The sequence below is a fragment of the Ornithorhynchus anatinus genome, chromosome X3, assembly GCF_004115215.2.
Source record: "Ornithorhynchus anatinus isolate Pmale09 chromosome X3, mOrnAna1.pri.v4, whole genome shotgun sequence".
Lineage (NCBI taxonomy): Eukaryota > Metazoa > Chordata > Mammalia > Monotremata > Ornithorhynchidae > Ornithorhynchus > Ornithorhynchus anatinus.
In genome coordinates, this window is record NC_041751.1 from 6,563,019 (window position 1) to 6,635,107 (window position 72,089).

Genomic DNA, 72,089 nt, shown 5'->3' on the forward strand with positions numbered 1-72,089 from the left:
TTAGTTCCCGTATCCGCTCTCATTATCTTCTCTCTCTGCCAGTGCTTAGCACAGAGCAAGTACTTTACCAATATTATAATTAGTATTATTCACTTATCCTTACTTTGTGGGGCTGTCTAACCTATATCCCAAAAAGCTCAGAGGACTCCCACTCTGCTCACTTACAGTGCCGTGGAGATGGAGTTTAATTTGGCCAACATTAGGGGCCTTGGAAAATCACCCCTATATTGTCTCTTCAAGAACTCACAAGTTAAGGGACATCTTTTGGAGGGTGATAGAACAGGGTGGAGTTATTGATCAAGGCCCTTTCCATCACACACCTTTTGAGGGCTCGTTTCACTGCTCGAGATCGGGTGTGACTCTTCAAGAACAACATGACATTACACTTTCAGGAAAAACATCTTTAAATCATTTATCATCATTCATTTTAACAGTGACCATCTTTAAACGATTCCATTGCACAATCTAACCTGAACTTTATGTAATGTACATGAAGGCAAATGACATTAAAACAAATCTATAGTATTTAGTTACAGGCAGGCTGAGATTTAGCAGGGTTTTTTTTTTTTACCTACTCAGCAAGGTTAATTCCCTGACTCCCTTAAGGAATAATACCCAAAGATCCTTCTGTCTCTCCACATCTTCACTGAGTTTTCTTTTTTAACAAATGATTTTTCAAGCTCTGATCTCGAGGCTAAAATTTCAAGTATGGAAAATGCTTTGCTGAGTTCAAACTGACAAGATAATTTATTTAACAAGATAAACTTGTTTTCGATGTTCCTTTAAGATAATGCCCTACAAGCTATAAAGCAGAATTTCAGAAAGCTTAATAAACAACCCGGGTTAGTTGAATGGTATAGATTTCTTTCTTCCATGATATGACCAGGTGAGCTTTCCAGGACTCAAAAGAAATTATTTCTCTATCACTCAAGGCTTCCCACTTCTCGAACCACAAGAACATAATTTGTTGGTTTTTTTGTTTGTTTTAGCTTAAAGTGCATTTACAACAGGGAACATTTGAAGAACTACTGCTATTATATAAAATAAAAAGCTTTTTGAGGATCTTGAGAAGTCACAAGTGGATATATAACAAGTGGTAAATAAGTATACAGTCTAAGACTGCAACAATTATTCAACCTGGGTGTATTTATTTGAAGTTGGTTGTCCCAGGTAGGTAATGAAGCCAAGGTGGGATTAGGGAGGGACCTGACTCTCTTCAGGTATTTGTAAAGCAATTAAAGTTATTCTTGCCAATACCCTCAAGAATTGTTTTCCTTAACAATAATCACGGAATTTGATAAGCGCTTACTATGTGCCAAGTACTATGCTAAGCACTAGGGTAGATACAATATAATCAGTTCAGACACAGGTCCTGTCCTCCATATTGCTCACAATTATTTAATTCCCATTTAACAGAGGAAGAAACAGGCGCAGACAAATTAAGTGACTTGTCCAAGGTCAGACAGTAGGCAAGTGGTCGAGCCAGGAGTAGAAACTACTCAACTTGATATCCAGCCCTGTGCTCTTTCCCCTGGGTCAGAGTAATTATGGGAAATGAAATGAAATAAAGAAAAATGCATTTCTACATTCCACTCTCCAATTAAACCTCAAAGAAGGCCTCCCCCTAGCCCGTACACACATAGTATTGTTTTTAAGTTGCCTTTAAAACTGGTATTGAAGAAATTTTGTGGGAAATGAATCCTGGAAAATGCTGCTTTAAAAATTTCCCCTCCAGGAAACACACATACACACACACCCCTTTCCTTTTGTACTTCTTTCCGAATTATTTCGAACTCTGGAGTGTTGCATTTTAATGTCATAGTAAATGAATCAAAACAATATTATCTGAAATTAGGCAAAAGACAGGATGAGCAACTAAAATTAATCCCCCATGATAATCTGTTCCCATGAAAACAACTTAAGGGAAAACACTATATCCCCATTTTTATTTTTTTGTGTGCTGAGACCTAAGTATATCTTTTCTATTAGCACTACATGCCCAAATCCCTGTGTATTAAAGCAAGAATATATCATGTCAGGAAAGAAAACCTCAAGTCTGCAGCTTACTATGACCTTTAATATTAGCCCAATTAAATGTAATCAAGTTACAAGTCTACATTTCAGAAACATATTGAACATGGGAGTGAAATGAGAGCAGACTATACTAAATTAACCAAGGCTATATTTCCAAATATCTCAACCTCGACTCCCAAATAAAAAAGGACAACAAAGATGAATAGCTATCAATAGAAACGATACCGTCGTCTTCAGCACCTCGTCTTAGAGATGCGAATCATACGAATGCGTTCAATAGAATTGATGCTTAATATCGCTATCCCCATTCCGTTTCATTTTACCCAATGGGAGGAGGGAAGGGTTATGAGCTTTAAGCCCTCTTCAGATTTCCAACAGGTCAACTTGTCAAAGCGTTTTAAAGGGAGCCAATTACATTAATTTTCCACAGCAGAAAAATACATATTTCATTTCCATCTCCCACTAGAGATGGGGCCCAGAGATCCCGTTTCGAAAGGCTCTTATCGCTAAGTAACATTCGTACCCCCAAAGGAACCTTTGGCAGGCACTGGCCCATTGATATAATTGAGCAAGGTATGAGCTGTCTGACACTACCATGGCACTACTCAATAGTGATGTGTACTAAGCACTCTGAACAATGAAGCTTCAGCAGACAGCCACATTGTCAATAAATTTCAATTACACTAATTGCCAAGAGTTCAATGAGTGCACTTTGAAAGGGGAAAAAAGAAAGATAAAAACAGAAGCCTGCGCCTAGTAGGGGTAAAGAAAAGGAAGCAATAAATAAACTGCATTTTTCTAATGAGGGCATTAGTGTATTTTTTAACATGGCTTAACAAGCTTTTACAAGCTGTACCAGGTTCAGGGATCCTGTTTTACATTTCTTTGTTTCTGTCGCCAAACAACATCTACAGAAACTCAATTATGCGCCATTATCTTTTGGGGGAAAAATCGTTTGCTAAGTTTTTGTTTTTCAATGTTGTTCCTCTTTTTTTGCTGGAAGGAGAGTGCCTTTTCAACTTGAATGGGGCTACCTATGGAGAACAAAAGAAGGGGTTTTACAAAGGCAACCAAAGGGGCACTTTAGTGACTGATTTTCCAAACAAAAATACCGAAAGCAACCGATACATAAAACATCCCAAATTAAAACTGAAATCACATTAATTTGTAGAGTGTAGCCCAAGTGCAGTAGAACTTGATTCAGCAAATAGTGCTCACGATTTGGTTAGGGAGGCGGACTGGCTCAAAGGCCTCTGGGTACTCCAAGCCCAGCTGCTTAGTCTCACTCCTTTTCAAGCCTTTTGTCAGCTCACCTAAATGGGATTTGCAACAAAAAGAGTATATCCATTATATCTTAGATCTAGAGTTTAGGGAAGAAGGAACCTTCACTGGCTTGGAGATGGCCAGAAGGTGTTGTTTTTGAGAGGCCCACCACGCCGAGAGAGGACTCACCCTGCATCCTTTCTGGGACTCTTTACACTGCATAAATTCAGTGTTTCTCCTTCATTACACATTGGTTATGGGGACTGGCATGTAATGAGGAGGTTGGGGTGGGTTTTCCTGTCGGGATGACAAATGAGCATTCAGCTCTTGTGTCATGCCAGAATACCACAAGGTTGCTGAACAACCTGCATGTGAATGGGTTTTAGAGAGAGGCGTTATTGTTTCATCAATTCAGCTCTCTCACCATCACTGCATTTTTTTCCCCCTTGGAAGGAAACTTAATCACAAGTGGAAGGCGACGGGGGGTGCAGATTATCTGTTTAGGTTGGACATTTGGCATCGAATCCACTTTCTACTCAATATTCACCTATATTTTACAAAGTAGCCTTTGGTACGGGCCATCTCAAAACTCAAAAGGAATCTAGACTTCCGTAGCAGGATGGAAGCCGGCTGCTGTTCGACTCGTACTGAAAAAGCACTAGGCATTCATTACTTTTAGAACTCACGATCCCATTCTGCATGGTCCTCAGATTAGCCAGACTCAAACACGAGGCAAACAATCAGTTCCCGATGCTTTTCTCCGAGTTCATAAATGTGTCTGAATGTGTCTTCTAAAAGTTTGGATTTTAAGAAGGCAGTTGAATCTGCTCTAGTGTAGTGATTTCCTTGTTTTAGACTGAGTAATAGATCAATTCATCTCTGAAAAGGAAATGCAGAATTTTTTATTTGTTGAATTTCCACCTGTGTATTTTCTCCGAGAAATTTTCTCTGAACCCACTTCAGCACTTGATAAATATCACTATTCTCACTACAAGACCTTGCCATTATCTGGGCAATTTAGCTAATGCATAAAGCCAAAAATGTCCATAGGGACCAAAATTCTACCTGTGCTATTTCCTGGGAGCAGTTGAAAAAAATGAAAGTGACAAATTAAATGAATGCCCTGATGTAGCAAACATTCACATCCACAAGAGGTTTCCTCTCTGGTCTCTTGGTGGTTTGGGATATGTTTATGCAAAAAAGAAACAAGAAAAGTCCATGCATATATATGTGGTCTACCTCAGTGGTCTTCAAATATCTTCTGGGTGGACATAAAAAAAATCACGTTTTTCCTCCTAACTAGTAACAAAACTGAAACACAAAGAAGTTACCGGAGTTTACAGGAGAGTAAGCTCCAAAATGATAATTTAGTGTCCAGAGGCCTCTTCATTCACAGAGGATGAAGAGTAAGTTAAACTCTAGGGCAGATACTACGAAGATTCAATAAAGGATCAGTAGAAGAGAAGTCATGGATTATTCCACTAAAATCCAGGAATCTGTATCTTGGGGTCGGTTTGAATTTTAAACCAGAAATCTCTACGATTAAGCTGCAAGAATTTTCGGCTTGAACACTATCCATCCTACCACTCTCAGTGATGACTAGCAGGAAGGTTGAGAGGAATGTCAGCTCAGGGGGACTTGAGGGAAGAGTGGCTAGAAGGCTAAGAAGAAATCTAACTATGTGCCTCCCAGTTTACACAAGGGATCAGGGGCAAGCTGGTAGAGACAGGCTCTTTACCACCCTTCCTGTCTTTCCTCCCAAACTCTCCTGGGGCAGACTCTCCCCATTCCCTTAGCCTTCTTCACCTCCCATGACTCCTGACCTCTGCCACCGTGACTCTTCCCTTCCCATTCGGCCACTGCCTCCTATCATCTTAGCCATTTTCTTGAACATTCCTAGGTATGTTACTTCAATAAAAGGAGGACTTTCCCCCAGTTATTGCTTTTGCCTTATTGTACCAAATCATCTTTGGCCTTAATATAATCCTTGCTCATTTTCCTGGGGTATAGATTGATAACGATCCCTCTCTTTGGGGTCGGAGTTGTCCGACGACCTTAAAAATGGAGATTTTCTTCAAAGCCTGGATAACGTTGAGTTTTAAAGTTGTTGCATTCTCTAGTTTAATCTGAAACTTTCAGTAAATCTTTAAGATGTTCTTAACCGTGGGTAGGTATCATTACAGTACATTATCAAAGGAAAGTACAGATGTGTGATGTATTAAACCTGACAGGAGGCTGTTCATTAATCGTTGAAGTATAGCTGGGGCTTTAGTAATTCCAAAAGACATTACATTAAAATGAACTTCTCCACCCCACTATGGCAAACCAAGGTGCTTTTTGGGTTGCCTGTCATCATCCATCTGTAACTGCCAGTAGCCACTACTTCAATCGATGCCTTTGGCAAACAGAGCCAGGTGCCAGAAATATAGAGAATCATCCCTCCTTTGTAATGGATGTTTATTTTGGCTATTGAATTTACTGTTCACCTGTACATGCCCAATCTCTTCTAACTTTAGGAATAACCTGATACTACTATGTGATTCCAGTGCGTAGTTCACTTCTTCTTCTGTCTTTATTTCTTTCCTCAGAAAGAATTAAAGGTGTGAATGCATACATATATTCATATATATATGCACACACACACACAATGCATATATGTATACGTATATATATTATATATATTCATATTATATGCACACACACATATATGTATATATTCAATAGTATTTATTAAGCGCTATGTGCAGAGCACTGTACTAAGCAGTTGAAAAATATAATTCAGCAAAAAATAGAGACAATCCCTGCCCACAACGGGCTCACAGTCTAGAAGGGGGGGAGACAGACAACAAAACAAAGCAAGTAAACAGGCATCAATAGCAGCAATATAAATAGAATTATAGCTACATACACATCCATAATAAAATAAATAAAATAACTATGTTCAAATATACACAAGTGCTGTGGGGCAGGGAGGGGGGTAGAGCAGAGGGAAGGAGTCGGGGTGACGGGGAGGGGAGGAGGAGCAGAGGAAAAGGGGGATTTAGTCTGGAAAGGCCTCCTGTATATATACATACACACATATATATGTGTGTGTGTATATGTATATATAATAATGATAGTACTTGTTAAGCGCTTCCTATGTGCCAAGCGCTGTTCTAAGCGCTGGGGTAGATACAAGGTAATCAGGTGGTCCCTCGTAGGGGGTCACAGCCTTCATCCCCATTTTGCAGAAGAGGTAACTGAGGCAACAAAGAAGTAAGTGACTTGCCCAAGGTCACATAGCTGACAAGTGGTGGAGTCAGGAATAGAACCCATGACCTCTACTCCCAAGCCTGTGCTCTTTCCACTAAGCCACGCTGCTGTTATATATACAAATACACATATTCACACACCTACATATAGATGCATATACACACATATTCCTGTATATATGCACACAGATATACCTACATACCCATATATGCATGTATACCCACATATAAATGTGTGTAATCGTGGGATGGGCACTATAGCTGGTTGTCCTATCATCTTCTACTGAATCGAAGCAGTTTCTCAACTTCAATTTCAGTATGCATTTTTCTTTTTGCTAGAGTATTTGTTAAGTGCTTACTATGTGCCAGCCACTATACTAAGGCACCGGGTACCCCTAAGCTAATCAGGTTGCATAGAGTCCCTGTCCCACATGGGACTCACAGTCTTAATTCCCATTTTATAGATGAGGGAACTGAGGCACAGAGAAGTGAAGTGACTTGTCCAAGGTCACACGGCAGGAAATGATGGAGCTGAGATTAGAATCCAAGTCTCCCGACTTCCAGTCCTATGCTCTTGCCATTAGACGGCACTGCCTTATTCTAGACCGTGAGCCTGTTGTTGGGTAAGGATCGTCTCTATCTGTTGCCGGATTGCACTTTCCAAGCACAGTACGGTGGTCTGCACACAGTAAGCGCTCCTAAATACGACTGAATGAATTTGACGATACATTCTAAAGCATGAGAATAGACGTCAAGGAAGGTAACTATCACCCTGGACCTCCAAACAGCTTTTTGTTTCCAGTCTCAGATAGAAAACTGGACTGGATAAACTACTGTTCCTACCCAGTGAATGACATTTCTTCTCTTCCAAATCCAATCGTTACTTTCAATATCTAGAAATGTGTTTGAAAAATTAGTTAACTGCCCACCAAATAACAAACTCTTTCTAATCATCTGTAATTCAGGTGCATTCACTGCATAGAATTCAGGGAATGGAACTATTTTTTTTTTTCTAATCACTAAAGTACTGTCCACGATAGCATATTTTTGGGGGGGAGGGGGGGTGGGCGGGTGCTAATTAAGCAATTACTATGTGACCGGCACTGTAATAAATGCTTGATATCTACGACTAATCAGATTTGACACATTCCATGTCCCACACGGGGCTCACTGTCTTAATCCCCACTTTACAAATGTGGTAACTGAAGCCCAGAGAAGTTAAGTGATTTCCCAAGGTCACACAGTAGATAAGTGGTGTCTCCCTGGCCTGTGCTCTATCCACTAGACCATGCTGTTTTCCTAATTCCCTACAATTTTTCCTTCAATAGTAAAATCTCTCATCTTATTCCCCATGGAAATCAATCAATTTCTGAGCACTTACCGTGAGCAGAGCACTATTCTACGCCCTTGCAGGGAAAGCTTGCATTATCTATAAAGCGAGAATATAAAAGGAGTCAATGCCTTATCTCATTATCCTAAAAATTTTAAGAAAGAAAATTAGAAGCTCTAATGTAACATTGACAAAAAACAAAAACTATTCATTGAAGATGGCACAGTTTTCCTATTTTTTTTCAGCAAGGAGAAATCCAGAGAAAATTCATCAAGCTTCTTCTAAGTCTCATCATAAAAAAGTTCAGGAAAGAAAAGCCTCACCAAAGAAAACCTGCGCAAAATTGAGATCCCAGAGTAAACTGAAGCCCAATTCATTCCCTTTCTCAGCATTTCAGCAAACAAATAGCTGCCCTCCCTCCCATCCCCTCCCCTTAAAAGACTGGATTAGAAACTCTAAACGCTGACCCATACATCTTTGGTGATATGTTTCTGGTTAAAAAAAGCAAAATGGGTGAAAGTCAGTCCTAAGAAGATTCAATTGATGCTTATGCTCTGGGGAAATCAGCTGAGAAAATTGACAAAAATCATGTTTACCTAATAGTATTTGACTTCTTTTCCCCCTCACAAATAATCTATAATCTAATCAATCAGGTGTATACTGTCCTTCCGAGTCCCTAAAGCTGTACTAGTCTATACTTCAACCACAGATTTGTAGATGGGTACAATCAAAGGTGATCCGTTAACCTTGGCCTTTGAGTACTAGTTACTTGAGAGCTCATTTTTCAGTCCCTCCAGCCAAGACAGCTGAGGGTGGATGATCAAGCTCTGGACTAGCTAGCTCTGTTTACCTGAATCTATGAAATTTCGGGTGGAATAGCGAGGCGGGTTTAGTTTACGATTCCATTAGTCTGCATTTTTATTATCTATTTTTTTTTTACTGATCAGTTTTTACGAGGGTGTATCCTGCAGCTCTGGTCGTAGTCGTCACTGACTTTTACATGACTCGTGTGTCATATTTTCTGTTTGGCTTAGTTTTGTTATTGAACACATACGTGTTCCTCAGTAGGCGCTATAAAATGTGCTTTAATAAGCGCTGTAAAAGCAGTAATGAAAACACAGTGAAACTAGGGTACTAGTGTTTTCCTCCTTATAATGTTCCAAAGAAGAATGCTAGAAAAGGTTTCATTATAATGTGAAATAATAGTGTCTTTATGATTTATGCCAGAGAAATAAAATTGGGAATAGTCTGAGAGAGTGAGTTTAATTTGTAACAAAGTTCTGCCTAACAATAAATACTGAGACGTAAAAACTAAGATCAAGATCCATAGTTTTGGAAAATGGTTAGAAGAAAGTTGATGAATGGAACTTTTTTTGTTTATTTTGATAGCCTTGCTATAGTTAAATATGCCATTACAGAGGAGATATTTTTTATTGGGGGGGGGGGAGATGTAATGCAATTAAAAACCTGAAGGGTTTCTAAAATGTAAGAAGTTTGAAGGGAAAGTTAAAAAAAAAAAAACCTCCAGAGCTCTATTCACACAACAAATGCTTATTAAGCACCTCTAGGATGCTTAACACTAAACTACACTTCAGCATGTGCACTTTGAGAGGTAATTAAAAAAGCCAGAGAACACTGAAAGGCAGAATGCTAGTCAAGAAGGCATCAGACACCATTCGAAGCTGAAGATCCACAAATCTTTGTGGAATTCAAAATTTCCTAATTGACCGGGAGACCTGAATTTACTAGAGAAGACCCCAACCAACTGTTTGATCAGTTCCGTCAAAGTCACCTTAGGACCATGCTGGGTATCAAAGAGGACACGATTACCAACAATGAGATCTTGGAATGCAATCGGTTCATGAGCATTAAAGCAACGTTCACCATAACACGATTCTCCTGGGAAGGATACATAAGGAGAATAGACTTGAGTAGCACAACCAAGGAGTTGTTACTTGAGGAACTGGAAGGGGATACGAGCAAAATGAGAGGAGAGAAAAACTACTGAACGGAAACGATGAAGGCAGCTCAAACTATTCAATGTGGCAATCAACTACTAGAGAACCACTGAGGCAGACAGGCAAGCCCAGTGGACAAAAAATGGGAGAGGGTTTGCTCTCTAAGAGCAAAACCTTCATGGAAGATCTGGATGGAAGGAGACAGAGTTATCAATAGAGAAGCAGTGTGGTCTAGTGGAGAGAGCATGGGCCTGGGAGTCAGAGGGATCTGAGTTCTAATCCCAGGTTCACCACTTGTCAGCTATGTGACCTTGGGCTATCACTTCATTTCTCTGTGCCTCAGTTACCTCATCTGTAGAATGGGGATTGAGACTATGAGCTTCATGTGGGGCATAGGATGCATCCTATCTGGTGAACTTCAATCTACCCCCAGCTCTTATAGTGTCTGGAACATAGTGAACACTTAAATACACTTTTTCCCCCATCACGCAAATAAAAAGTCAGACCCAATATAGTGCCCTAATGGCAGACAAGTAGCAAAGCCGGAACTAGAAACCAGGTCCTCTGATTCCCAACCCCATACTCTTGCCACTAGGCCTTGATGATTCTCACTAGGCCACGAGAGGACTTACTGTCAGTTAGGTCACCTTCGAAAATAAGGAAGAGGTTTGTATATAAAAATATTAGCAAGAAAGAAAGATAGAAAGATTCTTCATGTTAATATAGTCCTCTAGCATAAGAAGCAGGTTAGAGCCCTTTGGAAAAGGTCTTATATAAGCTTTGTCATTAAATAGAATGGTGTTAGTAATAATAAGTCATTTTGTTATGCACTTATCGTTTAACAAGTACAGTACTAAGTGCTGGGGTAGATACAAAATAATCAGGCCCCATCTGGGGGCTCACAGTCTAAGTAAGAGGGAGAACAGAAATTGAATTCCCATTTTGCAGTGAGGGAACTGAGGTACAGGAAAGTTAAGTGACTTTCCCGAGGGCACGGTAGGCACGTGTCAGAGCCAGAATCAGAACCCAGGTCCACTGACTCCCAGCTCCATACTCTTTCCACTAGGTAATGCTCCTTCTCATAAAGCACATATTTTACTTTATGGTTCTTCCCACAAACCTCATCTTCCATCAGAATTGAGAAAATCTATTTATTGTACTTTGAGGAAAGCAGAATACCTCCAACTTTTCTTCCAGACTCTTTCCAGACTCAACCAGGCTCCCAATGTCAAGAGGTTTATGCATTAATATCTTACCCGTGTCCCCACTGGTTTCTATTCATGCCATTCAGCGTATTCTCAAGGCCAGCATGGAAAGGATTTCTCTAGGCAGCAGGGCAAGTTTAGTTAGCATTCGATAAATAATGAAAAAAAAACCCTCCTTCTTCAACCTTTGCTTAAAACATACCTTTTGGGAACTACCTTGGGTCTTGCTGCTTAGGCTTTTATTTGAAGACGGAAAGTATTTATCATTCAGGAAGGTTGTAGAGATTGAAGTAGTGTAAGAATGAGTTTCATTCATGACCATCTGTGTCATTTGTGGGGTCTTAAGCAATGTATCATACTCAGTGAATGGGTGATCAGTGTACTATGTGAAATGGCTTAATAAATAAGTACAATCTATCTAGCTTGTCTTGGACTGGCTATAAAATATTATCCAATTTCTTTCACTGTCTAGGACCCTCTAGAAATACCAGTATGCACTATGGACAAAAAAAAGAAGAGGGTTAAATTAACCTTCCTGGAAATGAGTTCTATTTCGCTGCCCGACAGTTACTTATAAACATAGGAAGCACCCCACAAGGAATAAGCTCAAGCTTAACCCAAGCTCCAAAACACAAAACTCGAAACACACGGATTCTGGCTGGTTATAAAAAGATCTGGGGAATTTTAATTATTTTTTGCTCATTTGCAAATGATAAAGTAACTACATATTCCACACAATCCATGTAAAAAAAAACCCGATTTGGTGGGGGTTTGAATTTGGTTCCACCTTGGATTGTATTTAGGGTCGCTTCATCATATGCTCATTAAGCAGCAAACCTAGCCATCCTGTATTTCTAAGAATTGAAAAAGGATATGGAACTAGGAAAGAGAAGCAGTGAGGCCTAGTGCAAACAGGCCTGGAGTGAGAGGACTTGGGTTCTAATCCCAGCTCTGCCATTTGCCTGCGTGACCTTGGACAAGTCACTAAACTTCTCTAAGTTTCAGTCTCCTCTTCCCCCTCTTATACTTCAAGCCCCATAAGGGGCCTGGACTCTGTCTGACATGATTGTATCGTTTCTATTCCGGCGCTTAACATAGTAAGCTTTTAACCCGGGCCACAGTAAATATTATTATTGATGGACCAAGTGAATCTGAATCAGAAGTGATTCAAAATAGGTTTGTTGGATTAACCTGCCATGATGTGATCAAGACTGGGATGAATCAGGTCAATACAGTAGGGCCAGATTTGGTCTGAGGCAGCCGGGTTGGGGAATTCAGGAGGGTATTGGGACAGGTGAAGCTATTTAGCCTGAATCATCCAGTCCATACTGGGATATATTCCCCCCTCAGCTCCCTATAATCACCTTTGAATCCTTTGTCTCTCCCTCTATGTATTGATGGGAAGCAGTACGGCCTGTTGGTTAGAGCATGGGCCTGGGAGTCAGATTCTGGTTTCTAATTCCGGCCTCGGCACTTGCCTGCTGTGTGATATTGGGCAAGCTATTTAACTTCCCTGGGCCATAGTTCCCTCATCTGTAAAATGGGGATTAAGACCGTGAGCCCTATGTGGGACAGTGCTGTGTCTATTCTATCTTATAGCTACCCCACTGCTTAGAACAGTGCCTGGTACATAGTAAGTGCTTAACAAATACCATAATTATTATTATGCATACACATATGGAGTTGATTCTCTCTAAAATACATGTAGAGAGAAGCAGAAAGAGAAGATATCTAGCCCACTGTGAAACGATATTTATTGAGCATTTATTATGTTCACAGCACTGTTAGAAGAGCTTAGAGGAGTTCAATGGAATTAGTAGATGTGATCATTGCCCTGGAGGACTTTACAATCTAGTGGGGAAGGTAGATACTAAATGCATTTCAAATAGGAGGAAGGAAAAGGGTATACGTACACGAATTAATGTTTAAGTCACAAGGTATGTTAGTTATGTACTCAAGTGTTGCAGGAGATCGTGAGTACTTGAGTCCTTGGATGATATGGAAGAACCAAAAAAAGGAAAAGGGGAAATGACAATAGAAAGTATTAGAAATTAATGAAGGAAGGCCTCTAGGAGGAAATTTGGATTTCAGAAAGGCTTTGAAAATGGTGAGATAAGCATACTGGTGAAGAAGCAGGGCGTTTCAGGAAGAGGAAAGGGCTTGAGCCAGAAGTCATATGGGGGAAAAATGAGAATAAGACACAGGGAGTTCATTCACTTCAAGGGAATGAAGAGTGTGCAAAGTGAGAGTGGAAAAGTGTTAATTATGGTACTTGTTAAGCGCTCAGTATGTACCAAGCACTGGGGTAAATACAAGTTATTCAGGTTGGACACAGTCCCTCGCACACATGGGGCTCACACTCTTAAACCCCATTTTACAGATGAAGTAACTGAGGCCCAGAGAAGTTAAGTGATTTGCCCAAGGTCATCCAGCAGACACGTGGTGGAGATTAGAACCCAGGTCCTTCCGACTTCCAGACCTGGGCTCTATCTACTAAGCCACATGGCTTCTCAGGGAAGAAGAGTTGGTGAGTGCCTTAAAACCAATGCTAAGGAGTTTCTGCTTGATGCAGAGAGGAATGGTAATCATTTGAGGGTTTTGAAGAGTTGGGACAGATGCTGAATGATGTTTTAGAAAAAGAATCCAATCCAGAGGGAAACTGGAAGTAGGGAGATCCATCAGGAGACCCATGCAGTGGTTGATACGGCAAGAGCCTGGACCAGCGTGGTGGTTAGTTGAACGGAGAAGAAGGGGCTGATGGTGGAGGGAGATCCAGCAGGATTTGGTAACAGAATGAATGTGGGGGTTGAAAGAGAGGGTAGATTCAAGGATAATGCCACGTTCGCAAGCCTCGGAGGCCAGAAAGATAACGGACCTGTCAGTGGTGATGGGCAAGTGAAGCAGAGGAGGGGACTGGTGAAAGAAAGCGAGGAGGTCAAGTTTTGGACAGACTGAATTTGAGGTGCTGGTGGGGACATCCATGGCAGGAGAAAATGTGAGATTGCAGAGAGAGGGTTAGTGAAATATGTTTGGGAGTTACCTCCATAAAGGTGGTAACTGAGGCCAACTGGGGGAGTGAGTATAAACTGAGAAATCAATGTCCTTTAGTCAATGAACCTCATCACTGTCCAATTCAAAACATTTCCATTACTTCTGAAAGGCTCAGTTTGTCTTCCTGTATGTTCTTGAAATTAGGTCATGGAGAAATAACCAAGAGGCCATTTCTCCAGATTTTCTAGGCCTCAAGAATTGATCCTATATTCAGTCATCACCTTTGCCAGCCAGAAACAAATACACTTCCAGGCACTTATGAGAGGGAAAAAAAAACAAAAACAAAAAACCCAAAAAACACTTCGATCCAATATCTGAAATCCTTTAGGGTTTAATCAATGGTGGATTCATTCAATGAATTAGATCGATGAACCCTGACTCACAGTCATTTTGCATTTACAAAACAAAAATATCCCTGAGAAAATGAAACTCCACTTCCATGTACAAGTGAAAACTGAAGTTAAAATTGCAGAATAACAGCATACCTATCCGTGTTAGGCCTTCAGATTAATTTTACTGGATTCATTTTCAGTGAACAATTCTTTAGAGAATTTTAAAGGGACTCAAGTAGTTGCTCAAAGTATCCAACCCTAAACCACTTATTTTATTACATTAAATTCCATCTCTTCTGGCTGACGGCGTAAGGAAAGCGTAACGTAGCTCTCTTTGTCTTAACTTCCCAGTTGAGGAACTAGGGCTAACAATATCAGATTTTCACGGAGCTGTGAAAATGCTTTGGAAAGTTTCTTGAGCCTCTTGGAAGAAAGATGTCTCTAAATGGCATTAATTATCTTATATGTTAGGCAAGCGAGGTCATATTAATGTTAACACTCAAACCTGGGAAGGGCAGGAAGGACAACAAGGATCAATGTCTAAGAGGAAGAGAATAATTTGGAAGTGCTATTGGAGGAATTGCCAATTCACTTCATAGAGTAGGAGAACTGGTAATGGGAAAAAAAAGGCCACCTCATATCTGAACTAAAGGAATCCTGGGAAACCTAATTCTCCATGATTCAAGACTTATTCCTTTAATACAATGCAAGTTTCTCTACCTAGAACCTGTGCTTGAGTGAGTGCCTAGGCTCTTCAGTAAAGAGGTGCGTAGCATTTAAATAGAACTGAAAGGATGTAAGAACAAGATCAGCATGACGACATTCCTCTTTCTGGAGCATGAAAGAGGTGTTTGACATTCAGGAAACGAGGAAAACTGATTGCGAGGCTGTCAACAGCACCGGTTCATAAATACAGGCACTTGCTGAACACACGGTTACTAAATAAATAGTGTACTTACTGCTCTGAGTGCCCTTCATTCAATCAGAAGCTAAAAATAAGAGTTATTTATGGTTCCTGTTAAGAGGACACCTTCTTACATTCCATACCCATCTAAGCTTATTGCTGTTTTTTTTAAAATTATTATTATTACTGCGACAGGAGAAACACATCAGTTTATCTGCACTAGTGCCAGGTACACGAAGTGCATGATTCACTCATTTTATTACCAAACTTTGTATCTGGAAAAAAAATGGTGCAGAAAATTTTCACACAAGCACAAAACCTTAGGTTTTGCCCTTGGTGCCATATTTAGAAGAAAAGATGAAGAAAAAAATCCAAATTATTGCTGATTTGGGGAATGGAACACACAATCCAGCTACATTTCGTCACTGAGAGAATTAATATTCATCACAAGAACCATGTTAGGATCATGGAGGAGGCCTTGCCTTTAAAAAGTAAGGGCACCTGTAATGCCAATCTGGAGCTGTTGAATAAAAGATGCCAGAAGAAAAAGTATAAACAAAACACCTGGCCCATATCCTCGAAGAAGCCTTTCTATCGCCAAGATGATTTTGCCTAGAGGAATGCAGCGTGCTTTGCGGTAAAGGAAACGAGTAGATTTCCCCCCAGCTCTAGGCAGTTTGCTTTTAGAATGGGAGAAAAAACTTGTGGATGGAGAGACAGGGAAAGAAACCATCCATTGAACTGATTTAAAAATCCAAGTGGACTTTATCTTGAAATGCATTCCCGAAAATAGGAGGAATCAAGAATCAGTACACACCACCACCACCAACTCTAACAGTCTGCGAAAGTTGGGGAATTGAAGACATGGAAGTGAAATTACCAAAAGTGAAAATTAACAAGGGAATAACTCAATTAATCAATCGCAATTATTGAGAGCTTACTGTGTACAGTGCACTGTATTAACCCCTTGGGAGAGTATAATACAAATGAGTCGGTAAACATGTTTCCTGCCCACGACAAGCTTACAGTCTAGAAGATTCACCTCCCAAACTTTCAAACCATTTCCTCTCTGAGAAAGATCTCAAAGATATCCAGCTGCCAGCTACTATATGGGGAAGAGAGAACAATTTGGTGGGGGGGAAGGAAGGTTAAGCTGTGAATTAAATCATGCACTTTGCAAAAATATTCTACTTCCCAGCACTTGAAGATGAAGAGGCCGGGAAATATTTCTGAAAGCTTGAGCTCGGAATAGGAAAACCATTCATACCTCCTCTTAATGTCTCATCCCTAAATTTAAGATGTCCCCATTGTCTTCTACCACACCCCAGCAAGAATAGCACAAGAGTCATAAAGTGTTAATAGTACAATCACATGGGTGGAGAAGCATTTATGTTGCCATTGCCTATTCCTCTCCAATCCCTCCAGCCCAAGACCCCTCAATACTGAATGGAAAGATGCCAAGGACACCCTACCAGAATTCTAGATATTAGCCAAATTAATATGGAAGCAGCATGGTCTAGTGGAAAGAGCGGGAGCCTGAGACTCAGAGGACCTAGGTGCTAACCCCGGTCTGCCAGATGCCTACCGTGTGATCTTGGGCAAGCTTAACTTCTCTTTGCCTCAGTTTCCTCAACTGTAAAATGAAGATCCAATACCTCTTCTCCCCCGTACTTAGACCGGGAGCCCCTTATGGGACCGGGGCTGTGTCCGATCCGATTAATGTGTATCTTCCCCAGTGTTTAGAATTGGGCTGGGGTTCATAGCCCTTGCTTAATAAATGCAATAAGAGTCACAAACCACCAAGCACAGTAGAGGACATTTCTCTTTTTACCCTTCAACGAGTGAAGAACATTTCCTGTGTGAGACTCCTATAAGAAAGAAGTTTTAGGGGAAGAAGGTAAGGTCCTTCGACCTCAGGGAATTTTCTGGGGTGGGTGTGCGTGTCACGTGCTGCTTCTAAGGACGAGCAGAGGATCATTAGATGATCTACTGCACTTTTGGGTACGCTAGGGACCTTCAAGGCAAGTGACTGCCCGATTGCTTATTCAGCCGAGGCTCTTCTGAAGAGAGGAGCCCTCTCCAGAAGAATACAAAGCCAGCCTCTCTCTCCGTGAGTTGTCCTTCCTCTGTGAGACCGGTTTCTCTCAGAGTAGTAAATGTTAATTCCACATGTGAACAATTCTTGTGCAATGAGTGCTAGTCTTTTCCCCGGACAACTGGCATTCTCCTCCTCGCTTCGCCTGATGATATATGATCCATTAGGCGTCTTCTGGATCTAACAGTGAAATTACTTGGAAATCTCCCAAGAGAGTTACCTGGCTTGTGAATGATCAAAAATACCATTTTTGCCCCCAAATGCTTTTATGTGGAAAAATAACGCCGCCGGGCATCCGGAGTGATGTCACAATATAATCGCCATCTACCGTGAGGCCCAGTTGCCTATTTTTACATGTGGTAAGTGATACACGGGGGAAATATTGGTTTACATATAATGGGGAGGAAAAGCCGAATTCCAATGAACCATAATTGTCGGGGAAGATGTGATGTTACAATCACCCCCAGTTGGCACTGGCAACCTCCTCAGGTTTTCTGGGCTACAATTGTTATATTGTACTGCCATCCACTGCTTCGTTTCTGCCACTACATTTATTGAGAAATCCAACTGCAGTTTAAGTGGACTTGGCTCCATTCCCACTGAAGGACCAGCCATCCCCAGACAGATACACTCTCAATTCATTTTCTCCCGCCACAATAACTGTGAAATTTACCCAGCTCACAAAGGAAGGGAAATAATTTCTCTAATAGCCTTAATGGGCTTTTAGAGTCTGTGGCCAACTTCCAAGGAAGGCTTATGCTGCACAATCCCGGGAAGGCAGACGGAAAGGATGCGGCGCAAAGTGTACGTATATGGCAGAGTGTGAGAGACAGAGATGGGGGAAAGAGAGAGAGAAAGGGAGGAGAGAGGAAGGAGGGAGGAGAGAAAGAAGAGAGGAAGAAGAGAAAAGAGGGGAGGGAGGAAACAGTGGAGAGAGGTGGGAGAGAGAGAGGGAGGAGAGAGAGGTAGATGAGAAAGAGAAGATAGAGAGGAGAGAGGAAAGAGGGGAGAGAGAGGAGAGAGAAAGGAGAAAGAGGAAAGAGGGGAGAAAGGGAAGAGAGGAAAGGGGAAAGAGAGAAAGGGGAGAGAGAAGGAGGAGAGGAGAGAAAGAGAACAGAGGAGAGAGGAAAGAGGGGAGAGACAGAGAGGAGAGAAGGGAGAGAGAGGAGAGAGAGGAAAGAGGGGAGAAAGGGGAGAGAGGAAAGGAGAAAGAGAGAAAGGGGAGAGAAAGGGAGGAAAGAGAGGAGAGAAAGAGAACAGAGGAGAGAGGAAAGAGAGGAGAAACAGAGAGGAGAGAAGGGAGAAAGAGAGGAGAGAAGGGAGAAAGAGAGGAGAGAAGGGAGAAAGAGAGGAGAGAAGGGAGAAAGAGAGGAGAGAAGGGAGAAAGAGAGGAGAGAAGGGAGAAAGAGAGGAGAGAAGGGAGAAAGAGAGGAGAGAAGGGAGAAAGAGAGGAGAGAAGGGAGAAAGAGAGGAGAGAAGGGAGAAAGAGAGGAGAGAAGGGAGAAAGAGAGGAGAGAAGGGAGAAAGAGAGGAGAGAAGGGAGAAAGAGAGGAGAGAAGGGAGAAAGAGAGGAGAGAAGGGAGAAAGAGAGAAGGGAGAAAGAGAGGAGAGAAGGGAGAAAGAGAGGAGAGAAGGGAGAAAGAGAGGAGAGAAGGGAGAAAGAGAGGAGAGAAGGGAGAAAGAGAGGAGAAAGGGAGAAAGAGAGGAGAAAAGGGAGAAAGAGAGGAGAAAAGGGAGAAAGAGAGGAGAAAAGGGAGAAAGAGAGGAGAAAAGGGAGAAAGAGAGGAGAAAAGGGAGAAAGAGAGGAGAAAAGGGAGAAAGAGAGGAGAAAAGGGAGAAAGAGAGGAGAAAAGGGAGAAAGAGAGGAGAAAGGGAGAAAGAGAGGAGAAAAGGGAGAAAGAGAGGAGAAAAGGGAGAAAGAGAGGAAAGGGGAGAGCCAGAGAGGAGAGAGAGTGGAGAAAGAGGAGAGAAAGAGAGGAGAGAGGAAGGACTCATCCTCTGAATTTGAAGCAAGCTCTGGGCTGGAGACATATATACCAACTCTGTTATTTTGTACTCTCCCAAGTGATTAGTACAGTGATCTACATATAGCACGTGCTAAATAAATATGATTGAATGACTGAGGAGAGAGGGGAGAGAGGGGAGAAAGGGGAGTGGAAGGAGCAAGAGAGGACAGAGAAAGAGAGGTGGGAGAGAGGGAAGAAGGAGGAAAGAGTCTCATTGTCAGATGCACTTCAGAGAAGATGTTTTAATTGAACTTTCAGAAATGATGTGTTGGTTTAATGGAAGCTTTTTTCTTACTACATCAAGAAGTATGACTAGAAACAATTCGTACTTCAAAGAAAAATGCAGAGCAAAAGTCTACTATAGCATTAGGTTTTACTATCATTAAGATTATTGAAATAAATAGTAAGTTACTGTTTGCTCTTTTTATATGTTATGGTTCTGTTCCACTTTCCTCGGTAACGTTTTAGAATATCATACAGTTCAAAGGAAGAGGAAAGATGATGCATGAATAAGAAAATAGCCCCCCAAATATTAGGAAACCAATGATGAAGCCCCCGGCCCCTGACTCCGAATCACCCTGAAATAAACCACAGAAAACATTGCAATTATTACCCAGTGAACCACACCAACACCTTCCAGTAACACTGTAACAGTAACTGCTTCATTCTTATTCACTGGAAAAAGTAATACAGAAAAAGCTAAAGTAATACATAGAAAGCTGAGGTTATCTCTATAGACAAAAGCTTGAAAAATATCCCAGCAGCTTCTCCTATTAACTGCCTCAATACATGCAACAGTTAACTAGCCTTCATTCGCTATATATACACACCTGGATTAATATTAATGCTTACATTTTCATGCATAAAATGCATTCTGCTATTCACTTGACTGAAATCATAGTGTAAACGAGCAGGAGAGACCAGATATCCTCCATTAGGAGATCCAGATGAAGTTAGTTTGTCCTTTTAACCTATAATGATGGCAAAGGCAACAAAAAATAACATCAGGGTAAAGAGATTGAAAAGGCATTAATTATTTGGATACTTTGTCACATCCTTTCAGATGGCCACTCACTGGGCATTCGGAGACGTATTTGAGTGCAAAACTGAGAATTACTAATGTAACAATCTGATTTGAGATGCTATTTCTTACGCTTTTTTTTTTAAGTCAGAATTATCCCAAATGTACATGTTTTTAGATTCTTTCTGGGAATAATATGTCTGAGAGAATATTCACATTTAGAGAAGCAGTGTGGCTCAGTAGAAAGAGTCCAGGCTTGGGAGTCAGAGGTCATGGGTTCTAATACCGACCCGGCCACCTGTCCGCTGTGCGACTTTGGGCAAGTCACTTCACTTCTCTGTGCCTCAATTCCCTCATCTGTAACATGGGGATTAAGACCGTGAGCACCACGTGGGACAGGCTAAATACCTTGTATCCCCCACAGTGCTTGGCACATAGTAAGTGGTTAACAAATGCCATCATTATTATTATTATTAATAATAATAATTGTCAAAGACTTTTCTCATAATGCATTGATCTTATAGTGCGCTCAGGTTTTCATCTAAATCCCTTCCAAAGAGCTAGAATGTTGAAAGGTGATCAGAATCTGTTCTTGTCAACCACCCCGGATTCTTTTTTAGCTTAGATTTTTTTAATTCGGTTTCAATATGTTAAAACTAATCTAAAAGTCCACCTAGAATCGTTGCCGGAGCTGCCAAAATAGCTAAATATCCAGTTTTCGGAATTAGCGGACCATAAGGTGGCACTAAAGAGCAGGCAGCCCTTTACTACCAGCTACATCCAAATTTCTCTCATCATATTTCAATAATCCTGCTTACTTTCCCTCTTCTCTTCCCTCATTTGTTTTCTATTCCTTTTAACGTAATGTCTCATACTGGTACCGTCCCTGCTTTCTCCTGCTCCCGTTACTGTACTTGTACGCAAAATTGGCCTGTCTACCCATTAAATTGTAAGCTCCTGGAGGGTAAGAAACAGATGTCTTGCATCTACTCTACCCTCCCAAATGCTTAGTAGAATCATCTGCACTGTCATTTTGTTTTCGGTAAATACCACTGATTTTCATTCTCCAAGTCAGCATAGCTCTAGACAGTGAGCTTGTTGGGAGCAGGGATTGTGTCTGTTTGTTATCATATATATATATATGTATATATAATTATAATTATATTATAGTCTCCCAAGTGCTTAGCAGAGTGCTTTGCACACAGTAAGATCTCAATAAAATATGGCTGAATAGCTAACCCCACATACAGTGATAAGTGAACATTAAGTAAAAGCCCCTAACAAAATAAATCCTTCATATCTCTTTCTCTCTTTCTCTCTCACACACGCACACACACACACTCCTTCCCTAACCCCTGCAGCTTCTGAGAGAATTCCTATACCTGAACAAACACAAATAGAAAATCTCCCTCTTTTTCACTGTCCGGGAGCAGCTTTGCAACATGTGTTGACTACAGTTTAAAATTCAAGTGATTAAATTATTTTATGAACTGAGAGGATGAAAAGATGAATTTGTTGGTGTCAAACAGACTGCGGATGATTCAGGAGGCTGGCACACATGTATTGCATTCATCATGAAAAACATAATGAATTGGTTTTTGGATGGCACCCAGTGGGAAAATAGCTAGTTGGAACAGACTGGAGAGACTTTTAAGCCTTTTTTTTTTTTTTTTCAATCCTCAATATTTCTATCTCCCTATTATATTCAATTAATCGTTCTAGTCTATAGCGAAGAAAGATTTAACTGACTTTGTTCTTTCTTTCTTTGGGGAACTTTCTCTTTAGAGAATGCTGAGCCAGAGACTTATGGGATTAGAGAAATTATCCTTTTTGCTATGGAATTTAAGTCAATCTAACAGAACTATGATGTCTTGCAGAGGATGAGAGAGACTGGGAAAGAGATAGATGGCAGTTACAAAAATGATTCCAAATGGAGGCCTAGCAGCAGCTTACCAAAGCAATCAAAAGTTGAGGTGAAACTGTCATAATAGAGCTTCTCGTGGCAACATTCGGGGACAGGGAGAACAGTGTGAGGCAGCATGAACTTCAATGTGTGAGATTAATTTATTCTCTATGGAGTACAAATTTGAAGGAAATAAGGATGTTAACTACCCATTCACGCATATCCACACAAACAGCAAATGAGCAGAAACATAATTGGCAGAAATTCCCTGTAATTTAACAGAAGAGATCATTTCTCTAGGCTTTCTTTCAAACACTATTCATTCAGTTGGATTTACTGAGCACTTACTGCGTAAAACACTATAAGAAGGGCTAAAAAGAAATCACAGATATACACAGAGGAAGATCTCATCCCTGCCTTCAGGCCTTGGGAGTTAAATGAATATATATCTGTGATTTCTTTTTATCTATTTATATTAATGTCTGTCTCCCCCTTTAGATGGTGACCTTGTTATCGGCAGGAAATGTGTCTAATGTCATATTGTACTCCCCCAAGCGCTTCTTACAGTGTTTTACACAGTAAGTGCTCAGTAAATCCAACTGAATGAATAATGTTAATATCTGTGATTTTTTATTTAATGTTACAGGGTGTAATGTTCCCAACACTACGCTGGCAAACCCTTTCATAGGGTCAGCTCTGCATCTTAGCCAGTGACTAATCCTTTTGGCATAGTTGTGGATCCTGGGATGACAAACCCTGTAAGAAGAACAATTCTGCTTTTTAGGACCATTAAGAGGAATCGCATATTAGAACTTATCACATTTTAGAATGGTGGGACTCCAGCACTTGACCTGATATCTGTAGGGTATTTTCCAGGAGGATGCATCTCTGAAGCGACTTCTGGTTGGTCCAGAATTTTACCTACCGGCATCCACCTCTCTCTGGGGAATCCACTCTCAAAGAGGAATCCACGTCTCTCTCTTTGACCTCATCGGAATGGTTGGGCAAAGAGAAGATTCTGCAGAAAGACACTAAAATCTATCAGTTCAAAGTCTTCCCTTGATTATTTGGGCGGCTCACTATCCAGACTGCAGATGTGTGGCCTAATGGAAAGAGCACAGGCCCAAGAGTCAGAGGACCTGGATTTTTATCTTGGCTCTGTCACTTGGCTACAATGTGGCCTTGGTCAAGTCACTTTACATCTTTGCATCTCAGTTTCCCATCCTGTCAAATGAGGATTAAATGCCTGTTCTCCCTCTGAGATAGGGAGCCCTATGTGGGATAAAAATTGTGTCTGACCCGATTATCTTCTGTCGACCCCAACGTTTACTACAGTCAGTACTTGGTGCATAGTAAGCACTTAAATACCACCATTATTATTTTCCTCCTCCTCTCTCTCTCTCTCTCTAAATGGCCATGATTTAGTGATTTCAGATGAACAGATAGGCACAAGAACGAGAGGACAATCCATTTAGCTTCTCACTGTTGACTAAGGTTCTGGCATAAAAAAGAGAAGAGGAAGGCGGTAGAAAGGTAAAGGAATAGCAACAGTGAAACAATTTGCTAAAATAAGGTCTGGGATCGTCTCGGATTCAATTTTTTCTTGTTCTCCCTATCTCATCAGCACTGATAACTAGGCATGGCTGCAATATATTTATTCTGTAGAATGCATTCACTGCTCTATTTATTGCATGGCTTTAATGGGATTGGTCTTGAGGCAAAGCAAAACGTGATTACTATTAACTGACCTGTCGGATGTGCAGAAACTAAGTCTAGCAGTGAAAAATACTTACGCTCACAGAATCGCACTGAGTGTTATGACGAATTACAAAGGGAGGAGAATACGTGGCCCCTGCTTTTAAACAACTTTCAAAAGACCGAGGAAGAACCAATCAAAAACATAGATATAAAAGGTTCAAGTAGCAGAAACAGAGTAATAGCCCAATTAAAAGTTTTGCCTGATCTGATGTTGCTTCCAGTCCCTGTGTAAGGGAGTGTCTCTAAACATGAATTTCATTGCAGAAATTGAACTGCTCCAAAACAAAAGGAAGGCTTTTGGCCTATTTTGGGTCCTCAAAGATGGGTGTTATTTCCATTCTGATTCATCTTGGGAGAGGATTCAAATACAAGAACTGAAAGGACAAAAATTTGAAATGTATATTCAATGAAAACTGCTTTGTCCTCTCTTTAGGCCCCAGGCAAATAGGAGCTATTGTTTCTAAGTGGACTCTCTTATCTTTACACTCTGCTTTCGCAGGCTAATTTTTCCAATTTATCAAGGTCTCCTTTAAATCGTATTCCTAACCCCCAACATCAGCAAATGGCTCAATTTCTTGTCATCTGCAACTTCATTTTCTTGCTCTTTGTTCTCTTCAGAACATCCTATGTACATTACAAATGCTAGGTGCTTTCGAGTCTCATACAATGTTTCAGAATCTTGTATAATAGTCGGAAATAATTACAAGTGGAAACACCTCCTTTCAGGGCACCCTCATGATAAAAGATATACTAGTGCTGCAACTATGCAAACACCCCAGTCACAGAGATAGCTTCATTAAATCTGTACAATGCTCCAGATAATCTGTCTGGCCCACACAAGAACTGATAACTCCAGGACACCACCAAGATAGGAGAGGTAGAAAGAAGGAAAGGGAACTGAGCAGCAAGTTTTCCTCTTTCCACTGTTTTCATTTCTTCCAAGCTAACCTTTAAGTGGAACTTCACCCTCGACTCTCCCTCTTCCACCCTCTTACTCACACTCTTCTCTCAGTGTGGAATTCCCTCTTTCCCCATATCAAACATGCCACGGCCCTCCCCACATTCAAATCTCCCCTAAATCCCTCCTCAGACAGATTTTCCCTGATTAATTTCCCCCATCCTGAGCCGAATCATCCCTTCATGGCATAGTGGATAGAGCACGGGCCGGGTAGGGAGAACGTCATGGGTTCTAATCCCGGCTCCGCCACTCTTGCTGTGTGATTTTAGGCAAGTCACTTCACTTCACTGGGCCTCAGTTACCTCATCTGTAAAATGGGGATTGATACTGTGAACCCCATGTGGGACAGGGGACTGTTTCCAATCTGATTGATATCTATAATTCTATTTATTTAGATTGATGCTATTGATGCCTGTTTACTTGTTTTGATGTCTCTCTCCCCCCTTCTAGACTCTAAGACCATTGTGGGGAGGGATTGTCTCTCTTTATTGCTGAATTGTACTTTCCAAGTGCTTAGTAAGTGCTCAATAAATACCATTGAATGAATGATTTGCTTGTATCCATCCCAGTGCTTAGTACAGCACCTGACACATAGTAAGCGCTTAACAAATATCACAATTATTACTGTGGACTTATTTACCCTCAGGGCAATAAAATACCCAAGGAGAAGGGGTGGAAGGGTCGAAGGAATGGAAAGCAAGCTAGCTGTTAGTTACTGGGTTGGAGGAAATTGAAAGAGCAAGACCCTAGAGATATTGTAAAGGTACATAAACGCCAGTTGGGTGTGTGAGGGGGAAGGGGAAAATTATAGCATCGATCGAAAGATGGTCACCAACCTACCTTCAAGTGCTTTTGCGGGAAAATTGGGAAACGACTGAACTGGAAGAACCAGCAAGGTCAGATCCTTTCCTAAATACGTCATTTTATATAGCCTCTAAGACAGATGGTAGCATCAAGTTCTGGGAGATTAAATGCAAGAGCAGTAATGTCACGAGACCAAAATCTACTATGAAAAGTGGTTTCCCAACAGATTGATAGGAGTAATAAAGAAAATGTCATTAATTTGATTGTACTAATGATTTGTGGGTGTTTTTCAATATGGGTTATAAGGCGGCAATGCAAATGAAAGAGCGGTTGCTACTAAGTTTCAAGAAGAAGACATTTTAAATAAATTTGTTTAAGCCACTAGAGAGCTCAGAGAAGAAAATGAGACGCGCCATTTCCAAGCAGAGATGTGTGATTCATTAAACTAATTGAATGAATAATTGGTTTGAATAATTACCCACCCACACACACACATAATCAAAGCATGATCGTTCCTATGCGGTGAATTTTTTCCCATCTTTCTTAGCAAGAATTAAAATTATTTGTCTTTCAGAAGCACTTATGGTTGGATGAACATGAAAGTGGCAACACTAATGGACTGTAAGCATTAGCGTGAGGTAGGATGCGGGGGGGTGGTGGATTATAAACAATTTAAGCCCATTTTTTCTCCCTCCAGAATCCTTAAACCTGGTCCACCAGGCCTCTCACATTACATGTCCATCTGCTCTAAGCAGAAATTAACAAATTTCCCGATTTTGTGTATTCCCATAACTTTAATAAATGATTAAATTATCTAGGGCTATAGCTGACATATCAGAATCAAGCAATCAGACCTCTGTGACAGTAGCCTAATTCAACATTGTATTTTCACACCGCTTATCTTTTAGGATAAAGTGGTCACAGACCACTGAGGTTTGAGCCCTTGCAAAAGGCAAGACACCCACTGTTCCACATAACTCCAGTGGGTGAATGAATTTGAGCCTAAAAGTACTCCTCCCATTGCACTTCAATTTACTCACAGTTTAGTGGAGTAGAAAGGGGATAATAGTAAGAGCAGGGCAAGTCACTACCACTATAATCATTTCCTCTATGCTGGTTCTTGGTCCAGGATTGAGACTTAACCTTAGGGTCATTCGTCTATTCAGTCAACTGTATTTATCGAGCGCTGACTGTGTGCAGAGGACTGTACTAAGTGCTCGGGGGAGTATAATACAGCAATAAACTCACAATTCACTGCCCACAAGGAGCTCACAGTCTTGGAAGAGTCGACCCCCTGGTAAGAGGAGGCAGAAAGAAGGTGACCTTTCCTAGTGAGTCAGTTTGAAGTTTCCTCCTTCCTCAGCATGAGAACCTCTGCTTTCCCAGCTGGCTTCCATCTCGCCTTAAAGATGGCCACCGAAGGCTGCTCCTTCATTTTACGAACAGTTGGTCAAGGATGGAGTTAAGTGGGAACATACCAACAGCCTGTGGTCCAGATGTTTCTGATGGGGGGGTGGGGGGGGTCAGACCACTGGATTTACACTGGTGTCATTTCCAAGTGGGGGTGGTTTGTGTCGAAACATCTTGTGGCCCCGCACAACATAAAGTAAAGCGCATGTGGAAAAGTTTAGAATACAATTTGGTTTTGCCACTGACCAGAAATGCTCTAGGTATTCCTTTAAAAGTGAACAGAAGTGGAATGGCAATGGTCACGGGTGCTAACTCCAGGGGAGTGGGAGGTTACTGCATCCATAAATAAAATAAAACATGATGATGGTATTGATTAAGTGCTTACCACACATCAAGCAGCGTGGCTCAGTGTAAAGAGCCCGGGCTGGGAGTCAGAGGCATGGGTTCAAATCCCAGCTTTCCCCCTTGTCAGCTGTGTGACTTTGGGCAAGTCACTTAACTTCTCTGTGACTCAGTTACCTCAACTGTAAAATGGGGATTAAGACTGTGAGCCCCACATGGGACAACCTCATCACCTTGTATCCACCCCAGCGCTTAGAACAGTGCTTTGAACATAGTAAGCACTTAACAAATATCATTATTATTATTATCATCAAGCACTGTTCTAAACTCTGGGGTAGATACAAGCTAATCAGGTTGGATATAGTCCTTGCCCCACATATGGCTCACTGCAGAGAAGCAGCGTGGCTCAGTGGAAAGAGGCCGGGCTTGGGAGTCAGAGGTCGTGGGTTCTAATCCCGGCTCAGTCACCCGTCAGCTGTGTGACTTTGGGCAAGTCACTTAACTTCTCGGTGCCTCAAGTTACCTCATGTGTAAAATGGGGATGAAGACCGTGAGCCCCACAAGGGACAACCTGATTACCTTGTATCTACCCCATCGCTTAGAACAGTGCTTGGCACATAGTGAGCACTTAATAAAACCATAATCATCACTGCACTGAGAGCTTGAGAGAGTGCACTTCAAGACATAATTTTGCCTTCAATAAGATTACAGTCTAATGGAGACAGACACGAAAATAAATTACAAGTAGGGGAAGAACATTTAAAAGGTATTTACCTAAGTGCTGCAGGTACAAAAAGGTACAAAAAGACAAAATTTAAATATCTAAATGCGGACATACCGCTCAGCAATTCCCCCTTTGCCCTTTTTATAACTCTTCATCCATCTCTGAGCTCCCCTGAAACATTTCCCTATTCCTGCTTCTCGCCAAACATTAGTTCTGTTAATACCCATACCAAGGGATAAATGAAACCTACTCATCTCCAACACCAGATGATTCCCCATACTCACTGAGCCAGATTTTCCAAGAGCTCAAATGAGTCCCTAGAGTAAATTAGCTGCTTTGGGATATGCAAAAAATCTTCCAGGACACTAGGGCATGATTGAGTAAATTACACTGATGAGGTGTATTAATCGGAATCTGAGTGGTCTGGAACAGTTAATTACCTCAGGAATTTAGCGTATTCACAGGGAGTAATGCTTATGCAGTGGGAGTATCAGGCTGATTAAATGACAAATTTCAAAGTAATATCCCTTCCAGACTAAACAAATAGAGAATATTACCACCTTTGATTTATTCTTGCAGCAAAACCTGAATAGGGGAGACTAGACAAAGGTGTTAATTTAAACACTGTTTGTTTATGAAAAGCAAGTACAAAAGCAGCATTTTCTACAAAGAAATAATTATCTACAGGGATAACACTAACTTAATTACCGCTGCTTGTTGGAAGGAATCAGACTAATGTACTCAGTGTTGTACCAGAAGACTCAACACAAAGAGGTGATGTGCAGAGATTGAATTACAACGGGAGGTTAAACAGAAAGGTAAGAGGCAGCTATACATCTTGTGGTATTTGTGCTTCCTTTTAAATATCTATTTTTCACTTTGGAATTTCTCATTCCCTTAGGTGCAACATGAACTTCAAAGCAACCTAGATTCTTCCCTAGACTTTCAGAGTAGATGATGGATCAATAATTTGTTGGTTTGTTTATGAAATATGCCAACTTACTGGGACAGACTCATTTTTAAGAAGAAGCCAAGATCAATATATATGTGCATAGATTTATGGGTGTTTTTGTTACAATCAGAATAAGTCTTTCTGTTTTAAGAACTCTAAATGGCGAGCTTAGCTATTTTTTCTATGATCTATCGGCTTAAGGGTGCCACTTACATTCTAATTAAACTTATCATTTATGAGGCTCTCATTCTGATAACACCCTTTTTGAAAGTAATTAATTGAAATGGGACGAGTTCTACAAAGAGATTTCAAATTACAAGAACGCTAAAGCTTTAAAACGTTACAATAAGTAGTATTTGTCCACTTTTCCGGTGTGTCAGATTTCTGCCATTCTTATGAATCCTGAAGTCATTTCTGTCCTTCCACCCAAACACAAAAATAAAATGGAGAACCATGATCTTCATTAAGTAGTAGTTCTTGAGTGCTTACTATGTGCAGAGCACTGTACTAAGCTCTTGGAATGTACAGTTTGGCAACAGATAGAGACAACCCTGCCCAATGATGGGCTCATAGTCTAATCTTAATGCTTATTTAATGTTTTTAAAAAGATACAAGACAATTCAGCTACTACTCTAGAACATGCCATTTGGTATTTTCATTTGGACAACTGATAGAAAATTTAAAGTGTTTTGTTGAAAAAAACTACCGACTAAATGTTAACTTTCTAAAGTAGTAAGACTATACCTACTGATAGAAAATTTAAAGTGTTTTGTTGAAAAAAACTACCAACTAAATGTTAACTTTCTAAAGTATTAAGACTACACCTACTTATGGAGTGTCCTGTCAGGAACTACTGATGAGGCGGAGTCCTCAGAGTTGAGACCCTGAACTACGAACCTGAGAAGCAGCATGGCCTAGTGAGAAATGGCTTGGCCCAGGGAGAAGAAGCGCGGCCCAGGGAGAAGAAGCGCGGCCCAGTAGAGAGAACACAGACCTCGGAGTCACAAGGACCTGAGTTATAATCCCAACTCCACCAATTCTCGGCTTTGTGAGCTTGCACAGGTCACTTCACTTGTCTGTGCCTCAGTTACCTCATCAGAAAATGGGATTAAGACTGTGAGCCCCATGTGGGACAGGGACTGTGTCCACCCTGATTAGCTTGGCTCTACCCCACCACTTAATACAGTGTCTTGCAGACAGTAAAGCACTTAAATACCATTATGAGAAAAAAAAAAAGGAATTGCTTTTAGTGTTAGAGTTCGCATAGTATCTCCCTCGCTCCCTCTCTCCATCCACCATCCCTCTGTCCTTTCTTTATACTCTCACACTCTCTCCTGCCCGTGGCGATCCCGCGGAGGACCAGAACGTGAGAAGTGGGGAGGCGGCCAGGAGTGTGTGACATTTCAAAAAGTGTATGTGAAGATATTTTGCAATCAGGATCCCTTTATGGCTAAAGACACTGAAGCACCATGAACCTGAAGGGAGCTGTGTGAAGTCTGCCGAGCCCTCACCTTTCTCGGCCAGCTAAAATAGCCATCTATCTCTGAGGATTTATGCTGCGCCTTTCCACTGCATGGAATATTCATTTCTGTTTTCTTATTTTATCTTTCAGGTTCTTTCTTCAAAACCTAACATACTTCTCTGTCTTCAATCCTAATTGCCAATTTAATATTCTTTTATGGCTCACTGCTAGATGGTAAACTCACTGAGGGCAGAGATTATATCTATTAATTCTACTCAGTTTTCCCAAGTGTTTGGTACAGTGCTCTACGCACAGTAGCTGATAAATGAAATAATAAAAATAATAATTATAATGTTGTTTTAGAGCTTACTAGGTGCCACGCACTGCGCAAAATGCTGGGGTAGATATAATTATTTATATTGATGCTACTGATGCCTGTTTCCTTATTTTGATGTCCGTCTCCGTCCTTCTAGACTATAAACCCGTTGTGGGCAGAGACTGTCTCTCTTTATTGCTGAATTGTACTTTCCAAGTGCTTAGTACAGTGTTCTGCACACAGTAAATGCTCAATAAATATGATCGATTGAATGAATGAATGAATGAATGTATGAATGTAATGCAATCACATCAGGCACAGTTCCTATTCCACCCTGGGCTCAAGGTCCGAGAGGGAAGGATAAAAGATATTTTATCCCGATTTTGCAGTTGAGGAGACTGAGGCACGGAGAAATTATGTGAACTGCCCAAGGTCATGTAGCTTTCAAGAGGTGGAGCTGGAATTAGAACCCAGACTTTCTGACTCCCGGCCTATGCTCTTTCCACTAGGTTATGTTGCCTCCCAAATACCGCTGATGCTGATAAAGCAAGATTTTAATCCTACTTCTATTCAGCATGTTTGCTTGTACACTCATATGTGGAGATCTATGTCAAATAAATGAATTTACTCCTGATGTCAAAATGAAAAGTAACAGATCTCGGTAAAACAAGATTTTGACTAAGGGCAAATCTTGTGTGGATGTGTTCCCAAGAAATCCCTTGTGAAAGAAACCCCTTGTGAATCCATCCTTGTGAAGGATTCCCTAATCATTACTTAATTGCAGTTTTTGTCACTTTAAATCGGCTGTGAACATAAGTATGAGTCGAAGATCACAAGGACTAAGTAGAATTTTGATTATTATGGGAATCAAGTAGGAGAGTTTGAAGAAATGTAATGTCTTTGGCTTTTTCTGCCCAGTCCCTTGATTTTCACTGGAATCTTTGCTGGTCAGGAATTCTGTGTGTATTTGCTACTGCGGATGGCTGGCTTCCTACTCTTGGGATAAGGGGACGTGCAAAGGGAATTACAGAGCTAGGAAAGAGAGGAGGAGAAGGCATCAGTAAACATGGGTGGATCCAGAGTCCACTGGGGAAGCGGTGTGGCTCAGTGGAAAGAGCCCGGGCTTTGGAGTCAGAGGTCATGGGTTTGAATCCCGGCTCTGCCATTTGTCAGCCGTGTGACTGTGGGCAAGTCACTTCACTTCTCGGTGCCTCAGTTCCCTCATCTGTAAAATGGGGATGAAGACTGTGACCCTCATGTGGCACAACCTGATGATCCTGTATCTACCCCAGCGCTTAGAACAGTGCTCTGCACATAGTGAGCGCTTAACAAATACCAACATTAAATACCAACATTATTAACTGTGGAATGGCTAGGATAACTGAAAATGATATAACAAAACCACTTAGTCCTTTCAGGTGGTTAGCAATCATGCAAAGCACTTAGAACCCTGAATAGAGATATTGAAGCCGATTTCAATTCAGTTCTGAGTTCCAGGGTAAAAAAAATCCTCTTCTGAACAAGTTAAAGATGTTCCTTTTTAATATTACTGAAAGCAATAATAATAATAATGTAAGCTCATTTGGGGCAGAGAATGTGTCTGTTGATTGTTTTACCGTACTTTCCAAAGCATTTAGTACAGAGATATGCACGTAGTAAGTGCTCAAAAAATATGATTGAATGAATACCATTTAAGGACTTGGTATGTGCTAAATGCAAGGAGAATACTTCCACTGTGTTCCTCTTCATTCAAATGAGCACTCTAAGATTTAATAATAATGTTGGTATTTGTTAAGAACTTACTATATGCAGAGCACTGTTCTAAGCGCTGGGGTAGACACAGGGGAATCAGGTTGTCCCACGTGGGGCTCACAGTCTTAATCCCCATTTTCCAGACGAGGTAACTGAGGCACCGAGAAGTGAAGTGACTTGCCCAAAGTCACACAGCTGACAAGTGGCCGAGCCGGGATTCGAACCCATGACCTCTGACTCCAAAGCCCGGGCTCCTTCCACTGAGCCACGCTGCTTAGAAGCAGCTTTAGAGAAGCAGTGTAGTCTAGTGGAGAGAGCAGGGGCCTTGGAGTCAGAAGGACCTGAGTTCTGATTCTGCCCCGCCACTTGTCTACTGTGTGATCTTGGGCAAGTCCCTTCACCTCTCTGTGCTTCAGTTACCTCATTTGTAAAATGAGGATTAAGATTGTGAGCTCCAGGTGGGGGAGGGACTGGGTCTACCCTGATTTGCTTGTCTCCACCCTAGCGCTTAACAAACACCACGATTATTGTTAATATTATTATTTGAGGACTTTAACAAGGCCAGTGCCAGCTAAGTGCACCATAGCAGGACTTCCCTCTTGCAAGGACAGAGGAGGCTTCACAAGATACTTTAATATCATGGTCAGCCATTCAGTTTATAATTGGCTGTGAATGGCACCCCAAAAGCTTTTCCCCTTTTCCCTCTGCTCCTCCACCTCTCCCTTCCCATCCCCACAGCACTGTACTCGTCCGCTCAACTGTATATATTTTCATTACCCTATTTATTTTGTTAATGAATTGTACATCGCCTTGATTCTATTTAGTCGCCATTGTTTTTACGAGATGTTCTTCCCCTCGACTCTATTTATCGCCATCGTTCTCGTCTGTCCGTCTCCCCCGATTAGACCGTAAGCCCGTCAAACGGCAGGGACTGTCTCTATCTGTTGCCGACTTGTTCATCCCAAGCGCTTAGTACAGTACTCTGCACATAGTAAGCGCTCAATAAATACTATTGAATGAAAAGCTGCAACTTTTCCTCATCTACAGGCACAAGGCATCCACTCTGTGTGAAATTCATTTCTGGTTCAAAACACTGAAGAAAATGTCATCTCTATATATGAACTGCTTCCAGAATACAGACAATTCAATATAATTATTTGGTGATACATGCAGATGTATTCACATAAATACGTAGGTTGACAAATATTTTTTTTTTATTTGTCCCAGTGCTTTATAAAATGAAGAAGGCAGCCTTCAGAGGTATTAAGAATTCTAATAAGAACAGAAACTAAGAACTAGTTTCAAATCAGAAGCTCATATCCTTTGGCAAATTTTGCAAGTGGAGAAGGGACAGGTAACCTTCATTAGAAGGTTGTACCGAAGAAACTGTATTTTAGGAACTTTTTGAAATGAGCAAGGGTGGGAGCATGGTGCGAAGTAAAAGAATATCATTCCACGATTCTCTTGCCACCTGAGAAAAGGCCCAGAGTCAAAGAGGGAGAAAGAAACCAAAACAATGATTAAGAGCCAAGTCCGGGCCGAGGCTAAGCACAGAAATGTCAGAGAGATGGATAGGTTGAAGAGAAAAATGAGGGAAAGAGATGTTGAGATTTTGACAGCCATCCTTTGTAAGAACACTCGAGTAGAACAAAAGAGAATTAAAAATAAATTTAAGAAACGATTAGCTAGTTAAATGGAAATGTAATTGCTTCATAGGCTGATTGTCTGCCAGGACTGATGTCATTAACGTGGCACATCCAGTAGGACAAAACAATAATGAGGGGAATTTAAATCATGTTTGTGTTAAAATTTTCCTTAAGCAATGTCTAGGAACTCAATAATTCCACTGATGACTTCATTCGGAGCTTCAAAATTCGAGTCACGATTTGAGGACCAAACAAAGCACAGAATATTTACATTTTTTAGTTATTTCATTACATGAAAGATGGGGCAGCAAGAACTTTTACTATCCCAATCTTAAAAAAAAAAAAAAAATGAAGGTAGCATAGCAAATATACAAAACGATAAAGTCAGACTCCGTGGTCCATGCAGTCTACCTTTTCTTTGACATCTTAAGCAGCATTGAGGACCTGGTTTCCAAAGTGACTGAAGTTACGACCACAGAAGTCTTAAGATTAAACCCACCCAGTGAGGTGTCAATTAAGTCAAAGTGAGCAATATAATTGGTGAAGTTACCATCCTTTGGCTATAGAACCAGCTTCCTCCTCTAAATGAGAATTCCGGTATTGGCTCATAATCACCCTAAGGCAAATCTTCTCCAAACAGAGAAAAGCCAATCAATGGCAAATCTCTGATTATGCAACTGTTTAACAGTAGAGGCTTTAAATGTTACAAGCATTTGCAGTGCTGAACATCCACTGTCCTGCCTTTAAGAGAGGGCAAAGTGTCCAGCAGCATGGCTTAAAGAAAAGAGCCCAGGCTTGGGAGTCAGAGGTCGTGGGTTCTAATCCCAGCTCTGCCACTTATCGGCTGTGTAACTTTGGGCCAGTCACTTCATTCACTCATTCAATAGTATTTATTGAGCGCTTACTACGTGCAGAGCACTGTACTACACGCTTGGAATGTTCACTTCTCTGGGCCTCACTTAGCTCCTCTGTCAAATGGGGATTAAGACCATGAGCCTCACGTGGGACAACCTGATGGCCTTGCATCTACCCCAATGCTTCGGAACAATGTTGGGCACAGAGTAAGTGCTGAACAAATGCCATTATTATAATTAAAATAACCCAATTTAGGTGAAATAATCTGAAAATTTCAGTGCCTGCTTCATGTCCCTTTTTTTTTTTTTGGATAAAATATAAATGGATAAAATTCTGGTTGAAATGTGTGTGCGTCGCAGCCATTGGGAGGATTCACGTACGGAAGGATCCGAAAGGGAGAGGGGAAGAAGATAGGGGATGATAGCGCTAGCTATCCTGAGAGTCCAAGGCCCCTAAGCTGAGAACATAGCCTGGCCATGGAAGAGATATGGGATATTAGACTGTAAGTCTGTCAGTGGGCAGGGATTGTCTATCTGTTGCCGAATTGTACATTCCAAGCGCTTAGTACAGTGCTCTGCACATAGTAAGCTCTCAATAAATACTATTGAATGAATGAATATTTGAAGAAGCAACAAAGTCAGAGGAAATCGTGGACGAATCAGTAACTATTGGCCATTATCTTTGTTCTTGGTCATTGCAATGATTTTTAATGAAGAACACACTGCCAAAAGTTAATACTGGACATTCCTTCAACTCATTAAATTACCGTGTACTTCAGGACAAATTTCCTGTAGCTGTGTGTGTGTGTGTTTGTGACCGCTATTACGTTTCTGACTCTAGGAAACCAACCCCAGAGAAAAATTCTCTCTGTCCCAGCGTGATGCTGAAGAGTTGGTCTATTTTGAATCTCCTCATGACTACATGATCGCCTATTTGCCACAAGTTATATTATCTGATAAATTGAGTCTGGCTTAAACTCATTTAAAATTCTGTAACAAGCATAGGTAGCTGTTCCAAATGATTACAGTGCATCACTATTGTTCTCAAACTTCTGCATTGAACTCTTGTCAGGTAGAATGCTGATTTAAAATTTTTTTCATTGGCTTTTGAACAGCTTCCCCAGTGGACTCTTCCCATGACATGGGTGAATGTATACTTTATAGTCCCCAATAAACCTTGTGATCAATACCCACTGACCTGGCAGAAGGAATTACCTTAAATTCTATTCTCAAGAACCTTTAGCTGGAAAACCAGCAGGACAAAGGACAAAGTCTAATTTCCACAAATGTATTTTCTACCAGTACTTAAAAGAATGTTCTGCACCTAGTAAACTCTTAATAACTACTGTTACTACTATGACTTAACCCTATAGGTCCAATTGAGCAAAATCTAACAGATTGAAATGATGATAGAACAAAAAATTCACGTTTTGTAGATTGCTGAAGCTATTTGTAGAATAATTAGGGACACCCGTCCTTAGTGCTTGTTTTATCTATACAAAAAATTCTGAAAAGCAAATTAAAGAAAAAAAAACTCTTTAAAAGTTTTTTCCAGAGTCACTGATTGTAATTATGCTAAAAATGAAAACAATCTGATGAAGCCCACCATTTCCTTCCTCTCCAAACTCTAATTTTTGAAAATGTTGTAGTCGGCCACTTCTCTGATTTCCCTAAGAAGCAACAGAGAAGTTTCATGAACTGCTTCCTGTCATTAATGAGCAATCTCACACCCAGGTATCCCCTTCCTGCCTACTCAAACTATCATTTCCCTTTTGCGAATGACTTTTAGGGAACCAAGATAGGTGGATGAGGGATTTTTGGACTTGTCTAAGCATTTTTACCATATCTATCCTTGGAGTGACAAGTGATTGACAGTATGGCAGTTTTATTTTATTTCTTTTAGGTAATAAAGATAGAAGACCAAAGATTCTTCAGAATAGTTCAATTTATGAACATCCACAGAAAGGTGAGAGATCTGTCTTTGAACGGCTACATATGAGAATCATTGTCTAAATTGTGTTTTACACTCTCATTTATTCTTTCGAAATTTCTACCTTCTTTCCCCCTGGCTAATGTGAGCTTCTTGAAACTGTGCCCCATCTTAAAATATCTGCTTACCATGTGTCAACTTGCAGATCTAAAGTGATAAGAATATTGTTCTTTCAAGTATAGCAGAGTGAAGGTACGATGTTAACAGGTACTATTGAAAAAAGACCAGGTGAATTTAGAGCCATTTGAGTTCTTCCTTAAAGAAAAAAAGATAATTCCAATCCATAAGTTTTTTTACCCCCTTATTTCTAGAGTTAAGCATCAAATGGCTTCAGAAAGTCAATTAAAAAGAAGAGACACTGCAGCTTAATCAAAATCTTTTCCTATCTATTTTTTCCAGTACTTACTTAAAACTGCTAACTTAAAATCGCAGTCTTGTACTGTCTTCAGAAGTTGACTCAATCAAAGGGCCCAAGCGCTGAGTAATCAAAGATCTTAAATAACTGAAGCTCCTAACGCTGGCCACGGGAGGATTAAAAATCCAGTAGCCAGAACTCAATTCTTCGATCCAGCAAACACTGGTGCGTAATGAGAAGTCCCTAAAGCCCGAGATCACAGCCAGCTCTGGCCTACTGTGGAACTAAGTGGAGCCTTCTTTAATTCCTGGAGAGATCCTATCTTGCCCGATGAAAATAGATATTGGCCTCTGTGTGTAGCTTGATTAGAAGAATGGAAGAGGATTATAGAGGCTGCAGGGGGAACATTTGGAGCGACTGGTTTGCATGGTATTATTGCTCGGATAGGTGCTAACAGATCCAGGTTACCTAGGGGCAAACCAGAATTAAAGCTGCATTCATTTACTCAGTGTTTAAATTCTGGTTATTTTACTACACCTAGGAACTTTCTAATCTATTATGAAATTTGATGCTTCCTGAGTTGATCTGGGACAGAAATGGTTCAGCTATTTGGAGAGGCATTAATTTTCATTTAAGAAAATATAAATGAGTATAGCCATCTTGATGACCGCGGCATAATGCATGAAGAGGACGTAAAAAGTGTGTTTCATTTTCTTTTCCATCTGAGGGATGAACACTTGCCATCTCTCTCATTCAGCCCTTATAGTAAATGTCACCAAATCTTGGCGGTTCTACTTTCACCACATGGCGAAAATCTGTCCTTACCTCTCCACCTATCCGAACTGCTATTATGCTATCACACTAATCCAATCACTTGTGTCCCCCTTTGCCTGCTACATCAGCCTCCTCCCTGACCTCTTCCCACTCCAGTCCATTCTTCACTCTCGTGCCTGGATCATTTTTTCACGAAAATGTTCAGTCCGAGTTTTCCCACCCCTTAAAAACCTCCAGTGGTTGCCCATCCACGTTTGCATCAAACAGAAATCCCTTACCATCCGCTCGCCCCCTCATATCCCACCTCGCTGATTTCCTACTAGAACCCAGCCCGCTCATTTCACTCGAACACCAAGCTAGTCTCTGTACCTCCATCTCATCTATCTCACCGCCAACCTGTTGCCCACATTCTGGTATTTTTTTCTCAGTCAGACAAAAGTTGAGTGGCTCTTAGGCCCAAGTGCCAAGAAATAGCCACTGACCTCTGGTACCAAGAACACTGGGTAAGACCCAGTGATATTCTAAGTGTACTTTCTACACATGGAGAGAACCAGAATTTGTTGTAAAACTTCAAAAAATTGATCAGCCCTTAAGAAAGGATTGGGTTGCAGGTTTAGTTCTTTCTTTGATTCCAGGATTTTTCTTTTTCCCCAGAAGCAAAGGAGAAAGTGGTGGGGAAAGAAAACCTTTAAGCTTAACAGGCTCTGCTCCTTTTGTCTTGGTATTGATATTAATGCCAACAAAATTAGTAATTTGACAATTAGTTCCCCACTTACCTAGAAAGACATGAAAGGCAGAAAGAAAGTAGTTTAACTAGATTATACTGAGACTCTGACAAGTCAGGTTCCTGTCATGTTATAGCCTTCCAACTTTAACATTTTCATGTCCGCTTGGCAGGTTATTAAAATAAATGAGGGTACATTGGATTGCTGTTGTGCTCGTCTCTAATGGGAGTTGAGGAATTTGCAAACCGCCTCTGTAAATTGACCAATCGTGAAGACTGAAAGGAGTGGGCTAAAGTGGACAATTAGGAGCATTTCTGCCCAGCTGAGTGAAATATTCCTTGTTATTTCAATAATGCGGGCCCAAGGTAATTTTAGGAGGCTAGGTTTGTCAAGATAATGTGCCCTCTGCATGTCATTTTTAACTCAATCCCACATGTTGCAGATGCAGCCTAGTTTACAAACTAGGGAAATCGCTCGGTGGACAATTTGCATATGGAATGCAGATATAACGTGCTGAGAGAAAAACAGGCCGAGCTATAGATAGGCAGGAAAGTTACAAACGATCACAACGGTACAGAGGTTTTGATGTCTGATGAAGGTTATCTAACAAGTTCTGTCGATTAAATGACGACCGTTATTGAATCGACATGCATAGGCAAATACGCATAATAGAAAGAAGCAGCGTGGCTCAGTGGAAAGAGCACGGGCTTTGGAGTCAGAGGTCATGAGTTCAAATCCCAACTCTGCCACTTGTCAGCTGTGTGACTGTGGGCAAGTCACTTAACTTCTCTGTGCCTCAGTTCCCTCATCTGTAAAATGGGGATGAAGACTGTGAGCCCCACGTGGGACAACCTGATTTCCCTGTGTCTACCCCAGCGCTTAGAACAGTGCTTTGCACATAGTAAGCCCTTAACAAATACCAACATTATTATTATTATTAGAAAGAATGACAACCTGGCCCGATACATGTTGCTTCAGTCGGGTACTGCAATAAAGCCCCAGGATTCCCGGGACTTGCTCTCTCTCTCAACTCGGTTATACTTCACGAACTGACAGCATAATGTCTTCAACCCTTTTCCTGATACTCTGGAATGGAGTCTGAGAATACTGAAGTAGGGCTTGAAAGAATGGGAGCATCCATAGAGAAGGGAAAAAGCCTATCAGAAAAAGTAACCACGTATGTGAGAAAGTAAAAACTTGTTAGGACACTGATGACCATTTCAAATGGCAAAACACCAGAAGAGGAGTTTTTCTAGGACAAATATTCAGACACGAGAAAACTGAACACAATCTCTTTCCAGCTAGTGATATTTGGCCCTGGATTAAGACTATTCTGAAATCCTGCACTAGTCTTTCAAATTTGCTTCTGGGCTATTATCTTGACCTTTTTTTACAATGTTCCAAGACACCTAGCCGTCATGACAGGAGAAGCAGCGTGGCTCAGTGGAAAGAACCTGGGCTTGGGAGTCAGAGGTTGTGGGTTCTAATCCCGGCTCTGCCACTTGTCAGCTGTGTGACTTTGGGTAAGTCCCTTCACTTCTCTGTGCCTCAGCGAGCTCAGCTGTAAAATGGGGATGAAGACTGTGAGCCCCATGTGGGACAACCTGATTTCCTTGTATCCACCCCTCCCCCCCAGTGCTTAGAATAGTGCTTGGCACAGAGTAAGTGCTTAACAAATGCCATCATGATTCATTATTTTTTTTTATTATCCAGATATTGATCATGGATGTCAGGATTTACTGAAGAGCAGATCGTATACCATTTGCGTGATCCCTGGAAACATTCAGATCATTCGACAGTATTTACTGAGCAACTCTGAATAGAGCACTGTATTAAGTGCTTGTGAGAGTACATAGAATTATCAGACATCATTCTTACCCTTGAGGAGATTATACTCTAGCAAGGGGAAGCAGACAATAAATCAGAGATAGGATAAAGGAAAATGGAATCTGTACATGAGATTATGTACAGATAATGCTTGTGCAAAGGAACAGCGAGACATAGTGTAGAGAGCAATGGTCAGGAGTCGGAGGACCTGGGTTCAAATCCTAACTCTGCCACTTGCCTTCCACTTGGTCAAGTCATTCAATTTCTCTGTGCCTCAGTTTCCTCATCCTTAAAATGGAGATTAAATATCTGCTTTCCTCCCGCTTATTTTTATTATAGTCCCAGTTTTTATAAAAATAGTGGTATTTGTTAAGCACTTACTATGTGCCAAGCACTGTTCTAAGCACTGGGGCAGATACAAAGTAAACATGTTGTCCCACATGGGGCTCACAGTCTTAATCCCCTATTTTTCAGATGAGGTAACTGAGGCCCAGAGAAGTGAAGCGACTTGCCCAAAGTCATACAGCTGACAAGTGGCGGATCTGGGATTAGAACCCACGTCCTCTGACTCCCAAGCCCGGGTTCTTGCCCCTAAGCCACGCCGCTCTATGAGAAGAGAATGGCGTAGTGGGTAGATCACTGGCCTGGAAGGCAGAAGGTCATGGGCTCTAATCCTGATTCTGCCTCTTGTCTGCTGTGTGACCTTGGGCAAGTCACTTCACTTTTCTGGGCCTCATTGACCTGATCTGTAAAATGAGAATTAAAACTGCTAGCCCCACATTGGAGCAGGGACTGTATCCGACCTGATTTTCTTGTATCTACTCCAGCACTTAGTACGGTGCCTGGCACACAGTAAATGCTCAACAAATACCAAAACTATTATTATTGTCACTTCCCTGCTGCATGGCCTTGGGCAAGTCACTTAGCTAGCTTTTCCACACCTGTTTCCTCACCTGTAAAATGGGTATAAAATGTCTGACTTCCCTGTTAGGATTTGAGTCCCTTGTGGCACAAGCATGTGTCCTATCTGATCATTATGTAGGTACCCCAGCGCTTAGCTCAAAGTAAGAATCATCATCATCATTTACTACAAATCTCCTGAATTAAAAAATGGGAAAATGCCTTCGATCTGGTATTCAAATATTTTGAAGAAGAAACTTATACAGGCATCACAGCAGGTAATCCCTGCCTTCTTAAAAGAGCTCACTCAGTAGTCAGCTTTGGATGCATCTATTTGTTGGTCCTATTAATCATGATGGTGGTATTTGTTAAGCGCTATGTGCCAAGCACTGTTCTAAGCACTGGGGTAGATGCAAGGTAATTAAGGTGTCCGCCGTCAGGCTCACAATCATAATCCCCATTTTGCAGATGAGGTAACTGAGGCACAGGGAAGTTAAGTGACTCGCCCAATGTCACACAGCTGATACATGGCGGAGCAGGGATTAGAACTCATGACCTGTAACTCCCAAGCCCATGTGCTTCCACTAAGCCTTGCTGCTTCTTGTTAGAGGCAGATTGGGCCTCCCCCTTAGATAAGGCTCCTTTGACATTATTGTAAGGTATCTTGCAAATCTTTTCATTCTCAAGGCACTTATTATTCAGGAAGCTAGATGGTTTGAATGCCAAGACCATATTTTCCTAGTGAAAAAAATCAAATGGGCACAAATCTAATAGGCCTAAGAATGACTAAGTAAACCAATAGCTCTTACAGGGAATTAAGAGTGAGTCAGAACTAAGAAAAAGGAACTCTGGGTCCATTAGAAGTTTTTCACTATTAATTCAATCATTCCATCATATTTATTAAGTGCTTAACATGTGCAGAGCACTATGCTAAGCATTTGGGAGAGTACAGTAAACACTAAACATTCCCTGCTCACAATGAGCTTACATTCTGGGATGGGGAGGGGGAAGAAAAACGTTGATATACATAAATTAGAGATATGTACGAAAGTGCTGTGGGGCTGGGAGGGGGGAAGAAAAAGGGAGCAATTCAGGGTCAGGTAGAAGGGAGTGAGTGAAAAGGAAAGTGGTTGGGGGCAGCGGTGGGTTGTATGAAGCACTGGAAGGGTTTGGGTTAAAAGAACCTTCAAATTAAGTGTTCAAGTGGTTCTCTACTTATACCTTTCATTCAATTCAATAGTATTTATTGAGCGCTTACTATGTGCAGAGCACTGTACTAAGCGCTTGGAATGAACAAGTCGGCAACAGATAGAGACGGTCCCTGCCGTTTGACGGGCTTACGGTCTAATCAGGTGCATCTGTATTTAAATCTGTTTTTTTTTTTTAATCAACCCGTGACCTCTTCCAATTGTCCCCAAATTATGGAATTAGTTAGTCAAACAGCTCTTGAACTACCTCATCTGCACGATAACTTCCTTATTTGAGTATTACTTTATAAACTGCTCTGCCTTGTCCACTGGAACAACCAAAAAGGATCTTTATAATTTAGTGCTCTAATTCCTAGGAGGAAGCCCCACAACGAGATCAAAAGGGACTGATCAAATTATCAGATTTATGAATAAGGGGTGATCACCTCTCATTCCATTTCCCCAGGCTGGCAGGGACACGGATAGAAGAGCTCCTTCAGCAGAATGAACTGTTATTAAAGTGAATGGAAGCGGCTTTCATTTCAGAAGGGAACTGTTTTCCAGGTCCCAAACTATCAACTTTCAAGACTACAGCTCCTGGCGTTAAGAACTTTAAAATTGAAATATCAAGAGTTACAAGCAAGATAATTTAATAATAATAATAATGTTGGTATTTAAGTGCTTACTATGCAGTGCAGAGCACTGTTCTAAGCGCTGGGGTAGATACAGGGTAATCAGTTGTCCCACGTGAGGCTCACAGTTAATCCCCATTTTACAGATGATGTAACTGAGGCACAGAGAAATTAAGTGACGCCTACAGTCACACAGCTGACAAGTGGCAGAGCCGGGATTAGAACCCATGACCTCTGACTCCGAAGCCCAGGCTCTTTCCACTGAGCCATGCTGTACCCTTTTCATTATGACTGCTAAAATTTAACCTAAGTGGTAATAATTAAAGTATTAAACCAATAGCATTGTATGCTTGTTTTTATTGCTGATGAAATTTAAACTGCTAACCTCAGTGGATGATCACATACTGTGATACTTTCCACAGATTTCTGTTGAGTCGTGACAGTTAAACCATTTGAGTCTCTACTGGCTGTGGCTAATTAAATACCTATGAGGGATCCAATAATAGGGCACCTGAGCTACCTCATTAGTTGGCAAGTTGTTCATTTAAATATTTTTTTGATAACTGATTAAGCAGTGTGAGCAAAATGAAGAGTGAGAAGGCAAGCAAGTGATGAGAGAAAGCCTTTTTGGACCAGCTGTAGCTTTAAAAACTTCTAATCAAAGAGTACTCCTATAAGAATAATCAACTAATTTATGAAATCCAGACTTAAATTAGTCCGGGATTCAAGGCAGTCCTGTTTGAATCACATCGTGTATTAATCGTAGAAGGTCACTCTGTTCTCTAAACTACCGGTGGAATTGTGGTGTAAAGACATTATTCAATCTGAAAATCACGACTATTTCTAGCACCTAATGCTATTTTCCATTCTGACGGAAGAGTCACAAGCTCTCTGAGGCATTAGTGACCATTTCATTAGAAATTGCCCCAAGCTATGCTGATCCAATTCCAAGCAGCCCAGTGCTAGGCTTCATCAATGGAAGTTGTATTTTGCAATATTTTGAAGTTCCTTCTGCTCTCACCATTTAGTTTACCACTTAGCTGTCTGGGTATCCTGCCTGCAGTCTTCGAAATCACAGATAGATGTTCAATTTGGGTATGTGGAACATCTCATTTCTGAGACCCAAACCCACGTGATTTTTATGTGAAAGCTGTTCAGTCAAGGTTAATGGTGCATTTATGGATGAACCAAAATTTAGTCAGATGAATGGGAATTTATCTTTCAATACAAAGTTAGAAAAAAGACTATGCAAGCAAACCACCCATTCTAACACTACCTAAATAGGCAAATCTCAATAATTCTACAAACTTTCTTCACCAGCCAAGAAAGCTTTTCTGAGCTTGAGCAGATGGGCTTTGCCTGTACTCACAGTTCAGCCGCATGAAGGAAGTCAACCAACGCAGCAGAGGAAAAGAAATGAGGAGAGGCAAAACAACCCCACCTGGATTTAAGAGCTCTGCCTGCTCACTGATTGACTGAGCACCTCCTGGGCTCTTATTGCCCAAACACACTTTCTTCCAGAAGGTTCTATCCTCCAAGAGGACTCTGAGAGATATTATTCTTCAGGATCTTAGGGAATATAGATCCCAGAAAAATACAACTGGCCACACAATGCTAGGAAATGTAGTCTCTTATGGTTCTCAGAAATTTCATTCTCAGATAGAGTTATAAAAATAGTCTCTGACACCCCCTTTAGTCAATCGCCTGTTGTTACGGTGGTGTCTCCACTAACTCTTGGGGATTTACCCAACCCAGATGTGACATACCATGTTTTAACACTGGACCTTGTTGTCATGTCTTGCCATGTCCCTGTCCACATGGGGCTCACAGCATTAACTGGTGGGCAGAAGATTTAATTCAAATTTTACAGATAAAGTAACTGAGGCACAGAGAAGGTAAGCGACTTGCTCCAGATCACACAGTAGGAAATTGGCAGAGCCAGGATTAGAACCCAGATTCTCCGAGTCTCAGGCCTGTGCTCTTTCCACTAGGCCAAGCTGCTTCCCATGGCTCTTCAGTGTCACTGGGGCTCCATGTCGCTCGGTTCATACAAATACGTGGGGTTTCGCGGCAGCAGGAGTGAGGGTCGGTGGGAGGAAAAACAACAGAAAAGGAGCATGAAATAATCTTCCATATTTCTCTAAGCCTGAATTTCCCCTCTTTCCCTGCTGCCCATTTCTCTTTCACCCCCTCTTATCTTCACCTCTGAGAAGCAGCAGGGCATAGTGGATAGAGCAAGGACCTGGGGTCACGGGTTCTAATCCCAGCTCCACCGCTTGTCTGCTGTGAGACCTTGGACAAGTCACTTCTCTGTGCCTCAGTTACCTCATCTGTAAAATGTGAGCCCCTCATGGGACAGCAACTAGGTCCAACCTGCTTAGCTTGCCCCAGTGCTTAATCTAGTTCCTGGCAAATAGCATGCACTTAATATCACTATTATTATTATTGCTCTTGCCCTTTCCCTGGATCTGGAAATCGATGTCTCGCTAGTTTTTGAGTCTAGTTTGCTAACTAGCCTCCTAAAGGATGTGCCGGGTTTTCTGCAACACAGATTTATAAATGGAAATGCTTTTAATAAGCAGTTTAAATTTGAACACTGTGAGGTTCTGTCAATCCCTCCATTGCTGCCTTTCACGACTTCTACGCGGTAAAATCAGTGGCAGTAAGGAAACAACAGGCTGGGTAAAGAATGACGTTTCACCTTAATGGGTCTCTTTCTTTTGCCTTTGTGTGAGTATAGAGCTTTCAGTATATGTTGATTTGTGATGGCAATTTTTGTATTTCAAGGAAATATTATCTGAATGGAATTTATTTTGGGTGGTTTTCAAAGACCTACTCAGATTCTTTCCTGGAATCAGTATTTGGAGAAAAAATGGAGCGGCTAAAAATGTTGCTCCATCATCCTGATTACCAAATACCAAATTTGGTAAAACCAGATTTATATTTTCATGTAGATAGAAAAATCTTTTTGCCTGTCATTAAAGGAACCTATTTCTATAAGTCTGTATCTTATTTAAATGCTTAGCATTTAAGGTTAAAAATACCTCTCAACCGCCTAACGCTCACTGTCAAATGAACAATTATCTGTCAAAGTCTTTCAACCACATCCAATATTTTTCCTGTTCAGCTGTGCTTCAGCACCACTGGTACTCAGTTGCATTTTAAACCTACTGATTCCACTGAAGAAGTCTGAAAATAAACTGTCCTCTTTGGTCTCTTCTGAACCTTTCAGTCCGAACAATATTAAATTCTAGGTGAGAATATCCTGATGAATCACATCTTTGTGAATGCCTCATCTCTCTGTGCTTTACAGTCCCACAAAAAGCGGATTCTTCCAGTTAACAATATTTTCTATTTTCAAAGACTTTTTTTATTTGAAGAATTGGAAGAACTCCTAGACTGCTAATCAATCACTGGTATTTATCGAGCACATATTGTATGCTGGAGTTTCCAGCGAAGGCGGTAACATGTTTTGCTCTGCATTTTACAAGTGAGAACAGGGAGGGTTAAGTGTACCAAATGAATTCAGTAGAAAATTCAGAAATGAAACTAGACACAGGAGACTTAGTCTATTGACTAAATAGGACTGCTTCTCCCATAATAGCCATAGGAAAATTAAAGAAGAAGGACCAGTGGCTAAGCCAGAAAACCCCTCAACCAAAATACCCTAGGAATTGTACACATTTTAAGATGGAAATATCCATTTTTGAGGTGTTTCCTCCATTCAGAACTATAACTCCCAAGAATGTCGACTCTTTCAGGTTTTCCACCAATTTCCCAGCTTGGGTTAGTGGGAAAAATGGAGAAAGGTGTGATGTGTCCTTATCTAATAGGGAATTAGTTACTCATTTGCCATAAAGACTTCAACGTATTAAACTTCTATCCTGACTTGTAATATTTTTGAGAGTAATTCTGCCATCATAACAATTTTTTTTTAGCGAAAGTGAATGGAAGGAAAAATGGGCCTTTTTAAATGAATTCATCTATTAATGACAGTGTCTTCTATTGTGGTCAGCAGGGGAAAGATTAACTAATATATCAAAATAGGCAGAGCTACAGATGTCTTTAAAACATTGTCATCTCTGCAAAATCCTGTCTTGTAATCCAGCCTGGAGGTTTCACTGTTCCAACACCCCTTAGCTAATGTGACATTGATATAAAACGTGCCATTTACATGAAAATGCCAGCCTATTCAGGACCTAACGTGAAGTCCCGTTGAGCTTACAGAGACTTATGCACATGATCTGAATCCTTTGAAACTATCGCAACTCTTTTTATGCCAGCCCGGTTTAATAAATTTGGAGGCAGGAGAGAAAGAATGTACAAAACTGAACACAAAGATCTTATCCTTTCACATATACTCTGCACTCACTTAACTGGGACAAGACCACCACTAAATTACCCAGTCCAGAACAGATAGCCCCAGAGGAAAAATACTGATTTGATTTCTGACTTTATTATTTAGAATATTCTTAACAGTTTTACGATTTGGATCAGTGGAGTAATCTGGTTCGGGGATGTGGCTGTTGAGATTAAGACTGCATCAGTGAGTCTTTTAAAGACTCAGCACGGTGCTCTGCATTGATTGATTTTTAAGAGAGAATCTCAAGGACACTGGTTTCCTGAAAATAGATGTGCACCTTTTCTCACCCCTTGTCCTTTGGGTAACTGTTTCTAGGCATAAATGGTTAAGATCACTAAATAGACCACATTTGTTGAAGGAGAATCACATGAGTGAAAGACCAGAGTGGCATTAGATTGATCTTCCAATTCGGAAGATAGACTTTTTACTTCTGGGGGGTCATCATCAGTGGAGCATATTAATGTGAGTCTAATGTGGATCAAATGTATTTGGCAGAATGAAAATTTCAACTTTTGAAATTGAAAGCATAGAAGTGGAAACAACTATAAAACTTAAAGGCAATGGAAGACTTTAAGAAGTGCCTGATAACTATAAAAGAGGTAATGAGTTTTTGACTTACTCACCTTTGACTTTCCTAACTAGGCCTCAATCTTTTCTCTTCGATCACCTGCTTCTTGCTCACACCTTTCCCTCTATCTGGAACTCCCTCCCTGATAAAATCTGTCAGACCACAACTCTCCCTGTCTTCAGTGCCCTTCTGCAATCACACCTCCCTCAACAAGTCTTCCCCGTTTAATTTCTCGTCTCCCAAGTTTATACCTCTCAAATGCCACTTCAGCACTCTTACGCTACCCAAGCGCTTAAATCCTATCACCTTTATATTCCCTCCTACTTAAGCATGAATTTATGTACATATTCTTTTCCTTCTTCCTCCTAGTTGTAAAGTACAGTGCTCTGCACACAGTAGGTGCTCAATAAATACAATTGAATAAATTAATTTTAGTGTTTTCTCCCCTGCAGGGATCATGTCTACTAATTCTACCAAATTTTCCAAGTGTTTATACCCAAATACTATTGATTGAAAACAAAGTGGATTCTCCTAACTTTAGAACTTGTGACTGATAGTTTCCCTCTTTTTTGGTTCTGTAAAATTGTCATATGTCCTGTATATCTGGTTAATGGCTTCTTGATTCTCCTCCCTCTTACCATTGCCTGTTCTAAGATAATCTTACCCTCATAAGGTTCTCCACCAAAGGTGGGTAAAGAAAAGAGAGAAGGAAAAAATTCAGGGGGCATTTGATGTGATGATCTTCAGGACATTGTTGGCATCTGTCCTTACGGTAACCTCCGTAACATTTATTAAAATTCTGCTGCTGACTGGGACTCAGTAATAGGTAGCCGGAACGGTCTCGGATCCACAGACTAGTTCCAAAGAATCTAAATACGAAGTCTCCATAATAATAGACACTTTCAAGCTCACTACTCCCTGAAACCACCCATCCTAGCAATTTGCTAGTCCACTGGCAATCTGGACAAGCAGGATACTCTCCCAAATTTATACCAACTCTCTCAGAACACAGTGGAAGAGAGTGAGGTTTGCACGCATCCCAAGCAGCGGGACGCAAACATATAAGAAAATCTGCCCCTCCACATCTCTAGCTTCTCTGTAGATTGTCGACAGGCTCATCAGATTTTGTTACATTAGCAGCAACCCAAAAATGTTCATAACTGGGGCTGGTTAAGAGTCACCAGAAATACCACATTTGATTCAGTTTACAATTCAACTTAGTTTCCACATGCCCACCCAGCTGGATCCCTTTGAATCTTGCAAGGATGGTGATATGAAATTGGTAACCAGAAAACTGTCTTCCTTGCTTTGTTTTTCAAAAAGCCCGTGATTTATTTATTTATTATTTTTATGGAAAGTGTTTTCTGGACATGACAGGGTTGGTGAGAAAATGAACTGCCCATCAGTCTTATGGACACGATTCTAGCGACAAGGCCAAAAAGAGCAGCAGTTGCAGTGAAAAAATTTCAGATTTGCTCAAACAATGAGGGAGCTGGGATCGCCACATCAGACTCGAAACAGGAGGCATCAGTGAGGTGGTATAGCTGCGACCACTGGCTATTTCTGCAGTGGCTCATTTGAATCACATTGAAAACAGGCAGCAGCAAGACCTAATTCTTTCTTGAACTCCACGTCAGTTCATGCCGCTGGTGAGGTGCCATCTATCCATGAGAATAATCATCTATCCCCTAATTGTATTCCATAGCATTCGCTGTGAACCTTGGACTGCCCTTCTGAATCCAAGTGATGGCTGACAGACCTGGGGATGAAATCCGTTGCTAATTATGCCGGATACACCGACTTGAACTTATCATTTTCACCTCAAACAACCGACAATGAAATGCAGCTTTTTTACAATCTGTTATGTTAAAATAGTGTCTCTTTTATGATCCTTATTAAATGCTTACTCTGTACCGGCACCTTGCTAAGCGCTGGGGTAGTTATAAGATGATGAGTTTGGATATAGTCGCTGTCCCACATGGGGCTCATGGTTTTTTTTCCCATCTTGCAGATGAGGTAATCGAGGCACAGACCAGTTCAGTGACTTGCCCAAGGCCACACAACAAGCGAGCGGCGGGGCCGGGATTAGAACCCAGGTCCTTTGGAATCCCAGGCCCGTGCTCCGTCTATTCTAGGGCTTCCCTCCTTCGGCCTTCTCCTAGCTTCTGTACTGTAGGCTGAAATCATACTGAGATTAATGGAAGGCCCAGTTAATCGTATGCTAGTCCCCTGATCAACTGTGGATCGGAGCTTCTGGGCAATGGGGTCTAGTAACAAGTGGATAGGATTGGGAATCAGGATTCTGGGCTCTGTCACTGCCATGGAATCGTGGCCCTTAACAGTCCTTTACCTCAGTTCCTAGCTGTAAAGTGGATCAATGGATATTAGTCATCTGTTCTCTGCTTAGGCCGTGAGTCCCCAAGTGGGACAGGGAGTGGGTCTGATATGGTATTTTTATATCTATCTATCCCAGTTGTTGGCGTACAGTAAGTGCTTAAAAAAATACCTTGATTAGGCCCAGTTCTACTTCACCATGCCAACCCCTTTGAAAACAACACCGATATTTTAGCCAAAATCCTCGTTAGAATAATTGAGCACACAATGAAGTTCCCTCACCTTTCGCTCGAGAGACTCTCTTTTCTATCACATAAGTTTGGCAATATCACTAATTTTATTCTAGGGTACTTCACGGATTTCTAGTTTAAGGAAGTAATCAGAAAAGACCCAGAAGCCACAGTTATGGCCACCTGTCAAAGAATGAGAGCCTGCTTAAAAAAGAAAACAACTTAATGAAACTTGAGAAATCCTATTATGTCTCTCAGAAATGTCTTTGAATTTAAATATTTGATTACTATTCCTGAATCTCCACCAAACTAAACTGAAGAAGAAGAGAGAAGCCACACGGAGAAGCAGCGTGGCTCAGTGGAAAGAGCATGGGCTTTGGAGTCAGAGGTCATGGGTTCGAATCCCGGCTCGGCCACTTGTCAGCTGTGTGGCTGTGGGCAAGTCACTTAACTTCTCTGCGCCTCAGTTACCTCATCTGTAAAATGGGGATTAAGACTGTGAGCCCCACGTGGGACAACCTGATTCCCCTGTGTCTACCGCAGCGCTTAGAACAGTGCTCTGCACATAGTAAGCGCTTAACAAATACCAACATTATTGAAGGCGAAAGCCCTTCCTTTAGAGGAGATGTGCAAAGATGCAGTTACCCACTCATCTTAGGTAGCTAAGAAAATAAACCCCAAAAACGTCTGAAGGATTTTTGAGGGTTGCTATGATTTGGTAACATTTGTGAGTTGCACACAACCATTTATGGGTTGCGGATGAAAAGATTTGCAGAATGGTAATTTGCAAGACTGATTTATATTCCTTCATGGAATCCAGTTACCTCCGTTTCACAAACAAACTTATTCAGAATTCCTCTCATCCATCCCCTAGATTGTCTTCAATCCTTTTCAAGCACATCTCTACTTTGCAAATGTCACTATCATCTGTCACCTTCTTGAGCTCTTATTTGCAGTTTTAGATGACAACTTAGATTCTGTCCTCACTATTGGTTAAGTATTTTCTAAGAAATGGGAAAGTATTATGCATTCATACTGATTTGGCTAACTTTAAGGCTGTCCTTGGGATTTTAACCAGGAGAATTAAATGATAACTGTCAGATTTGTGGAGTGCTTTCTATGCAAAAGACCACACCATGTACCAGGCGCTTACAAGATAAACAGGTTGAACACACTCAGAGTCTACAACGAAGGGAGAGTAAAAATTAAATCCCCATTTTACAGAGAGGAAATGAAGCCCAGAGAAGTTAAATGATTTGCCTAAGGTCACACAGCAGGCAAGTGATGGAGCCAGGAATTAGAAGCCAAATTTTTCAAGATTAACTGGCATGATTAACTGATAAACCGGCATGGAAGACTTGGACAAAATGGAAAACTGCTCATTATGGAATTTCTGTTTAACGAAGCTGACCCCTAACTTTAGGTAAACATTGCTCAACCTGGAACTTTGAGTAAAAAATGTACAGGTTGTTGCTATATCTTTTTTTTCTCCTATATAAGGGAGTTTTGCAGATCAACTGAGAAGACAAGGAAAGGTGAGACAGAAGTTACAAAAGAGAGAATAATAAAGGACTGGGTAAGAGGATAAGACCATGAGATGATAAACAAAGGTAGAGGGAAAGAAAGGGGTAAGCTATTGTCTACATGAGTTAAATCGCTTAATAGTGAAAAAAAGAACCCGAATCAGCTCAACTCTTTTTGGCTCCCGTTTTTTGGGCACTGTTTCCGTCTTAACAAACATAACTCCAATTTAAATAGGTATCGCACTTGCTGGGACTCTTAGAGATGAGAAAACTAGTCAGTAACTCAAATGATGATGAAGATGATTATTACTAATGTTCACTTAACACCTACTTTGTGGATTTCTTCATTCCTACTACAACCCAGCAAACATGCTTTGTCCCTCCTCGCTATACCTCTATCTTCTCTGTCTCGCCGCTGACCCCTCGTCCACATCCTGTACCGGCCTGAAATTCCCTTCCCCTTCTTATCTGACAGTTCATCGCTGTCCCCACCTTCATAGCTTTATTAAAATCACATCTCCTCTGAGAGACCTTCCCTACTAAGCCATAATTTCCCCTACTCCCTCTCCTTTCTGCATCAGATTTGCATTTGGATTTGTACCCTTTAAGCACTAGGCATTCAGCCCACAGCATGACACACATCTCCTCAATTTATTTTAACATCTGTCTCCCCCTTTAGACTGTAAGCTTCTGGGGGAAGGAAAAATGTCTACCGACTCTGCTCTATTGCACTCTCCCAAACCTTTGCTTTGCTTTTAACCCCTGGAGTATTTGTGATAGTCTTGTGCCAAACAAGGAATGACCCTTTCTCCTCAGAATCACAGAGGAGACCAAATGGTCTAAGTTTGAGTATTTGGAAATATATTTTAGTTTTCTTCCATTTACTTAATGCTTTCTTTGATACTGAGACCCTTTTCCTGGCCTCCAGGAGGCTTGAATCTATAAAAGGGGTGGAGAAGAAAAGCTGACCTCGGCCAGTAGAGTGACGAAATAACCTAACTGAAAAGCAAAAAATATGAAAGGACAAACAATAGCGGCAAAAACCATAAGAAGTTCAGATTATCCCTGAAACCAAAGAAAACTGTGACTCAGCAACAGCTTGGTCTTTTGGGCCGGCGGAGCACATTCATTCTGGGTTTAGAAGAGCTATAACAATCAGTCGATAGTATTTACCGAGAACGTACTCTGGGCAGAGCACCGCCCTAAATGCTGAGGACAGTACAGTCGGGATTGTAAACGTGGTCCCATTCCTCAAGGATCTTTCAATCTAGAGAGGGAGACAGATGATAAAAATAAATTGCAGGTAGAGGAAATAACTGAGTATAAAATGATACAGTGTCAATCTTCTAATTTGAAGACACCTCTGATTATAAACCTCCCCTCAACGCATTTGTCACTGAAAAGGCCAAGGTGGTATCTATTTTTCCAACCATATCGTGCACACAGTATAGAGGAAATAGAGCTTGCAGCTACCAAATTATTCCAGCTCTTTGAAATAAGTGCTGCTATGGTTTCCAAATATTAATCCCACCAGACTCCAGTTGTGTCGCAGCATTATCCTTTGTCTCACTCCAGCTGTTGGGGAAACAATTCGTATCTATCTGTCTCCCCATTAGACTGTAAATGTTTTGGGGGCAGGGACTACTATTTTCATATGTTTCTCTCCCAAATGTTCAGTAGAGTTTTCAGTAAATATCACTGATCGATGGATTGTCAAAGAACTTCAAATGTTTCCAATCTGGGCCTGATAGAATCCCTACTCTCAAGCAGTTTACAAGCTAGCAGATTTATGTGTGTGTGTAATCTTATGCTATAACATGTTCACTTCCGGGCCCTTTCCCTTCATATCTACCGTATTTAGAATTAGATTATGAGAGGTGAGGTGGAGTGGATGAGGGTGGGGAAGAGAGAGTATGCATGAATAGTAGATGAAGTCATCAGGGGTCAACTGGAAAATCATGGACCTGATGGACAAGAGATTGTTGCCAAAAAAATGTGTTTCTGTAATCGACGGTTGCCCTACGTTGCATTAAGATTGTGATTGAAAGGCTGTGCCAGGTTTTCACTCCTTTTAACAACCTCAAATTATGAACTGTTGAAGAGCTACCTATCACTTACCAAAGGCTGATTAGCCTGTATCAAAATGCAGATGGACGGACTCATTAATATCTGCATCCTGCCTCAAACGCTACGTGTGATTGTATGTTCTCCACGTGATTTTCTCTACCTGACTGGCATACATTTGAGTGATAAACCGATCTGTAGAAATCGTTTGTGGGCTAAGGTGCACAGTACCTTTTTTGGGGTTGCATCATATAACAGCCTGTGTAACTTGATGATGCATCACATCACGTTAACTCGTGCTTTAAAGTGATACAACATGCCAAATGACACTATCTTCTATGACACCGTGACTGTGTGTCAAAAATTAAGCTTTCTTTTACAGGGCCATAGCTTGCTAATAAGTCAGGGAGCCGGTGAAGTGATCTGTGTTACTCATCAGCTTTCAAACTCTCTCTCTTCGACTGCCAGAGCCCAGAGTAGATTTGGACAGTTTGTCACCTGAATGCACACATAACCTTTTGCATTATTAACCACAACCCAACATTAATGAGTTGTGGGAAAATACACCCAAATAGATTACACCATAGGTGTAGATGTTGTCTATTTCCCAGGGTGGACAGCTCAAGAGATATTCTTCTGGCATTAGGGGAAAAAATAAAATGGACCTCAGTGAGCATGCCGGGTTGAGGGAAAAATTCTGAATAGAGTCCATTATTTAAATACGATAGCGCCAGAAAGAAAAAGAAAGTAACCTAAATTCTCATCCTCTTCCCTTTCTATATTCCACCAAAAAAACCCAAATATCTCTACTATTTCTGATTGAAGTCCACATTGGTATGCTTTTTTTCTTTTTTCCACCAAATTTACTGGTCCCCAGATGACTCCAGATTCTCTTGCACAGAGCTAATTGATACACTGAAGCTAATTTTCTTTGAATAAAAGTAAAGCATGCCTGCTAGTATTTTTATTGCCCACAAATTACAAGCAGGTAAGAACTGAACGATTAATACGGTGTTTCCTTTCTTTCAGGGGCGGTAGTTGCCCCAATTTAATGCTGTTTAAGCTTATTATCTAATTGCATGCTTGTGCTAGCTTCAGAAATGGCATGACATTAAGTCAGACTCGGGCTGCGTTTCCCCAGCAGTGGAATATTCAATTATTTGTTCTGACTCGTGTAATTCCCTGGATTCCAAGCTTGTTAATGTCATTACCGAGCTGAAATAAAGCGATTACTCTAAATGAGTATTTATCCGATAGGCGATGCAATTTCTGCCTCCTTTCGCTGACAGTGGACAATTATGAATTTTCTTCCCTCTCCTTATCTGCTTTCCTCCTCCCTCCTTTCCTGTCAGGAAGGCACCGGCGCATCATGGTGTTCTCTGAAATACTGTCAGATGGTGCAATAAAAAAACTAAAAAAAAAAAGGGAAAAAAAGGGAGAGAGAGTGGAGCAAGATCTCCTGGAAGAGCTACAGCTAATGACCACTGCTCCTACTCACAGGCAGGGATGACAGCTTGAACTAACTGATAATGGCATGCCGGCTGTTGAGCCTGCCCACTTACGTTATTTCTCTTGACATGGTTCTAGAGAAGGCCTAATTTTTTTGACATTTGACCATGCAAATTTGAGGACTGATACATTATTCTGCATTTACATCTTCCCAGTGTTGCCGTTTCAAATGTGCTACAAGCTCCAGGAGCTCGGCTAATAAAGGCCACCGAATGAAAGAAAGTTAAATATGAATGTAAGAGGAGACCTAAATGAAGGGCTGGCTTGTACAGCTCAAAGATGACCTTCTGGAGATCAGGGAGTGGAAAACCCTTTTAGAAGCAAATGGTAAAGGCTGCAACATCAAATTTTTCCCTCTTAAATAGTGCAGAAAGATTTTAAGCCTCTCTTACAACAGAAAAGGAAACACCTAGAGTTTTGCCTGGAAATTGTTCTCTTGGAAATTCCATCCACTCTATCCCAAGCACAAGTCCATGTATCCAGCCATCATTGGACGGGAAATGTTAGTTCCTTTTGGACTCTGCTGAGAAGTCACTTGACTCCTTAGAATCGTTTCACATCCCTGAGACTTAAAACAAGGTATTAAACCAAAAAATCACCATGCAGATCTCGAGATTCAAGGATTCTGAGACGAACTCACCAATTTGATAAATCTGAGCCTTCAGATGTTCTGTTTCTCATGCCCATGGATGCTCTTTACTGCCACTGCACACCAAATGAAAAGTTGGAACTTCTGTTGGTAACCTTGGCTGAAATAGATTCCTGGACAGAGTAGTGGCCAAAGTCAATATTTAATAGATATTACAACTTGGAAAGAATGCTGACTGGAGATTTGCCAGCTGAGATGAAAAGCTGCCCAAGCTAGGTTAGATTGCCCGATTGCAAAAGCTTCTCACATTATGCCAAGCCAACACTGCGGGCTCATGGACAGTGAGATAGAATCCCAAATGGCAAAATCAAGTCTTTATTTCCCTGACCTATTTTATTAGGGATATTGGCTAGGCAGAAGGAGAAAACTCACCAGCAATTGATGGTTATTACTAAGTGCATAGTATGCGCAGAGTACCGCAATAAGCACGTGGGAGATGACGATGCAGTCGGTAGACACAATCCCTGCTCTCAAGGATTTTACCATCTGAGAGGCAGAGCAGAGGTAGGTCTTCGGGTAGGTTGGCACAGAGCGGAGATCAGCAAATGGAGAGATCTGGCCTTGGGTTAACCACTTCTATAAACTCTTTATAAAACTTCACAATGACCTCCTAGTACCGTAATTATTCTAGTAATAATGGAATAAGCATTAGCTATGTGCAAAGCACAATATTATTAATAATAATGTTGATATTTGTTAAGCGCTTACTATGTGCAGAGTACTGTTCTAAGCGCTGGGGTAGATACAGGTAATCAGGTTGTCCCACGTGAGGCTCACAGTTAATCCCCATTTTTACAGATGAGGTAACTGAGGCACAGAGAAGTTAAGTGACTTGCCTACAGTCACTCAGCTGACAAGCGGCAGAGCCGGGATTCAAACCCATGACCTCTGACTCCCAAGCCCGGGCTCTTTCCACTGAGCCACGCTGTTTCTAAGCACTAATTAAGCACTAGCAAAGAGACGCATTGATGATTGGCAAAAGAATAAAGGGTTGGGGAGGGGGTTGGTGTTAGACACGTAAAGAAATATCCGCTAATGTAGTCAGCAAAGGCAACCGTAGCTACCAAGGTAGCTGCTTGCTGGATAATCACGTTAGACCCAACACTGAAGCTATATTGAGGTCCCTTGAAATGTATAAAAAAACCAAACCCCAAACACTCAGATGTACTTCTCATCAGGCTTCCCTCCATCCTTCCCCTCAGTCACTGAACTCCCATATTTTCTCAGGTTTGAGTGTCAGGCCGAGGCTCATCGGTCGTTCTCGATGGACACTGCATCATCATCATCACAAAACTTTCCATGCTAACAGATCTCTTTCTGTGGCAGCACTCGTAGCCAAAGCTTATTCATTCATTCAGTAGTATTTATTGAGTGCTTACTATGTGCAGAGCACTGTACTAAGCGCTTGGAATGGACAAATCGGTAACAGATAGAGACAGTCCCTGCCCTTTGACGGGCTTACGGTCTAATCGGGGGAGACGGACAGACAAGGACAATGACAATAAATAGAATCGAGGGGAAGAACATCTCATTAAAGCAATAGCAAATAAATAGAATCAGGGTGATGTACATCTCATTAACAAAATAAATAGGGTAATGACGATATATACAGTTGAGCGGACGAGTACAACGCTGAGGGCATGGGACCGGAGAGGGGGAGGAGCAGAGGGAAAAGGGAGAGAAGAGGGTTTAGCTGCGGGGAGGTGAAGGGGGAAGGGGGTAGAGGGAGCAGAGGGAAAAAGGGAGCTCGGTCTGGGAAGGCCTCTTGGAGGAGGTGAGTTCCCCTGGATGAATACCAAATTTAGCGATTGAGAAAATGAAAATCAAAATTAGACTGACACTGGGGATAGGAATTGGGCAAAAATGTAGCTTTCACCCCATTCCAAGCACTGATTCCTCCTGAAATTACTACTCCTTTAGGATGACTGTCATTAATTTCCTTCTCCCCAGGTCATTTGCTCTTGCACTCTGCCAAGCGTCAAGTACAGTGTTCTGGAGAGTTGGAAGGGTTCAATAAATATGATTGATTGATTTATCACAACAGCCACTTACGCAGTGCCACTTAGGTACTAATGTAGCGCTATCCACCTGAAGCGCTTATGTAACTATCCATTTAGGCCCTCTACTCTTTATTCACTTACTCCTCAAATAATCTCCAGTGGTTACTCAATTTTCTCTGTATCAAGCAGAAACTCCTGACCATTGGTTATAAACACTCCTTCAGTTCTTCCATTCCACCCCAGCTCACACTCTTTCATTCCGCCCCAGGTCACACCCCTCCATTCGCCCAAACTAACCTTTCCCACCACTGACCTCTTGTTCACTTTCTCCTCCCTGCCCAGGACACCCTCCCCCTTCAAACACTTGAGCTATAGCCCTCCGCAGATTCAAAGCCCTTCTGAATATTAATTTTAGACTCTTAGGAGGTTTTCCTCTGATCGGGAGCCCCAAGTGGGACGGGGAATGTATCCTTCTGATTGCCTTGCATCTACTTCAGTGCTTAGAACAATATTTGGTCACGGTAATTGCTCAACAAATACCATTAAAACAAACAAACAAAACAAAACAAATAAAATAAACCCACAAGTGTTTCTTTTCCTTCTGATTAGTACCTTGAACATTTCTGAGCCTACCACACAGTTAGGCACTCACACCCAACAACAGCACTTATGTAAATATTGGCTTATGAACAATACTTAGAAGCAGCGTGGCGCAGTGGAAAGAGCATGGGCTTTGCAGTCAGGGCTCATGAGTTCGAATCCCAGCTCTGCCACTTGTCAGCTGTGTGACTGTGGGCAAGTCACTTAACTTCTCTGTGCCTCAGTTCCCTCATCTGTAAAATGGGGATAAAGACTGTGAGCCCCACGTGGGACAACCTGATTCCCCTGTGTTTACCCCAGCGCTTAGAACAGTGCTCTGCACATAGTAAGCGCTTAACAAATACCGACATTATTATTATTATTACACATCCAATTTTTCTCTTCTTTTTTCAGTCTATAAACTATTTTGTGTCCATGTCCTCAACTAGATGGTAAGTTCCTTGGAGGCAAGAGCTTATTATGCACCTCTGCTCCCAGTAGATGTTTACTAAATACAGTTGATTGATTCATTGATTGACTATAAATTCAATTACCTTTCTCTTCTCTGTAGTCTGTAAGCTCCTCGGGGCTCGGATAGGTTTTACGAACTCTGTCGAATTGTACTTTCCCAAACAATGAGTTCGGTGTGCATGCAATAAGCACTCGATAAATGTAATTTACTGAGTGAATCTCTTGTTTTAATAAACGTGCCTTTCCCCTCAATTATAAGTATTTTTGTGTCTAATTAAATTGTAACTCCTTGAGGACAGGAATTTTGTCTTTGACTTCCCATGTACGCTTCTAAGCACTTAAGATAGTGATCCACACACAGTGGGTGCTCAATTAATACTATTGATGAATTATCCACTCTAATTATTCTTGTGCTTAACTATTGCCTCCAGTTCTTTATCTGCTGTCCCCATTCTTTTCCTATTATTGATCCGCATTTGTGTTTTGCCAAAAGTGTCCTACTGTACTTTGCAGTTGCTGTATTCAATTCCATTCTCCTCATGTGGGACCATTTTTTTTTTCCATTCATCAAGATCATTTTAGATTGCGTTCCCCTTTTGTCCCAGGAGTTAGTGACACTGTCCAATTGAATCTCGTCTTAAAACTTTTAATCAGTGTATTTTAATCTCCTTTGCACAGGTCATCATTAATGACAGTGATAAGGAAAAGTAAACAAATATCCTAACCACATTGAAGTTAAACATGTTCACACTAGAATAACCAGAAAAAAGTGTCCCAGCATCTGATTCATCCTCTAAAGACCCGCACACTTTAGGATGGAAGTTTTTCAGCAATAAAGGAGACTTACCTAATGCTACAGTTCTGATGTCAATTCCAGTTGCCGACGGAGATAAATAGAAACCAACTAGTGAGTTCAACACTATGGGGCAATGTAAATGAGGCAAGGGGTGGACAAGCTCACAAACCTCTTGAAGCAGGTACCTCTTGAGGCCAGAGCAGAAGAACAAAGATCTCTACAAGTGTGATTAATGAAGAAATCGCCTAAGAAGTGTGTGAATTGCAAAACCAGTGAATCATAAAGTTAAAATGGCAATCTATGCTTCCATTGGTTAGATAACTGTAGTTCACCTGCAGCATTCAAGAAGGGAAAGCAATATTAGTGGTAGATTTTTCATTAATTTGAAAAACATAAGTAACCAATTTGTGATTGTTGATACTGTCACTGAAACTCGAAAATATTTGAAAACACATTTGCGGCATACGTTGAAGTCAGGGAAATCCCAAATGCACAGGAACGAAGCTATTTTCTTTTGAATATGCATAACTTTCAAATGGCTCTGTATTATCATACTCATGTTTACAATTTGAGTTTACCTCAAGTACTGAAGCTATATTTACTCTGGCAAAGTCATTTTCCCCTTATTTACGCATTAGACAAGCAGTTTGGCTTAATTAATGAATACAGCACAGATCCGGGAGTCAGAAATCCTGGTTTCTAAACTTGGATCTGCCATTTGTCTGCTGCGTGACCTTGAACAAGTCATATAATGGCCCTGGGACTCAGTTTCCTCAACTGTAAAATGGGGATGAATTACCTATACTCATACCCCCACAGACTCTCAGCATCATGTGCGACAGAAACTGTCTGATCTCATTGTTTTGTATGCACTCCAGCAGTTGGTATAGTGATTGGCACATAGTAAGCGCTTAATAAGCACCACCATTATTATTATTGCTTTTATTTATAACAGTACAGTTTAGCTGCAGGTCACTCACCAGTGAGAGATAAAGCAGAGAAAAAAAATTCCAACTTCATGCCTCCTATTACCCATTATTTCTTTCTCTCAAAATGTTTAACCATAGTATTCCTTGTGGGGAAATAAAAGTCTGCAGATAGAAATTCCCCCCTTTCTCCTTATTGACTACATATTTCCATGAGAATATATCCAAAAAATGATATTTTACTGGTCATGAATTTTAGTTAAACCACATCCATCTTAAAATCTACACCTTTGTCTTTGTTCCCCACCCCAGAACATCACAAGCTGAGCCGAAAATGTAAATTCACCGAGAGTTATTTGGGGTTCAGGAAATTCCCAAAGTGGCTAATACAGTGGGATCAACTTGTCTCTCCTTATTCTTGTCACTAGAAGTTCTAAATTACGTTCTTTGGTATAAATATTGATTCCATGAAATACTCAGGAAATTTTCTCTAAAATCATGGGACAAGAAAATTGGGTTATTTTCAATAATGCAGCAATTATATTAGGCAAAGAATGAAAGAAGATTCTAACACCAGACTAGAAATATTGCTTCGATATATAAAGAAGAGGAGGTGAAGACTTTTATTTAACCTCTGGGAAGGGAAGGGTTCGTGTCTCTGGAGAAGCAGCATGGCTCATTGCATAGAGCATGGGCCCGAGAGTCAGAAGGACCTGGGTTCTAATTCCGCTTCCACCACATGTCTGCTGTGTGACCTTAAGCGAGTCATTTCACTTCTCCGTGCCTCAGTTACTTCATCTGTAAAATGGGGATTGACACTGTGAGTCCCATGTCGGGCAGGGCCTCTGTCCAAACTGATTAGCTTGTATCTACCTCAGTTCTTAGAACAGTGCTTGGCACATAGTAAACATTTAAGTACCATTATTATTATTAGACTCTCCAAAATGCCAAGTACTTTGTTCAAAGTAGGTGCACAATGAAAGGAATGAATAAATAAACAGAAGAACTTTTTGAAGGCAGGAATCATTTCTGCATATTCAACCGTACTACTGAGGAAAGACGGATGTGGATGCGAAGAAGTCTGAAGTGCTCTTTGAATAATGAGGAAAATAATAATAATAATGTTGGTATTTGTTCAGTGCTTACTATGTGCCGAGCACTGTTCTAAGTGCTGGGGTAGACACAGGAGAATCAGGTTGTCCCACGTGGGGCTTACAGTCTTAATCCCCATTTTACAGATGAGGTAACTGAGGCGCAGAGAAGTTAAGTGACTTGCCCACAGTCACGCAGCTGACAAGTGGCAGAGCTGGGATTCAAACTCATGATCTCTGACTCCAAAGCCCGTGCTCTTTCCACTGAGCCACGCTGCTTCTCTAAAAGGGTTGGAAGTAAAAGAAGGATGTAGAGAAATATATACTGTCCATGATGGTACGTGACAGAAATGTAGTGTTTTTCCTGTCACGCAGGAAATTCTGGACCTAAAGGCAGCCTCTTTCCCCCCAAAATAACTTCACATTTAGGCAAACATATGGAATGGGGCCCTTGATTGAAAAAGCTGATGTTCCTTCACCAAGTTTGTCACATCCTTGGGATGAAGGGGTGCAGTCTATCCATGAGCCTTTCAGACAGAACTCCAAGAAAATTTTCACCCTACTTATCCTAGTCACCACCTTCGTTGGCCACTCTAGTCAGATCCCACAGGGTGCCTAAGTAGAACCCACGGAAAGAGAGTTTATTCCGGTCCACATCTCTTCCAGAGTCTCTCCCCGCAGCTGACCTGCAAAGCAAGATAGAGAGTTGAGTCTCACTGACAGAAGGATGTGACCAGTAGATCCTTCGAGTCCCAGATTCACCTACCTCGGAGAATCTCGGGAGAGGAGTTCAGTGCAGCCTTTGCTCCTTATTGATGTTGGGACTCTTCACGGCCCAAAAGATGTAAATGAAACCAGAGGAAAAACACAATAGAGATTTAGCGTATTTAGATTCCACCTTTGGGAAAGGCCAAAAGCATGCATCATTTCAAAAATCTAACAATTACTGGGTCTCAAGCCCATTCAAAGAAGGAAAATATCATTCAACAAGCATCTATGCCCCAAGTAAGGAAGTGTTTACATTTGCTAACAATTGAACCTATTCTGATAAAAGTATTTTTGCTCAGCTTTCTCCTCTGAATATGATTACCTTTAAAGAAAATGGTCATAAAAGTCCTGCTATTCTATTGTAATCTGCTAGAGTTTAGTACAGTAGGTAGGATTGATTGATTTAGGCTTTCTTCTGGCTTTTCAAGATGTTTCCCCTCTGCTCAATTTTATTTTAAACTACTGCTTTTCCAAAGCATTTCATAAAGAATAATTTTGGGGGGTGTCAAAACTAACTCTGCAATTTGCATACTACATTTTATTATTACTGAATATATAGCATTTCAACCCACTATAAAATTCAAAAATAATTCAAATTCTGAAATGCATTTCCAAACCAAGCATTGTGATTTTCTACTTATGGGCTGCTGAAAATGCATATAAGGGAGCCCTGAGAAATGCTGTGCATTCCTCGAGCTTCTGCTCAGATTACGATGGGAATTAACATGAATCAAAACCCAGCCCTCTTTCCTATGTGGAACAGCAAACTTTACACCGTAGCCTCAATTCCACTAATCTGGGGCTGTCCTGTGATCTTTGATCACACCAAGTATTACAGATGGAAAAGTACTACTTTCAAATTCCCCACGTGTTTCCAACTGTCAGTGGCAGTCTTTTCATCTGTCAAAAGCAATTGCCCTGTTTTGGAGCGATGAGGCTTGCAAGCACATAGGCACCTCTATTAACCAAACGTAGAGGCGTAGAGACAGAGGGAGGTGTTTCGCACCATGTACGCTCCCAGATTTTGAAAGGTTAGGAAGTAATTTAAAAAAAAAAATCATGTTTCTAGGAGGGACAGATTGGAAGCCAAGTGAGTGGAAGCCGGCTGATAGTGGATCCACCACATTAAAATACTCACTCTGGGGAGAGAAAAATGTACCTCAGAAGCCAAAATCTCCATTCAAGCACAGATATCCAACCAAACCCAATCCTCATCTTGAACCAATCACATAAATGATGCCCTGGAAGCAGTACGCTAAACGCCTTGGAATTTGGAAGAAGGATTCTATTCTTTTAATAAATGCTTTCAAAATGAATACGCACTCCTCCCTCTAAATTATGACTGAAGATTGACCACGATAACTAATGTAATAGGCAAGGCGGTAGAATGGTGCACAATTCCCCAAACTCGATAAAATAAGCAATTACTCTTGTTACCGGAATGTCTCCGTCAATGGCAAAGCGGTCTGTGTCATAATAGAATCTAACAAACCTTGTTGCCTTTAAGCATCGAAGGCTTTGGCCTTATTATCGCTCTAAGATATGCATGTATAATAGGTCTCATCAACAAACGAAGAGGAAGTGTCCCTGGCAAGATATAAAATGGTGATAAAATACGCCCAAATGATTAATTCACGGAAATTCTCCATCACACAGCAACGACATATGCCCATCTCCTCTCTTATCCCCTTGGAGATTTTCATACTAAACGTATGTGCATATTTTTCATGGCCGCTGATATTTGAATTGCAGCCTGCTCCCATGCAGAACATGAAACACTTCAAACTGCATAATGCCGACTAAATTATAAATTCTCCAGTGGCCCGAAGTAGCAAGGGCCATAATGATGAGTGTGCTTAAGTGGTTTGTGTAGATTTTTTCCCCCTTTAATGTTAATGCCCTGACTAGCCAGATTTTTATTGTTTTAGCTGCTGAGATTGTCTCCTGCAATCAGAGCAACAATATTGTTTTGGAGAAGTAGAAACCCCATATCGTTTGAAAAGAACGAGGGAGGAGAAGCAGGAGACGGAATAATCAAGCGCAGTGATGGCCCACTTAGACGTGTAGGTCAAATGGATTAGCCAAGTTGTTTGATATCTGCAAACATCTGTCGTCATTCCACCTCTCCTGCCTTTCAGACATTAATACCCTTTGGAAACTTTCATGGGAATGTGCTTAAGAAGTCTGAGGGGTTGTCTTATTTCTGAGCAATAAATGGCATGCACACCACCTCATTTCCCATTATTTAAAGTGCTTTTTGGTCTGATGCTGCTTTTCTGGAAAGGTAAATAGCAAAAATAGTTTGAACATATTAATATAATCACAAAGCATACTAATACAAATGGCAAGTACGTATTAAGAAAAAAAAGAAGGGGCATTAGGCTGTCACGTGACCCAGTATTCGGTCGGAATCCATCATGCCTTCGATCCCCGATGGGAATGGATCATCGGGGGCAACTCGATAAAAGAGATAGGCGGTGTGCCTCCCCTCCTAGATTGCAAACTCCCGAAAGGCCGGGATGATATCTATGAATTCTAGGGTACTCTCCCAAGCACTTAGTACAGTAGTCTACACAGGGTAAGGCCTCTCAATAAATAGTCTTGAATGAATGAAAGATGAGAAGCTGACCTAGGGGAATCATGCTTATTCCCCTCAATTGAGAAAAATGCATTTCCTTGCAATGGTCTATTTCAGTAATTTATGGACAAAAAGGCTTGCAGACCTAGCGATTTTATGGACCATGATTTCTCCCTTGGATTGTATAAAGAATTTTTTTGATATGATAGCATAAAAATATCGCGAGCCACTTGAAGGAAGGTCATCAGTCTGTTCTTTTTTACCGTCATTACAATTGTAGGAGAAACAGTAGAAACACTTCCCTTGTCAACAGCTAATGGGATCATAAAATTCTCCAAGTGGAAAATCAAGATGAAAAAAACGCAACAAAAAACAAAAGACCACCACCAAATTCTTTAAATGGAATCAGAGAGTGAAAATTCAAGCACTGTTATCAACTGGATCAGTGACTCTCTATTTATTTTAAGATGAGGCGCACTGTAGATAAAAGTAAAGAGGAAAATCGATTAAATCAATCCCTCCTGGTGTTTCATTTGGGTTATAGAGTTTCGTTACATACACACCTGTCTTATTTTCAAAGATGGTGGCATTGTATTCATTTGTGTGAGTGGCTGGAAAGACTGTTGAATGACTCACATCCTACTCAACCATAGGTGCATATGAAAATAATTTCTTGCACCAAGGGTGAGATTGCTCTACCAAAGACCTTTCTCTGAATTTATTGGGATGGTAATCTTCCCGAAGCCTCTGCTCAGAAAGAGCCACCTCTTTTCCAAACTGCTCTCTACTTAGATGATTTCTCTACTGCTGGGTCTCCCAACCAGGAAAGGATTGACCTGACCAACACTGACCATTTTGTGTTGTCTGGCAAAGGTCTGAGTGCAGGGGTCTTCCTAAACCATCTTTGTTCTAATTAAATGGGTTGTAAGAAATCAATTAATCAATTAAGGGATGCCGCAAAGCCTACTGGCCAGGGCACGGTCCAGGGTGTCAGAAGGACCTGGGTGCTAATCCCAGCTTCGTTACTTGTGTGCTGTGTGACCTTGGGCAAGTCACTTCTCTGTGCCTCGGTGAGCTCATCTGTCAAATGAAGGTTCTGACTGTGAATCCCATGCAATTCAAATCCCAAAGGTGGGTACCTATAATTGGAGGCAGTAAATTGTTGGGGGAGGAAAAGTAGGAAAGACAGGAGGATTATTTTTAATGTCAAATTAAAGATGCTTTTCTGGGGCTTTCCCCCTCATAGTAACTATGGGGAAAACAAAGTCCAGGAAGCCTCTTAATCTTTACAAAACATGAGAAGCAGCATGCTCTAGTCAAAAGAGCATGGGTCTGGAAGTCAAAGGACTTGGCTTCTAAGCTCGGCTCTGCCACTTGCCTGCGGTGTGATTTTGGGCATTTTACTTAATTTTCTGTGCCTCCGTTTCCTAATCTGTACAGTGGAGAGTTAAATGCCTATGCCTAGTCGCTTTTCCTTCTTAGACCGTGAGCCCAGGTGGGTTATCAACTGGATCTGACCTGATTATATTCCCACTTCTTTCGAGTTGCTGATTCCTAGCTGATGAAGTATCATGGATCCATTCTCTAGTCGAGGTTCAACAATTATATTCCAAACGACTTGTGAGCCATGAATCTCTGGCAAAAGACCCGAACGCGTCTTCCCCCTGTAAGCTCATTGTGGGCCGGGAATTTGTCCGTTTATTGTTGTACTGTACTCTCCCAACTGCTTAGTACAGTCCTCTGCACACGGTAAATGCTCAATGAATATGATTCACCGATTCAGTTTCACACGTACATTTGCAGACACGATACCTCTTGTCCTCGTCCCTGGACTGCCAGCGTCTCAACTCCCTCGCTAAGATAAATCGTACCTATGGACAAGGACCTGGGAAACAGGAAGTTGGCAGAGCAGCAAAGGACTGCAATCGATCGATGGGTGGTATTTACTGAGCGCTTACTGTATACAGAGCACTGAATTACACGCTTGCGAGAGTGGGTAGATGCAAACGCTGCTCACAGGGACCTGGTATTGCAAGTCCAGGGCCTTCTTACGAGAGGAGACGGTGTGCCCAACCCTTGTTCCTAGGTTTCATCTGGCCAATAAAAATTAGAGGGGAAAAACCAGTAAGATGAATTGTGAGGCTCTGGTGGCCCAGACATGTGTGGTTATGATTAGATCAGATTCGGGCTGTCTAACGGAGATGGGAGATGCTGCTTTATGGTAGTTGTACTTTATAAATTGAGCAAGATAAATAGTCTGTTAAGACTTTATGGACTTGTCATGACAGCTAATTTCATGTGCCCTGACATAGTAGCTGAATGAACCTTCACGTGTTTGCACCCTGCTATAGGAAATGTAAATTGGGTCGGTTTGAAGGAACCATCATAATGACTGACAAATACGCTCACTCCGGAAGGGAAGGGAGGTTGCCAGACACCAGTCTTCACAGCCAAGTGCATCAGCGTCAGAGAAAACTGAAGAGTTTAGGTGTCTTTTTCATGATTTAGCAGTTGAAATGTTAACCGTGGACATCCCGGCACCACACCGAGAGACAGAGGGGATGCCTTATAAATTAAAGTAACTTACATTTAAATGGCACTGGCTTTTCGAGAAGGAGAAACATGCTGACATGACAGTAACGCCTTAAGAAGTCTCCTTGCTATATTGCGACCATTTTGCTCCCAGCTTTTCCTTTGTCTTTTCCTCTCCTGTAATTTGTTCCCGATTTTACAGGTCCTGCGCAGCTCCAGTTGAATTACAATAACATGCAGCCTTCCTCAGAAATGCTGGAGGGTATTCCAAAGCTGGAGGGTACCGCTAGCATCCTCTCAGACACACTAAGGTGGTTCATTCATGCTGGGGGGGAGGCTAATCTTCCAAGTGTTGTTCTCAGCAGAGTGCCAATTTGGATCTGTATTCTTATTCACAGAGCACTAAGCTATGAGACCTCATCTGTGGCTTGAGGCAGATTCCAACCTAAAGCTCAAAAAATAAAGAAAGCTCCGCATTCCTTGATGGCTAGATGCAATCTCCCCATACTCTCTACATCGGAATGTAATCTCCTATTTATCATGACACCAAAGATTGTCTTCCTCCGGGTGGCCTGGTGGAATTTCAGGGCGAACTTCAAAGTCGAGGTGTGTGTTTTATGAAGCTGGATTTACGGAACATTATGCAAAACGGACTGCATTATGTTTTAATGGGAAGCGTCCTTTTTTTTTTTTTAGATTCAGATTTACAATTGAAATATTTATATCACCTTACACGCTGAAACGGTAGGTTAGTTTTCTCTGAAGTTTTCACGCTGGAGGATCTTGTCAAGCTATATTGTAAGAGTCCTCCATATCGCTTTTTGGATGAAAGAAACCTTCAGAAGTGTCTTGCAACAGGCCTTTTATAAAGTGATTGATGTTGAAGATCACCTGCTGTGGGTATTGCTCTGTGGTTTGTTCAAATTAGTTTACACGGGCTCTCATTTCAACTCATTAAAAGCACCCATGGTGGAAGATAATGATTTACAGGAAGAATGGAAATTTTCTATAAACCCCTCTGGCCACATTATTGTCCCCCGGGATTAGATAGAGGAAAATGCATGAAAGACAAGGGTGTCAGATAGAGATGTAAAGTTCGAGGCATAAATTTTCTATATAAAACAGAGAAGGATCAGGCTGTGAGGATTATTTCTCTCTAATGCAATTTGTACGATCATTCAATCAGTCAACCAGCGGTATTTACTGAGCACTTACTAAGTGCAGAACCCTGTACTAAACAGCGTGACTCAGTGGAAAGAGCCCGGGCTTGGGATTCAGAGGTCATGGGTTCTAATCCCTCCTCTGCCGCTTGTCAGCTGTGTGACTTTGGGCGAGTCACTTCACTTCTCTGGGCCTCAGTTCCCTCATCTGTAAAATGGGGATTAAGACTGTGAGCCCCACGTGGGACAACCTGATCACCTTGTATCACCCCAACGCGTAGAACAGTGCTTTGCACATAGTACACGCTTAATGAATACCATCATCATCATCACTTGAGGGAGTACAACAGAGTTGCTAGACCTCCATGAGGATATCAATCCACTACTGATGTCAAGCACTTATTTCCTGCGGAGGCCTTCCCCCCAAAATCTCTAATCTTCCCACTTTATACCCTTCAACTGTCCCTTCGGGCCACCCACGTCCTGTAACACTTAGATACATAATTTATACACTCTAATCTTCCCCTTTTCTTGAATGCATTTACCTGTCTCTCCAGACTGCTGGTTGGTAAGATTCTTGAGGACAAGAATCGAGTCTTCAAATTATTGTATACTTTCCCACAGGCATAGTACAGTGCTCTGAATACAAAAGGTGAACAATAAATGTTATTGATTGATCTTTACTGTACAGATGAGTTACTGAAACGCACAAGCACCCAGTAACTTCCCTAAGTTTGCACCTTTAGGCAGTGATGGAGTTTGAACTAGAAGCTCCATTTCCAACTCTTTATCTAGTGTTCTTTCAGTTATCAACACTGCCTATGCAATAGCTAGCCGGCAATTATTTGGTGATTGTGAGCTATGCAGACAGTTAATCCAATAATTCAGGCTCAAAAGACTCTATGGGCTGGCTCTGAATGACTATTGCATGTATCTGGAAAATAATTTTCTATTTTGCTAAAGAGATAGGGAAAACTGCACTACACTTTTATTGGACTGCAGGAAAAATAGAAACAAATGTTCCTGATCATTTCTGCCCTCTCTAGTAAATAAGTAGTAGAGAGACAGTAGGAGTAAAAATAGTAGATAAAAATGATTTGTGCAGACATTCCCCAGTCTCATTCTCTTTTGCCTTGTTCTCCCATCACCTACGTCAACTACCGTGTTTCTCTTATGAAAGTTCAATCTACAGAATGATTTACAGATTTACTCTATGTACCCCCATGAGGTGCTTAAGAGAGAGGGAAATGATGGAAGAATAAAAGTGCGTCTGGAACACACGAACAGTGCACTGGAGGATTGCAGGACTGGGACTGCTTATTTTTACCAGATGATGTTCATTCTTAATCGTATTTAGAGTTGCATTTCCAATTGTGGTTATCTTAGTTAGCAAGCAGACCTAAAGGGATTGAGGTGAACTAATACATTCTCTAATTGCGGGCTACACATTTGTACCAAACAACTGGGTGCTTGATTTCTCCAAGCAGATTTTCTTCTACTAGCATGGAAACTTCATTAAGCAATCCAAAAAGCATGACATTCAACCACTGTATGAGAATGCTTAGCAAGTTTCCCAGCAGAGAAGAGATTCTTCAACCCGACAGAATAGAATCCAATTGATCAAGAAAAGGAAACGAGAACAATCTAGGAGCTATCTGTGGCTTTTGCTACACAAATATATGTTTTTGTTGGGTGCATTAATCTCTGAGATGATGGTTGAAGTGCTCTGAGTATAATTAATTCTCACGGTCAATTCATTTTTTAAGAGCTTGTCTCCCTTACCCAGGGAAGAGAAAACATAATATCTACTCCCTTGAACATAGAAAGGAGATAAGGCAGTTGGAAAATAATTTTCCACAACGCCCCTTATTTCTAGTTCCCAATGGGATTCTCTCCTCAATCCAGGCCCGGAGTAGAAGAAATGGAAAAATTCCAGGTTAGCATAGCATTTTATGCTACATGGCTGCTGTGAGAGGAAGTTAGACTGTGAGCTCCCTCTGGCCAGGAATTGGGTCTACTAACTCTGTTCTAGTGTATTCTCCCGAGTGTTTAGTACAGTGCTCTGCATGCAGTAAACACTTGGATTGATTGATTGAAAAACTCAAGTGTTTAGGTCAGTGCTGTGCACACAGTAAGCACTCAGTACTTTTAATTGATTGATTGAGAAACCTATTTTCACTCTGAGTAAATAGAGGTTCTCCCCACTAGTGGAGCCTTCTGCAGTGTG